Source organism: Microcaecilia unicolor, chromosome 2 (assembly GCF_901765095.1).
Source record: "Microcaecilia unicolor chromosome 2, aMicUni1.1, whole genome shotgun sequence".
NCBI classification, from domain to species: domain Eukaryota; kingdom Metazoa; phylum Chordata; class Amphibia; order Gymnophiona; family Siphonopidae; genus Microcaecilia; species Microcaecilia unicolor.
In genome coordinates this window covers 223,781,801-223,853,889 of record NC_044032.1, presented here as the reverse complement: position 1 = coordinate 223,853,889, position 72,089 = coordinate 223,781,801, and positions in this window count along the sequence as shown.

Here is a 72,089-nt window from a genome sequence, read left to right as displayed (position 1 = left end):
ATGCATAGTTGTTAACTGAAGTGTACAGTAGAAGGTAGCATATAATGGTATTTATAAGAAAATAAACTATCACGTTAAACAATAAGCAAACATTAACATAAAGCATTAACCACAGTTTCAAATACAAGAAAACCATGGCCTTGTAGGTCTAGCATAGGACTGCAGTACAATCCAAGCAAAATTATCTAAACAACAAAAGAAACACTAGAAAAAAAAAGACTAAACTGATCAAATACAGAAAAAAAATTCTCTTTGGGCTGTACACAAAGTCCAGATAGTGGCTACAGCAAGATTGTGGGAATTTTAGTTCTCTTAGGGTTCCTTTTACAAAGCTGCACTGAAAAGTGGCATGCGGTAATGTAGGCGCAGATTTTGGGCGCGCACAGAATCATTTTTCAGCGCGCCTGTAAAAAAGGCCTCTTTTTTTCCGAAAATGGACGTGCGGCAAAATCAAAATTGCCGCGCATCCATTTTGCGTCTCTGACCTTACCGCCTGCTATAGACCTAGGGGTAAAGAATTTGGGCGGTAAGGACCTACGCGCATCAGATGCCACTTGGCGCACATCCAAAAATAAAAATTATTTTTCAGACGTGCGTAGCGGACACGCACCAAAAATGAAATTACCGCAAGAGCCACGCGGTAGTCAGGTGGTAAGTCCATTTTGGCACGCATTGGGTCACACGTAGGCGCCTACGTGGCTTAGTAAAAGGGGCCCTTGGTAAAGAAAAACAGGTCCCAGACAGGAGGAACCAGAATGAATGAAAAACAGATGATGAACTGAAAGTCTATAGACAGAGTGCAGGCAGTATTAGGACAGTGTTCAAATGAATTAGAACATAAGAATAGCCATATTGGGTCAGACCAATAGTCCATCCAGCCCAGTATCCTGCCTCAAAAAGTGACCAATCCAGGTCACAAGTGCCTGGCAGAAACACAATTTGCTCAGGTAATTTAATAATTAGCAGGGTAAATTCTCTGGGCTGAAAACTTCCTTTAGTATATGTACAGGTACATTTGTATCAGTGAAAACCATTCCATTTTCAAAAGGCAGCTTTATTTATTTGAGTTTGTCCCCACCAGAGACACAGACACGCATACAGGTGCATACACTCTAGTTCACTTTTCTAGTGTTGTCTGGCTGCTCATTCAGGAAATACCCCCCCCCCCCCATATGAGTCATTTCTGTGGGTGCTGTGGGCTTGGGCACCTCCAATATTGAGCAAAGGCCTTCACTTTGTCCAAGTAGGGGTAATATGTGATGGGTTCAGTACCCCTAATCATTGTCAAAAGTTGACTCCTATGCCACCCCTACCAAGTCTGCCTATCATAAGTACATAAGCATTGCCATACCAGGACAGACTGAAGGTCCATCAAGACCAGTATCCTATTTCCAACAGTGGCCAATCCAGGTCACAAGTACCTGGCAAGATCCCAGAACAGCAAAGCAGATTTTATGCTGCTTATCCTAAAATATGCAATGGATTTTCCCAAGTCTGTCTTAATGATGGCTTATGGACATTTCTTTTAGGAAGCTATCCAAACCTTATTAAACCCTGCTAAGCTAACTGCTTTTACCACATTCTCTGGCAACAAATTCCAGAGTTTAATTGCTCTCTGAGTGAAGAAATATTTTCTCCAATTAATTTTAAATTTACTACTTTGTAGCTCTTTGTATGCCCCCTAGTATTAGTATTTTTTTAAACACTAAATAAGTGATTCATATCTACCTGTTCCACTCCACTCAGTACTTTATAAACCTCTATCATATCTCCCGTCAGCCGTCTCTTCTCCAAGCTGAAGAGCCCTAGCCACTTTAGCCTTTCCTCCTAGGGAAGTCATCCCATCTCCTTTATCATTTTCGTTGCCCTTCTCTGTACCTTTTCTAATTCCACTATATCTTTTTTTAGATGCGGTGAACAGAACTGCACACAGTATTCGAGGTCCAGTCATACTATGAAGCAATACAAAGGCATTATAACATTCTCAGTTTTGTTTTCTATTCCTTTCCTAATAAATCCTAACATTCTATTTGCTTTCTTAGCCATCACTGTACATTGAGGAGAGGGTTTCAACGTATCATCAATGATGACACCTAGATCCTTTTCCTGGGTGGTGACTCCTAATGTGGAACCTTGCATTACATAACTATGGTTTGGGTTATTCTTGCCCACATGCATCACTTTGCACTTCCTCACATTAAACGTCATCCGCCATTTGGATGCCCAGTCTCATAAGGTCCTCTTGCAATTTTTCACAATCCTCTTGCAATTTAACAACTTTGAATAACTTGGTGTCATCAGCAAATTTAATTACCAGTTATAAATATGTTAAAAAGCAGCAGTGTCAGCACAGACTGCTGGGGAACCCCACTATCTATCCTTCTCCATTGAGAATACTGACAATTTAACCCTACTCTCTGTTTTCTATCTTTTAGCCAGTTTTTAATCCACAATAGGACATTACCTCCTATCCCATGATACTCTAATTTCCTGAGGAGTCTTTCATGAGGTACTTTGTCAAATGTGTTTTGAAAATCCAGGTACACAATATCGACCAGCTCACCTTTATCCATATGCTTATTCACCTCTTCAAATAAATGTAGTAGATTAGTGAGGCAAGATTTCCCTTCACGAAATCCACGTTGGCTTTCCAGCTTATTTTCGAAGGAGATTGACGGCCATCTTCCGACACAAATCGGGAGATGGCCGGCGATCTCCTAAAGCCGGCCAAATCGGTATAATCGAAAGCCAATTTTGGCCGGCGCCAACTGCTTTCCGTCATGGAGCGGCCAAGCTTCAAGGGGGCGTGTCGGTAGGGTAGCGAAGGTGGGACGGGGGCGTGCTTTGAGATTGCCGGCTTCGCCCGATAATGGAAAAAAGAAAGCCGGCCTTGACGAGCATTTTGCCGGCTTCACTTGGTCCCTTTTTTTTCACGACCAAGCTTCAAAAAGGTGCTCCAACTGACCAAATGACCACTGGAGGGAATCGGGGATGACCTCCCCTTACTCCCCCAGTGGTCACCAACTCCCTCCCACCCAAAAAAGTTGTTTGTTTTTTTGCCAGCCTTTATGCCAGCCTCAAATGTCATACCCAGCTCCCTGACAGCAGTATGCAGGTCCCTGGAGCAGTATTTAGTGGGTGCAGTGCACTTCAGGCAGGTGGACCAAGGCCCATCCCGCCCCCCTACCTGTTACACTTGTGGTGGTAAATGTTAATCCCTCCAAAACCCCCCAAAACCCACTGTACCCACATGTAGGTGCCCCCTTCACCCATAAGGTCTATGGTAATGGTGTACAATTGTGGGGAGTGGATTTTGGGGGGGATTTGGGGGGCTCAGCACCCAAGGTAAGGGAGGTATGCACCTGGGAGCAATTTGTGAAGTCCACTGCAGTTCCCCCTAGGGTGCCTGGTTGGTGTCCTGGCATGTGAGGGGGACCAGTGCACTACAAATGCTGGCCCCTCCCATGACCAAATGCCTTGGATTTGGCCGGGTTTGAGATCGCCGGCCTCAGTTTCCATTATCGGCGAAAACCGATGCCAGCCATCTCAAACCCAGCCATCTCTGACATTTGGCCGGCCCCAACCATATTATCAAAACAAAAGACGGCTGGCCATCTTTTTTGATAATAAGGTTCGGGACTGCTCTTTGTGGCGCCAGCCAAATAGATGGCCGGCCATCTATTTGGCCGGCACCGTTCGATTATGCCCCTCTTTGCCTCATTCATCCATGCTTACGTACAGTATATGCTCTGTAATTTTGTTCTTTATAATAGTCTCTACCATTTTGCCCGACACTGACGTCAGGCTCACTGGTCTATAATTTCCCAGATCACCTCTGGAACCCTTTTAAAAAATTGTTGTTACATTGACCACCCTCCAAACTTCCGGTACCATACGACTTTAAAGCTACATTACATATTACTAACAATAGTTCTGCAAGTTCATTTACAATTATATCAGTACTCTGGGATATATAACAGCCGGTCCAGGTGATTTGCTACTCTTCATTTTGTCCAATTGCTCTATTACATCTTCCATGTTTACAGAGATTTATTTCAGTTTCTCTGAATCATCAACATTGACTACCATTTCCAGCACTGGTATCTCTCCCATGTTTTCCTCATTGAAGCCAGAAGCAAAGAACTAATTTAATCTCTCCTCTATGGCCTTGTCTTCCCTGATTACCCCTTTTATCCCTCGGTCATCTAGTGACCCAAATGATTCTTTAGCTGACTTCTTGCTTCTAATATAACCAAAAAATGTTGTTATTCTGTGTTTTTGCCTTCAACGCAATCTTCTTTTCAAAGTTTCTCTTTGCCTTCCTTATCAGTACTTTGCATTTGACTTGCCTTTCCTTATGCTGTTTCCTATTACTTTCAGTCAGATCCTTCTTCCATTTTTAAAGGATTTTCTTTTAGCTCTAATAGCTTCCTTCAACTCACTTTTTAACCATGCTCGATGTCATTTGGCCTTCCTTCCTCCTTTTTTTAATATATGTAATATGTCTGGTCTGGGCTTCCAGGACGGTATTTTTGAACAGCATCCATTCCTGATGTAACTTTTTGACCTTTGCAGCTGCTTTTTTAATATTTATTTTTTGCTGTTCTTCTCATTTTATCATAGTCTCCTTTCCGAAAGTTAAATGCTAATGTTTTGGATTTCCTGTGTGTACTTATTCCAGAGCTGATATCAAATCTGATCATATTATGATCACTGTTATCAAGCGGCCCCGGCACCATTACTTCCTGCACCAGATCATGTGCTCCACTAAGAACTAGGTCTAGAATTCCCCCCCCCCCCCCCCCTCCTTTTAGTTCCTGAACCAGCTGCTCCATAAAGCAATTGTTGATTTCATCAAGGAATTTTACCTCCCTAGCATGCACTGATGTTACATTTACCCAGTCAATATTGGGGTAATTGAAATCACCTGTTATTTCTACATCTGTCTGTTCATCCTGGCTAGGTGGACAGTACTACACTCCTATCACTATCCTTTTCCCCTTTACACATGGAATTTCAATCCATAGGGATTCTAAGATGTGTTTTGTATCCTGCAGAATTTTTAGTCTATTTGATTCAAGGTCCTCCTTAACATACCGTGTTTCCCCGAAAATAGGACATCCTCCGAAAGTAAGACCTAGTAGAGGTCTTGCTTAAATTTGAAAATATAAGGCCTCCCCCGAAAATAAGACCTAGCAGGGGAGGCCTTATTTTTCGGGGAAACATTGGGGTCACCCCCCACCCGAGATCGCCGGCTCCCCCCCTCGATCAGCGGCTCCCCCCGCCCTCAGTCGCTCCCAAAACTAACCTCTTAACCGCTTCCTTTCACCTTCACACTCGCCACAAGCAGCAGGGCTGGCCACTCCTTCCTCCCGTGTCCCGCCCTCGTCTGACGTTACGTTACGTCAGGCGAGGGCGGGACACGGAAGGAAGGAGTGGCCTGCCCTGCTGCTTGCGGCGAGTGCGAAGATGAATGGTGAAAGGAAGCATTTAAGAGGTTAGTTACTTCCGGGAGTGACTGAGGGCAGGGGGAGCCGCCGATCGAGGGGGGGAGCCGCCGATCTCGGGGGGGGGGGGGGTGACCCCGATGTTTCCCCGAAAAATAAGGCCTCCCCTGAAAATAAGACCTAGCAGGTCTTGGGGAGCAAAATTTAATATAAGACAGTGTCTTATTTTCGGGGAAACACGGTATAATGATACCCCTCCACCAATTTGATCCACCCTATCACTGCGATATAATTTGTACCCTGGTATGACAATGTCCCACTGATTATCTTCCTTCCACCAGGTCTCAGAAATGCCTATTATATCTATCTTTTCATTTAGTGCAATATATTTTAACTCTCCCTTCTTATTTCTTAAGCATCTGGCATTTGCATATAAACATTTCAAACAATGTTTGTTGTTCCTATTCTCAACTTGCTCAGCAGTTGACAGTCTTAATTTGCAACCTGGAAAATCTGTCTGCTCTTTATTTAAAGACACTTGATCTACTATGGTTTCAATTGCAACCTTGCTATCGGGATGCCCTACTTTTGGTGATATCTTTTAAAGATACCTTGTTCCGAACCATGCACTTTTGAGTGACTGTCAGCCTTCCCCCAATTTCTAGTATATATGCAAAGTTCTTCCATTTGCTACAAGTTCTTTTCCTCAGCATGCAGCAGACCCCTCACACTTTTCCCTATTCTTCATTCCTATTCCTGTCTGCAGTTGTCAGGCAGGTCCAGAAGTACCTACTACTCTAACTTAACAAACTAAAAAGATGAAAACTAATATCCCTACACAATTTGGCTTCCAATTTTAAGCAAAAGTGCCAAATTTATTTATTCCTTTAGTTCTAACCACCCCAAAAGAAATAGCTGATTGATTATCCCTAAGCTAGCCCTCCCACCATAATACAAAGGATTCAACATTCACTAACACTTGCAGACTATATGGTTTCTTTGTAAATATTCATCTCACCATATAAGAGTGGTACAAATATTTTATGTAAATAACTCATTAATCTGCAGACCAAGTGCTCTGCACCTGTGACTTTTACTTACATTCTAAAAATCAGCCACTGATTAAATGTTCAGTATTTAATTATACAGGTTCCCAGTGCCAAAAGAACTTCTCTAATCTTTTAATACAGCACCACTAAACCTCTTTAACATTCACAGAAAATAGTGAATGACTGTCAGGCTTATTTTCGAAAGAGAAGGGCGCCCATCTTTCGACACAAATCAAAAGATGGGCGTCCTTCTCCCAGGGTCGCACAAATCGACATAATCAAAAGCCGATTTTGGGCATCCTCAACTGCTTTACATCGCGGGGACGACCAAAGTTCACGGGAGCGTGTTGGAAGCATAGCGAAGGCGGGACTGGGGCGTGCCTAACACATGGGCGTCCTCGACCGATAATGGAAAAAAGAAGGGCATCCCTGACGAGCACTTGGGCGACTTTACTTGGTCCATTTTTTCTTATGACCAAGCCTCAAAAAGGTGCCCCAACTGACCAGATGACCACCGGAAGGAATCGGGGATGACCTCCCCTTACTCCCCCAGTGGTCACTAACCTCCTCCCACCCTAAAAAAACTTTAAAAATAATTTTTCCAGCCTCTATGCCGCCTCAAATGCCATACCCAGCTCCATGACAGCAGTATGCAGGTCCCTGGAGCAGTTTTAGTGGGTACTGCAGTGCACTTCAGGCAGGCGGACCCAGGCCCATCCTCCCTACCTGTTACACTTGTGGTGGTAAATGTGAGCCCTCCAAAACCAACCACAAACCCACTGTACCCACATCTAGGTGCCACCCTTCATCCCTAAGGGCTATGGTAGTGGTGTACAGTAGTGGGGAGTGGGGTTTGGGGGGGGGTTGGGGGGCTCAGCACACAAGGTAAGGGAGCTATGCACCTGGGACCTTTTTCTGAAGTCCACTGCAGTGCCCCCTATGGTGCCCGGGTCAGGGGGACCAGTGCACTACGAATGCTGGCTCCTCCAACGACCAAAGGGTTTGGATTTGGTCGTTTCTGAGATTTTTTTTAAAACTTAAATTTTAAACTGTGACCATCACATCAACACATGTCCTTTCTATATCAATTCACCCTCCCAACTGCCAGGTACAGTAACAGTAGCTTTTAGAATGTTTACCCTGGTTACCAGGGCAACCAGCAGGCATATGCATGTTTGGCCCCGCACAGCTCTACATTCCAAAGTTACGTAAATTTAACATTTTAAAAAATATTTTAACCAAGGGCTTACACTAATCCAGGATCCCACTTCCGCTGACTCCTTTGTTCAACAAGCACCCCCTCCCCTTCTCTGACTCTGTGAAAATCCTTGGCTTCATATTTGACTCAAATTGACTCAGTAATCAGTTCAGCATTCTTTGTTCTTCATTATATCTGCTCCCTCCACTCGTATTTAGACCCCCAACCTTATCTGCATTCTCCTCCTATCCGTCGTCATTTCCTGTCTAGATTACTGCAACTCACTTTATGCTCTATATTTCATGGAGCACCTTCAGCTCATTCAATCGACTGCAGTTAAACTTTTGCATTTGGCTCATCGTTTTGACCACATCACTCCACTACTTCATTTGGAACATTAACTGCCAGTCTCTGCAAGTATTAAGTTTTAAATTATTTGCCTTTTTTACAAATCATGTTTCCTGACCGCCCCTGCATACCTTCACTTGGTCATATTTCCCTATACCCCTGCTCACTCCCTTAATTCTTCCACTGCAAACCTGTTAGTTGTACCTTCCCTCCCTTCCTTTCACCTAACAATTTCTCAGGAATCTTCTTTCAGCTTCATAAGTCCCACTCTCTGGAATGCCTTCCTGCCCTTTCTCCACATAGAAACCTCTTATAGTAAATTCAGATCACAACTAAAAACCCATCTATTCTCTGAGACCTTTAAATATTCTGCATTCCATTGTCACCCCTCCCTCCTGTCGCCTCCCTTTTTTTTTTAGATTAGTATTGTAAACCACACAGTAGCCATGCTGGACCTCATGCGGTATATCAAGCCTCTGGAAATAAATAAAATATATCAAATTCTATCCCCTTTCCCTATATTTGGGTTATTCTATCACCAGTATCATTGCTTCTGGATGATTTCACATTGGATCCCTGTAGCACAAACTTTCCAGTTTCAAAGGTCCTTGGGGTACAGAAGGAAGCACCTCACTTTTACCATACCCATCCCCTTTCTGAAGGAAAAGGGAAGAAAGAAATATTTTAATCCAAGGAAAGCAGCACTCAGGGATCCATATGTGGCTAATCATATGCCATCATGAATTCCCCCCTCCCAAATCAACTGCTATCAGTCCAGATTTGGCCTTGTTGGTCTAACATGAGCTAGGGTTGTCTTGGATCTACTTGGGTTGTATATACAGAAATGTCAAGACCTAAAATCCAAACAAATTTGCAGATCCCTTTAGTAGTTACAATATTGTAGTTCCCCTGGTGGTGGAGAAATGCAATTACAATTATGAAATGATGTTAACTTTTGTCACAACTTTTGATGGTAAACAGGTTTCCCAATTCAATTCAACACCAAACCAGGGAATATTACGAAGAATAGAGTGTTTTTATACAAGTTGTTACTCTTTATACAAAACAGAAAGTACTATGATATTATGGGGCTTATTTTGAAACAGAAAAACATCCAAAAAGCGGCACAAAGCAGCAGATGGACATTTTTCCCCCCAAAAAACGCAAAATTGCTATTTTCAAAACCCCTTTTAAAGACATTTTTCTATGCAGTTTATATGCAGTGCATCCAAATAACAAGGGGGCATGTTGGAGGCAGGATTTGGGCATTCCCAAAACTTGATGTAGTGGTGAGCATAGCTGCTTCCCAAGCGGTTGATCCTGGTTCGATTACTGGCCAATGCAAGCCTTATTCTCTTTGAGCACACACAAAGGGCAATCCAGAAGTCTACCCCCTTTACAGTTGCAGAATTTGCATCTAGAACCCTAGGTTGTGGGTTACAATCCCAGAACAACCAATCAGCCAAACGCAGGGAGGAGTGGGGTAAAAAACTATACTAGTCAACATTTAAGGAGGAGTAGCCTAATGATTAGTGCAATGGGCCTTGATCCTGGCAACCTGGGTTCAATTCTCACTGCAGCTCCTTGTGACTTTGGGCAAGTCACGTAACTCTCCATTGCCTCAAGTACAAAAACTAGATTGTGAGTCCTATAGGGGTAGAGAAAGTACCTGCATATAATGTTATAGAAATGATTAGTATTACCACCATGATGAACCAAAGCAAAAATGTCCAGGGCTGAAAGTTTGATGTTTTGCTCTACATCTGTTTTAATCATGACTAAGTCACAAAAGGTTACCCTAAATGACCACTGGAGGAATTAAGGCATTACTCCCCCAGTGATCACTATGAAAGCTTCAGATGTTATGGTCAGGCCAAAGCAGCAAGCAGGTCCCTGGAGTAGCCTAGTGGTAGAGAGTCTGTAGAGAAAAGAGTCCAAGCCATATCCCACTCTAACTGTTACATTTGTGGTGGAAAGTGTGAGCCATCAAAACCTACCAAAAATCTACTGTACCCACATATAGGTGACAACTGCAGTCATAAGGCTATTGTAGTGGTATATAATTTGGTACAGTAGGTTTTTAGTGGGTTTTGGAGGGCTAACTGTACAATTTAAGGGGATAATGGTGAGATGTGTACCTGGGACCATTTATGTAAAGGCCATTGCAGTGCCCCCTAGGGTGCCCTACTGCTCTGTTGGGATGTTTGTGTGGCCAGTCTACTAAGAATGTTGGCCTCCATATCTCCCAATGGCTTGTTCTTGTGCGCTTTTCCCTTGGACTTTTTTTTTTTTCAAAAATGGTCCGAAACGATAGATTCACTGAGCACAAAAACATCTAGCAAATGGCCATTTTCAAAACAAAATGATAGATTTTTTTTCTGGTTCAAAAATCGCTAGGTTCACCACTCGATTTTTGGACATTTTCAGCAAAATTTCTAAAATTGGATTTAGATGTCATATCGAAAATGCCCCTTCACATATGATACAATTTTATTGTTACACTTTGTTTAAAAGTGTTCATAAATAATTAAAATCAGGAGTGAAAATACAATAAAAATATGAATGCTTAAACCGTACTAGTAAGTTTATACATTTTACATTTGTATAATTACGAATTTATACTCAGACCTAAGATTTTATTTTGTTAAGTGAAAAACAAAAATTATATATGTATGTGCACAGTAGAACTGCTTTTATATGAAAAATGATCTTCATTAGCTTGATGTTCTTTCACGTTGGGTACCTTAATTTTTCTTCCATCCCTCAGTGTCCATGTCTCTTCCATAGCTAAAAATTTCAGGATCCAAGAAGTCTTAATGTCCTATCTAAAAAAAAAAAAACTCAAAGAGAAAAAACCCTGCCTCTCTTCTCTCTATGTGTGTGCACCTAACCTCAGTCTGTATCTTCCTTGGCTTAGTAGCCTTGACTATTATTAATCAATTTAAAATCAAAGAATAATTGGGGTATTCCTGGCTAAAAAACCTATTTTCTTTTAACTTAAAAAAGTTCCCTATTCTATCTTTAAAATTTTCTTCTCATTTTCATAAAGTACATACAATGCCACGCACACCACAGTCTAAACCAATTGTCAAAGGCAATTTTTTTTTAAACTAAGACTAGAGCCAAAATTAAGCTCTATTTGCTTGGATCAAGCTGTTCAAGCACTACTGTATCAGTTTTTCCAGTTTTAATAAATTTGCAGAATTAAGTTTTCACCAGAATTAGCTTTTCCTGAGTTCTGAGATAAACTGAGGAAACAGAGCAGTTCATTCTTGGGCTCATTTCCAAATGAGAAAAGCATCCAAAAAGTGGCATGTCTGCATTTGGACATTTTTCTCACAAAACGCCCAACTCAGCATTTTCAAAACCTATTTTTAGAAGTTTTTCTCTGAAGTCCACCAGAAGAGCATCCCAAATCTCAAGGGGGAGTGCCAGAGGAGTGTTCAGGGCAGAACTTGGGCGTTAATAAGACAGACGTTTTTCAGCCATAATGGAACAAAACAAAACCATCCAGGACTAAAACTTTGATGTTTTGAGCTAGACCTGTTTTTCTTACGAATAAGGCACAAAAACGTGCCCTAAATAACCAGATGACCACTGGAGGGAATCAGGAATAACCTCCCCTTATTCCCCCACTGCTCACTAAACCCTTCCCACCCCAAGAAATGTGATGAAAATATTACTTACCAACCTCTATGCCACCCTCAGATGTTATACTGCGGTCCATAAGAATAGCGTGCAGGTCTCTGAGTAGTCTAGTGTTGGGTGTAGTGCACTGCAGATAGGTGGACCCAGGCTCCTACCTCCCCCTACCTGTTACACTGTGAAGGAAACTGTGAGCCCTCCAAAACTCACCCAGAAACCCACTATGCCCACATATAAGTGCCCCCTTCACCTGTAAGGTCTATGGTAGTGGTGTACAGTTGAGGGTAGTGGGTTTTGGGGGACTCAGCACACAAGGTAAGGGAGCAATGGTGAGATGTGTTCTTGGCAGCATTTTATGAAGTCCACTGCAGTGCCCCCTAGGGTGCCCTATTGCTACCCTGGGATGACATGGGGACCAGTCTACTAAAAATTCTGGCTCATCCTACATCCCAATGGCTTGATTTTGTGTTTTCGCACTTGGATGTTTTTTTTTTTTTTTAATGAACTAAAAAACAAAGCATCCAAATCACAAAACGTTGTTCGAAACAGTATTTTCAAAAACAAAGATAGACATTTTTCATTTTTGAAAATACCTTCTTTCCTATTCAAATTTTGGACATTTTTTGCAAAATCTCCAAAGTCGGACTTAGACGTTCTATTGAAAATGCCCCTCTCTGTCTCTCAGAGCTCCCTGTCAGGCTGCAGCACTCAGTGCAGTGTAACCAGCTCCTCAGAAGTGGTCAGTTTAAATGAAATTATATTAAATTTCTGCTTAACTGAACCTGTATCTCTAACAGGCTATCCAGGTTCATCAGACTGAGGACGTTTATTAATTTCTCACAGTTTTCAATTTAGTAAAAATAAACCTTTGGATTCCTCAGACACCTCAAAGTTCTTTAAAACCAGTTTTTAAATACTTCTCACCTAGAAAATGAACATTTATTCATCCATCCAGGGGCATCCAAACCAAGATGCTGCCTGAGGCAGGGATGGGATGCTGCCCTCCCCCAGGCCATAGTCTGGCATTTCCCCCTTCCTTCCTCCACCCCCTTTCCCAAGTTTGCCTTCTTTTTACATTTTCCAAAAGGCAGCAGAGGCAGCGATTCCCATACGCTGCCCTGCTGCCGACATTGGCCTCTTCTCTACTGTGGCCTGCCTATGAGGAAACAAGAAGTTACATCAGAGAAGTGGGCCACAAGAAAGAGAAGAGGCTGGTGCCAGCAGCAGAGCAGCATATGGGAATCGCTGCCTCCGCCGCATTTTGGAAAATGTAAAAAGAAGGCAAACTCGGGGAAAGGGGTAGAGGAAGGAAAATGGAGATGCCACTCCAGGATGAGTGCCGCTTGAGGTCTCTGCCTCAGGTTGCCTAATGGTAGGGCCAGCACTACATCCATACATTTTATTTTTAATTCCTTTCAACATATATTTTCAGCTTTTCCCTACAAAAATTCAGGCAGATTTGAACACTTCACTTTCTCTTTTAAAAAAGATATGTATTCACTTCAAAAGCACACACACACACACACACACACACACAGTCTTTATTCTTTACCATTAAACTTAATAAAGACAGAAAAGTTAAGAGATTTTCACCAATGCCTCAACTCAAATCTTCAGCACATCTCTCAGCTGCTTCCCTTTCAAGCCTACTCTTCTAACTGAACTTTAGAAATGTCACTCACTCTTTCTGTGCTAATCACATACACAGAATCAGAACTCTGAATGCCTTAGAGTTGACTTAACTTTACTTTATTTCTTATTAGTCGCCAACATTCCCATAAAGAGTTCAATGTGACTTACATCAAGAAATGAAGTACATCCATCAGGAATACGTGGAGGGGCATAATCGAATGGAAACGCCTATCTCCATGGGCGTTTATCTCCGAGAACGGGTCCATGAAGGGGCGGGCCGAACCGTATTTTCGAAAAAATGGACGTTTTTGAGCTGGGCGTTTGTTTTTTTTAGCGATAATGGAAACTAAAAACTCCCAGCTCAAAAACGTCCTAATCCGAGCCATTTGGTCGTGGGAGGGGCCACGATTCGTAGTACACTCGCCCCCCTGATATGCCAGGACACCAACTGGGCACCCTAGGTTAGTGCGGTGGAGTTCAGAAAAAGCTCCCACATGCATAGCTCCCTTACCACGGTTGCTGAGCTCCCAACCCCCCTCCCCCAAAACCCACTACCCACAAATGTACAACACTATCATAGCTCTTAGGGGTGAAGGGGGCACCTACATGTAGGTACAGTGGGTTTTGGAGGCCTCCCATTTACCAGCACAAGTGTTTACAGGTAGGGGGGGATGGGCCTGGGTCCATCTGGCTGAAGTGCACTGCGGTACCCACTAAAAGTGCTCCAGGGACCTGCATACAGCAGGCCTCTAGAACTTGTTACTGCTGTATAACATTGGCACACCAGTTGACACCTGAAGACTAATCTCTCCGAAAACGTCCTGTATTGGAATAAGCATGCTTCTCCGAGGACAAGCAGGCTGCTTGTTCTCACTGATGGGTTGACGTCCTCGGCAGCCCCCTCCATCGGAAAGTTTACTAGCAAAGGCCTTTGCTAGTCCTCGCGCGCCCATGCGCACTGCGCATGCGCGGTCGTCTTCCCGCCCGAAACCGGCTCGAGCCGGCCAGTCTTCTTTCGTCCGCGCTCGGTACGGTCGTGTTACGCCGTTCGTGCCCCAGAGAGTCGACCTCGCGCGTCCTTTTCGACGTGTTTTTTTCCTTGAAAAAGTTCGGAAGCGCTCCGGTAGTGTTCCGTAAGACCCTTTCGGGTTTTCTGCCCTTCCCGGATTTCTCAGTTTTTGCCCCGTAGTTTTCTTTCGTTGTCGGGGTAGGCTCTTTTGGCCTCGGTCGAGATTTTTCTCCCTCTAAATTTTGGTGCTTCAATTTTCGCCATTTCGGCTTTTGATTTCGCCGGCGTGATTTTTCCGCCCATGACATCGAAGCCTTCCAGCGGCTTTCAAGAAGTGCACCCAGTGCGCCCCGGGTAATCTCGCTCACTGATAGGCACTCTGCGTGTCTTCAGTGTCTAGGGGCCCAGCACCGCCCTCAGAACTGCAGTCTGTGTTCCCTGTTACAAAGGCGGACTCAGGTAGCGAGATTAGCCCAGTGGAACGTTTTGTTCTCGGGCTCTTCGTCGGCATCGGCACCGGAGGCATCGAGTGCATCGACGTCGTCAAGCGTCCGGACCATCTTCCTTGGCTGCCGCTCCATCGACTGCATCGAGGCATCGAACCTCTGCATCGGCGCCGAGGCATCGGGCGACTGTATCGACGTCGGTGGTACCGAGACTTCGTCTGCTGATGTCGTCGGACAGAGGTGCATCGTCAGGAGTGCAGGTGAGGGCTGTCCATTCCCCTGCTGGTGGCGGTGAGCCTTCGGGTGGGTCTCCTCCTACCCTGAGGGCTCCTGCGGTACAGCCCCCCCGGGATCGACCCTCTTCGGTCTCGGCCCCGAGGAAGCGACGGATGGATTCTACGTCCTCCTCGTCGGTGCCGGGGGAGCTCCGGTGACATGCTTCGGAAGAAGTCGAAGAAGCATCGACACCGGTCTCCTCCCCATGTCGGCACCGAGAGCTCTGGGTCGCCGAGGGATCGGCACCCAGCAGGCATCGGCACCGAGGGAGGACCGCTCACCCTCTGTTCAGGAGGTGTCGATGCGCTCCGCACTCTGGACAGCCCGGAACAGCCTCCTCGCCCGGAACAGGTTCTGACGTCGACGCCTGCATCGACCTCTCAGCCTTTCTCTGCAGCGCTCTAAACGAGAGCCTCCGGGCCGTTCTCCCAGAGATTCTGGGAGAGCTGTTGCGCCCTACCCCTCCGGTACGGCGGTGCTTGCGCCTCCGGTACCGTCCGAGCGTGGCGCCGGCTGGCCCATCGCCCAGGTTGAGGTCCCCGACGTCGGTAACGCGTGCGGTTGCCGACAGCGGCCACCTCCCAGGAAGGCTCCCCGACTACGTCGGCGGAGGGAGCTTCGCCGATGCGGGCGAGGGAGTCTACCTCTCAACGCCCCCACCGTGGACGGGGTTCCACCGAGTCGAGTAGGGCGAGGTTGCAGACGCAGGTTCGTGAACTTGTGTCTGACACCGAGGGTGAGGCCTCGTGGAGGAAGAGGAGTACCCCAGATATTTCTCTGACGAGGAGTCTGAGGGTCTTCCTTCTGATCCCACCTTCCCTCTCCTGAGAGACAGCTTTCTCCTCCCGAGAGTCTGTCTTTTGCTTCCTTTGTCCGGGAGATGTCTACGGCCATCCCCTTCCCGGTGGTTGTGGAGGACGAGCCCAGGGCTGAAATGTTTCAGCTCCTGGACTATCCTTCTCCACCTAAGGAAGCGTCCACTGTTCCCTTGCACCATGTCCTAAAAAAGACATTGCTTGCGAACTGGACCAAGCCACTAAGTAATCCCCACATTCCCAAGAAGATTGAGTCCCAGTACCGGATCCATGGGGACCCAGAGCTGATGCGCACTCAGTTGCCTCATGACTCTGGAGTTGTGGATCTGGCCCTAAAGAAGGCTAAGAGTTCTAGGGAGCATGCTTCGGCGCCCCCGGGCAAAGACCCTAGAACCTTAGACTCCTTTGGGAGGAAGGCCTACCATTCTTCTATGCTCGTGGCCAAGATCCAGTCTTACCAGCTCTACACGAGCATACACATGCGGAACAATGTGCGGCAGTTGGCGGGCTTGGTTGATGCTCTTCCCCCTGAGCAAGCCAAGCCTTTTCAGGAGGTGGTCAGGCAGCTGAAGGCGTGCAGAAAATTCCTGGCCAGAGGAGTTTATGACACTTTTGATGTTGCGTCCAGGGCCGCTGCTCAAGGTGTGGTGATGCGCAGGCTCTCATGGCTGCGTGCCGCCGACCTGGAGAATAGACTCCAGCAGCGGATTGCGGACTCGCCTTGCCGTGCGGACAACATTTTTGGAGAAAAAGTCGAGCAGGTGGTAGAGTCTCTCCACCAGCGGGACACCGCATTCGACAAGTTCTCCCGCCGGCAGCCTTCAGCCTCTACCTCTACAGGTAGACGATTTTTCGGGGGAAGGAAAGACTGGTCCCTATGCTTCTGGTAAGCGTAGGTACAATCCTCCTTCCCGACAGCCTGCGGCCCAGGCTAAGCCCCAGCGCGCTCGCTCTCGTCAGCAGCGTGCGCCTCAGCAAGGCCCCGCGGCTCCCCAGCCAAAGCAAGGGGCGAGCTTTTGACTGGCTCCAGCAGAGCATAGCCGACATCCAAGTGTCAGTGCCGGGCAACCTGCCGGTCGGGGGAGGTTGAAAGCTTTTCACCAAAGGTGGCCTCTCATAACCTCCGATCAGTGGTTCTCCAAATAGTCCGGCAGGGATACACCCTCAATTTGGCCTCAAAACCTCCAAATTGTCCACCGGGAGCTCAGTCTTACAGCTTCCAGCACAAGCAGGTACTTGCAGAGGAACTCTCCGCCCTTCTCAGCGCCAATGCGGTCGAGCCCGTGCCATCCGGGCAAGAAGGGCTGGGATTCTATTCCAGGTACTTCCTTGTGGAAAAGAAAACAGGGGGGATGCGTCCCATCCTAGACCTAAGGGCCCTGAACAAATATCTCGTAAAAGAAAAGTTCAGGATGCTTTCCCTGGGCACCCTTCTCCCCATGATTCAGCAAAACGATTGGCTATGCTCTCTGGACTTGAAGGATGCCTACACACACATCCCGATACTGCCAGCTCACAGACAGTATCTGCGATTTCAGTTGGGCACACGCCACTTCCAGTACTGTGTGCTACCCTTTGGGCTCGCCTCTGCGCCCAGGTGTTCACAAAGTGCCTAGCTGTGGTAGCAGCGGCACTTCGCAGGCTGGGGGTGCACGTGTTCCCATATCTCGACGATTGGCTGGTGAAGAACACATCCGAGGCAGGAGCCCTGCAGTCCATGCAGATGACTATTCGCCTCCTGGAGCTACTGGGGTTTGTGATAAATTACCCAAAGTCCCATCTTCTCCCAGTGCAGAAACTCGAATTCATAGGAGCCCTGCTGGATTCTCGGACAGCTCGCGCCTATCTTCCAGAGGCGAGAGCCAACAACTTGTTGTCCCTCGTCTCGCGGGTGCGTGCGTCCCAGCAGATCACAGCTCGGCAGATGTTGAGATTGCTGGGCCACATGGCCTCCACAGTTCATGTGACTCCCATGGCCCGCTCCACATGAGATCTGCTCAATGGACCCTAGCCTCCCGTGGTATCAGGCCGCTGGGGGTCTAGAGGACGTGATCCACTTGTCCACGAGTTTTCTCAAATCCCTGTATTGGTGGACGATTTGCTCCAATTTGACTCTGGGACGTCCCTTCCAAATTCCTCAGCACAAAAAGTGCTGACCACGGATGCGTCTCTCCTGGGATGGGGAGCTCATGTCGATTGGCTTCACACCCAAGGAAGTTGGTCCCTCCAAGAACGCGATCTACAGATCAATCTTCTGGAGTTGCGAGCGATCTGGAACGCTCTGACGGCTTTCATAGATCGGCTGTCCCACCAAATTATCCAAATTCAGACAGACAACCAGGTTGCCATGTACTATGTCACAAGCAGGGGGGCACCGGATCTCGCCCCTGTGTCAGGAGCCGTCAGCATGTGGCTCTGGGCCCGCCGTCTCGGCATGGTGCTCCAAGCCACATATCTGGCAGGCGTAAACAACAGTCTAGCCGACAGACTGAGCCGGATTATGCAACCTCACGAGTGGTCGCTCAACTCCAGAGTGGTGCGCCAGATCTTCCAAGCGTGGGGCACCCCCTTGGTGGATCTCTTCGCATCTCGAGTGACCACAAAGTCCTCAGTTCTGTTCCAGGCTTCAGGCCCCCGGCAGACTAGCATCAGATGCCTTCCTCCTGGATTGGGGGGAGGGCCTGCTGTATGCTTATCCTCCCATCCCTCTGGGGGGAGGACTTTGTTGAAACTCAAGCAAGACCGAGGCACCATTGATTCTGATTGCTCCTTTTTGGCCGCGTCAGATCTGGTTCCCCCTTCTTCTGGAGTTATCCTCCGAAGAACCGTGGAGATTGGAGGTGTTTTCCGACCCTCATCACACCAGGACGAGGGGGCACTTCTGCATCCCAACCTCCAGTCTCTGGCTCTCACGGCCTGGATGTTGAGGGCGTAGACTTTGCCTCTTGGGTCTGTCAGAGGGTGTCTCCGCATCTTGCTTGCTTCCAGGAAAGACTCACTAAGAGAAGTTACTTCGTCCCATTGGAGGAGGTTGCCGTCTGGTGTGACAGCAAGGCCCTAGATCCTCGCTCTTGTCCTACACAGACCCTGCTTGAATACCTTCTGCACTTGTCTGAGTCTGGTCTCAAGACCAACTCTGTAAGGGTTCACCTTAGTGCAATCAGTGCATACCATTACCGTGTGGAAGGTAAGCCGATCTCAGACAGCCTTAGTTGTTCGCTTCATGAGGAGGTTTGCCTTTTGTCAAGCCCCCTGTCAAGCCTCCTCCAGTGTCATGGGATCTCAATGTCATTCTCACCAGCTGATGAAACCTCCTTTTGAGCCACTGAATTCCCTGCCATCTGAAGTACTTGACCTGGAAGGTCATTTTCTTGGTGGCAGTTACTTCAGCTCGTAGAGTCAGTGAGCTTCAGGCCCTGGTAGCCCAGGCCCCGTACACCAAATTTCATCATAACAGAGTAGTCCTCCGCACTCACCCTAAGTTCCTGCCGAAGGTTGTGTCGGAGTTCCATCTGAACCGTCAATTGTCTTGCCAACATTTTTTTCCCCGTCCTCATTCCTGCCCTGCTGAACGTCAGCTGCACACATTGGACTGCAAGAGAGCATTGGCCTTCTACCTGGAGGCGGACACAGCCCACCAGGACAGTCCGCCCAATTGTTTGTTTCTTTTGACCCCAATAGGAGGGAGTGGCTGTAGGGAAACGCACCATATCCAATTGGCTAGCAGATTGCATTTCCTTCACTTACGCCCAGGCGGGGCTGGCTCTTGAGGGTCCATGTCACGGCTCATAATGTTAGAGCCATGGCTGCAGTCGGTAGCCCACTTGAAGTCAGCCTCCATTGAAGAATTTGCAAAGCTGCGACGTGGTCATCTGTCCACACATTCACATCTCATTACTGCCTGCAGCAGGATACCCGACGCGACAGTCGGTTCGGGCAGTCAGTTCTTCAGAACCTGTTTGGGCTTTAGGATCCAACTCCACCCCCCGAGGGCCCTGTTGTTCTGTTCCAGGCTGCACTCTCAGTTAGCTTGGTAAATTTTTTTAGGTCAATCTCAGTTATGTCCTCGCCGTTGCGAGCCCAATTGACCATGGTTGTTGTTTGAGTGAGCCTGGGGGCTAGGGATACCCCATCAGTGAGAACAAGCAGCCTGCTTGTCCTCGGAGAAAGCGAATGCTACATACATGTAGAAGGTATTCTCCGAGGACAGCATGGCCTGATTGTTCTCACAAACCCCGCCCCGCCTCCCCTTTGGAGTTTGTTGAGTCTTCCCTTGAAGTGTATTGTCTTGCTACATACTGGACTGGCCGGCTCGAGACCGGTTTCGGGCGGGAAGACGACCCGCGCAGTGCGCGGTGCGCATGGGCGCGCGAGGACTAGCAAAGGCCTTTGCTAGTAAACTTTCCGATGGAGGGGGCTGCCGAGGACGTCACCCATCAGTGAGACAATCAGCCTGCTGTTCCTCGGAGAATACCTTCTACAGTATGTAGCATTCGCTTTACTCACAGTTAACTGCAGATCAGAGGTTGTGCCCCACCACTGGCACGAGTCTCCCTGGTACTGAGATTAGCAGGTCAGAGCTGGCAGAATGGTGTACAATGCCCTCGTTTCAGCCACATTCAAGTAAGAACTAAGTTCTCTAACATGGCTAACACCTGGAAGGGATCTAAAACTGGCTAACAAAAATGGCCACTACCCATGTACTACCGGAAACACAACAGGGGCACACTCTGACCCAGTAGGCAGGGGGAAAAGCACCATGGAAGAAGAGCCTACCAACTACCAACATCATGAGACTGTAACACAAGCTAATGAAATCACCGAGCCCAATACCCTACACCCACCACAATGCAATGCTGATGTGACCCTGTAGTGCACCCGAGAGCCACATCTGACCCAGGGAAAGGCTGTGAAAGGATCGATCATATTCTGCTGTCATGGAGGTGGGTATGGCATTTGAGGGTGGCATACGGGCTGGAAAAAAAGTTTGTAAAGTGAGGTTTTTTTGGTGGGAGGGGGTTAGTGACCACTGGGGGAGTCCAGGGAGGTCATCCTCGATTCCCTCCAGTGGTCATCTGGCAGTTGTGGCACTTTTTGGGACTTGTTCGTGAAAAAAAAGGGTCCAAAAAAAGTGACCCAAAATCGCGGTAAAAACGCCTTTTTTTTTTATTATCAGCTAAAGACGCCCATCTCTCCTCAGCTAATAACCACACCCCAGTCCCGCCTCCACCACGCCTCCGACACGCCCACATCAACTTTACCCGTTTCCACGACGGACTGCAGTTGGAAACGCCCAAAATCGGCTTTCGATTATACCGATTTGGGCGCCTTTGCGAGGAAAAACGCCCATCTCCCGATTTGGGTCGAAATATAGTGTTTTTCTCTTTCAATTATAAGCTGGATAGTAACATTTAAACAGAAGGAAAAAGAACTTAAATAATCACCTAATAAACTAAGTACTGACAATCGTTAATTGCTATACATTCTGTAAAACATATCTTTTAACTAAGTAAGCTTTCAAAAAGTTTACGGAATGCCCCATAATGAGTCATGGTCTTTATTTGAATCGGTAAATTGTTCTAACATTTTGCAGATAAATAAGGTAAAGTCAATGCATGTAATGACCTAATCTAATACCTTTGGGATGATAGATCCAAGGAAATTGTCAGCTAGGGCCCTGTTTACTAAGCCGCGTTATAAGCACTATAGCATCTTTAACGCGCGTGAAAATATGTACCCACATTAACTGTGTAGGCATCTATAATATCCCTATAGGTGCCTACATGGTTAACATGTTTGCTAATTGTAGGCACGTTAAAAACACTAACGCGCCTTAGTTAACAGGGCCCCTAGTCTGCTATTTCTAATTTTAGGTAATAATATCCATTGATTTAAATATTCAGGCAAATCTGCAGTGTCTTAAGCAATGCTCTCCTCCACTCACTCTCTCTGGGGTCTGTTTACTAAGGTGCGCTGAAAAATGGCCTGCGGTAGTGTAGACATGTGTTTTGGGCGTGCACAGAATTATTTTTCAGCGCACCTACAAAAAAATGCCTTTTTTAAAATTTTTGCCCAAAACGGACCTGCATCAAAATGAAAATTACCACACGTCCATTTTGGGTCTGAGACCTTACCGCCAGTCATTGAGATAGCGGTAAAGTCTCAGGTGTAACTGGGCGGTAATGACCTACGCGTGCCAATGCCATTTGGCGCGTGTCCGATATGCGCGGCAAAAATAAACCATTATTTTTCAGCCGCGCATATCGGACGTGCACCAAAAATGAAATTACCACAGCAGCCACACGGTAGCTGTGTGGTAACTCCATTTTAGCGTGCATTGGGCGCACATAGACGGCTTTCCGTGGCTTAGTAAAAGGCCCCCCCTGTTTGCTGCCCACATGCTGCCCCACCTCTACCCGTACAAACACCTTATTTTCTGCCCAGCTGGCCATTCACACCTTTCCATGTAGTTTTTCCAAACATCTGCACTTTTTTATTTTTTATATACCCCATTTACAGTATAGATATAGTTTACAAACTCGATAAACTTACTTTGAAAAGTATTTACCATCATTCAGGCTTTCTAGGCTTACTGGTAAAACTTCTGAAACAGTCACCATTTTCCTAAGACATCGGCAGCCCACTGATGTCATGATAAACAAATGTAAAGAAATGAAAAGCCTGCTGTGTAACCAGCAAGCAACTAAAGAACACATAAATAACAAGGTGAGAAAAAAAATCTTTCCTAAATGAAACAAAATCACAGGCAGAGACAACAGTGCCAGGCAGAAAGGATCTTCAAACAATTTTCTAACAGCAGGTTTTATATTATTCACATTTAACAAGACGATGACAATGTATTTCTTGACTCATGCTAATTTGATGGATGGGATCGAAATTCCAGGGTAGCCTCTGCTTGAAAGCAGTATATGGAACAGACTAGAACATCATCTCTCTCTCTCTCTCTCTGCATCTCTCTGCAACACAACACGATGAAAATAAGGGCTAGACACAAGGAGGCTTTAAAAAGTTCAACAGTTTCATGGAATATTTACCCCACTATTTATTGAGATTTAATCTTCCCAATAAGGGAGGACCCCCAAAGCAAAGTAAGCATGAGGTGCGTGAGGCTAATATTTCCTTTAATTCTTCATAGATCTTTAAAAACATATCAAGCTAATATGTAGCTGGTGCAATCTCTGAATTAGATTAAGGGCCCTGTTTACAAAGGCACGCTAGTAGTTTTAGCACGCACTTAAAATTAGTATACGATAACTGTGTAGACACCCATAGGAATATATAGGCATCACATGGTTAGCATGCACTAATTTTTAGCACAGCTAAAAATGCTAGCACACCTTTGTAAAAAGGGCCCTAAGTGACAGCCCTAGTGCTTAACACTACAACTGTTCCGTGCTACTGTCGTATGGGATTGGATAATGACTGCACTGGCACAATTCATTTGGTTTAGGACTGCTATTGATAGCTCGAAGCAGGAATTGTTAAAACTATCAGAGTACAGTGAGAAGGAGGAATAAAAATCAGGACTTGGAGACCATTTATGTCTCATATATCAGAGAAGATCATAGCTCTGGACAGAGGAATAGCACCAAGATTTAGGATACTTTTCACTCTTACTTTCTCTGCACTAGCAGGAAAAGAGAGTGCACTCTGCTAATCTTTAGGAAGAGTATGCCCTCTTTCTTAAATAGTGTACTCTATGCAAAGAGTGTGCCCTCTTAATAGCAAAAGGAAAAAAACACAAAATCAGGGCCGCCAAGGGGGGGGGGGGGGGAGAAGGGGGGCAAATTCCCCAGGTCCAGCCTCCAAGGGGGGGGGGCCCAGTGCCGGCAAGCTTTTTCCTGCTTCTGGGTCTGTCTCTCTCATGGGCGTAGTTTGACTGTTTCATTTGGGGGGGGGGGGTGAGGATGGGGCGGGGCATATTAGCATATTCATTTTGTGTGTGTATATATATATATATATATATATATAGTAACATAGTAACATAGTAGATGACGGCAGAAAAAGACCTGCACGGTCCATCCAGTCTGCCCAACAAGGTAAACTCACATGTGCTACTTTTTGTGTATACCTTACCTTGATTTGTACCTGTCCTTTTCAGGGCACAGACCGTATAAGTCTGCCCAGCACTATACCCGCCTCCCAACCACCAGCCCCGCCTCCCACCACCGGTTCTGGCACAGACCGTATAAGTCTGCCCAGCACTATCCCCGCCTCCCAACCACCAGTCCCGCCTCCCACCACCGGCTCTGGCACAGACCGTATAAGTCTGCCCAGCACCATCTCCATCTCCCGCCACCGGCTTTGCCACCCAATCTCGTCTAAGCTCTTTAGGATCCATTCCTACTGAGCAGGATTCCTTTATGTTTATCCCACGCATGTTTGAATTCCGTTACCGTTTTCGTTTCCACCACACACACAAATGAGTATGCTAATATGGTGGAAGGAAGGAAGGAAGGGAGAAAGAAAGAGCTGGCTTTTTTTGGATAACCATAATGAATTGTATGAGATATCTCCTTACCCAGCCACTCCCTCTTCCTCTCCAGTAGTATTTCCCACCCCCTTTCCCATACCATGCCAGTGTAGACCTTAGAAATGCATAAGCTCTATATGTAGATCCTTCAAGAGGTAGTGTGTCATGATTTAGGCTCTAAAACTCTTTCTGTAAGGCTAACACACAATCTTTCCACTGCAAAACACTCTACATAAACTTGTGAAAAACACACTCATAACCTTACCAAGCCATAACAGCACTAAGTTCCAAGGACAGAATGAGCTACAACCTTGTGTGTAGAAAGGCAGCACTGTAATTACACCGGGCTTTAAAACACCAGTACACTACCTAATAAAAATAGCCAAAACAAAAAGGGCTGCAAATACTACACCTAGCAGAATACTGCACTTTGATCACCCATGAAAAACATATGACAACAGATATGACATTTTTCAAAACAGAATGCATCCAGTGGTAAGAAACTTAAACAGAAACTCCCACCCTGGAGGGAGGAGTAGCCTACTGGTTAGTGTAGTAGGCTTAAAGGTACTTAGGGGAGTTGGGTTCAATTCCCTATTACAGCGGTCCTCTGGGGAAGTCACTTAACCCTCCATCACCCCAGGTACAATCCTTCAGTTGTGAGCCCACTAGGGATAGAGAAAGTTACCAGCATATAATAAATGTAAACTGTTTTGAGTGTCCCCAACAGAAAGGAGGTATATCAAATTCCATTACACTTGACCAAATAATCCCTGTTTTTAACTACAGAGTCAGGCAAAGCTTTTCCAATCTAGCCTGATGCATAAGTGAACTGAATGCTGCCTGCAGTCTACCTCAATAGGTTAAGGACCCTCCAAATTACCATTCCTTGGTCTTCTTCCAAACCTATCTTTCAATCTTGAATCATAGTCGAGGGGAGGTTCTATCTGAATGGAACATGCCATTGTCCACCCAGTTCTTTAAAAACTCCCCATATACACATCTTCAACCACAAATTACAGACCAGTATCAAATTTTCCTTACCTCCAAAATCCTGGAAAGGCTATGTTCCTCAACTTCTACAACATGGATCTCTCTAATACCCTCCTTCTTGGCAGCTTGGATTTCATCCAGGTCACAGCACTGAAAAACTTATTGCCAGCCTTCATAGTGAACTTCATTGAGAAGCGGCATATGGAGTCAAAGCACTTGCCAAGAAAAAGGGGGTATCAGACTGATTTTGAAGACTAATAGAATTTTGTAGGTGATCCTATGTCTCATAGGAAGCCAGTGGGCACTTTTAAGAAGCAGGGTACATGATCATATTTCTTTGACCCTGTAATGATTTTAATGGAGGTGTTATGAATAATTTGAAGACGACGCAGATCATTTTGTCTCAGACCATTGTACAGAAAGTTACAACAATCTAATTCAAAGAGGACAAGGGAAAGGACCAGGATATTGAGAGCAGAAGGGTAAAGAAGCATATTAAATGGAGTTTGAATAAACAACGTCAAATTAGATATGAAAGTTGAGGTTGAAAACTTAGGGCCCTGTTTACTAAGGTGCGTTAGTTGTTTTTAGCGTGTCTACACTTATAGCATGTGGCGCTAACCATGTAGGCGCCTATAGGGATATTGTAGGCACAATACATGGTAACGTGTGTACATGGTTAATGCGCAAAAAACATTAATGTGCTATAACGCTGCTTAATAAACAGGGCCTTAGGGTATGATCAAGTAAAATGCCAAGAAGCTTAAGGGAAGGGAATAGTGGGACCTTTATCCCACACAGCATAAGTGGTGCAGCAAGAGGCAGATCGTGTAGTAGAGATTTGTCAGGATTGAGTTTCATTTTATTGTCATGTAACCAGTGGATAGCATATATTATAAGCATATTATTGAGGGATTGAATCTCTTGAGATTATTTTGAATCTATAATGCCAATATTTGAATTTCATCTGCATATATAAAGCCATAAGTTCTATGGACTGAAGCAGAGTTAAAAGAGGTGCCAAGAATATATTGAATAGGGCAGGTGCCAGATAGAGCCCTGGTGTTACTCCACAAGATATACACAGGATCCAGAGAGCATTACTTGGTAATATACTTTACCTCCTCTTCTTGCAGATTCTGTCCTACCTTGGTGCAAATCATTATAGATCTCTGAATCATTTTTTACTACAATCTGCCTTTTGAATATCAAGTGAAGGCTATTGTTCAGCAGTGCTTCTAGGCTTTGTAGCAGTTTCATTCCATTTGTAGTCTGTCGGAGCCCTGCTGCCCAGCTTGCCTTCCTCTATGCCACAGTCATGTGACATCTTGACTATGCAAATGTAGTATACGCTGGTCTTCCACTTCTGTCTCATCAACTGTTTACAAGCAGTTCAAAATACGTCTTATCATCATGAGCTAATAAGTTTGATCATGTCACCCTTCTTCAACACCATTAGCTTAAGTATTGTATTCACTCTGTTGTGCATAAGGCTCTGTACTGGGGTTGCCCCCCATATCTGGTCTCCATTCTGTTTCTTTTCTCTACCACTCATTTCCTTCATTCCCCATCTGGCCATTGACTGGTTCTCCCATCAGCTACCACAGCCCATTTAGATACTGCTAGGAACTGCACTTCCTTTTTCCTAAGTCCCTATCTTTCGAATCCCCTTCCAATAGAATTACAACTTTTCATTCCCTAAATTTAAGGCTGCATTTATTTTCTCCCTGGCTTTTACAATGCAATCTGGGAGTAACATGGTGGAGCACATTAGCTCTCTTGTGGATTTCTTTTATTCTATCCTATCTAATATGGCGTTCCTTTCCTCTCTGACATTTTTAAATTGTAAATCACCTTGTTTGGTCAACAGAAAGGTGGTATGTTAGACCTAATTAAACTCAAACATAAACAATTTGGAAGGAATTTGTCATATGCCCATTACTGAAGAAACCCAATCTGGATCCTCTCATATCAGTTAATTATTGGCCCATCTTTAATCCCTACTTTCTAGTCAAAGTCATAGAGAAAGTAGCAGGCCAACAGCTTTCGACCTTCTTAGAATCAACCAGTTACTTTTATCCTGGACAGCCAGGTTTAGTATTGAGTCTTTACTTGTGCCAATGATGAGCCAAATTCATACTGCCATAGAGAGAGAGAGGGCATTTTGTTTCCCTAGGGTTCTCAAATCCTAGGTCTATCATCCAGAAATCACAAGTATAAATATTTTGTTTATTTAAATCATTTATTTATAATTTTTCATTTTACAAGGTCACTTGCAAACGTAATACAGAGATGATTGCACATTAATACAATATAAGAAGAAACACAATTCCAACTAGATATATGGATTATACATACAATCTTTCTCTTTCTTACAACCACAAAGTGAAGAAAAATAGGAGAGTGAAATAAGACAAGGAGATCAATTAAACAGTAAACAGAAAAAAAGAAAAACATGGTATTAACCTGAGTATCCCCAGATATTACTCATCTAATACATTATTTTGTTTAAAGCATCCATATACTCCTTAGGAGTTGTCTTAGAGAGTAAACCCCACATTTCTGATATTGCTGCTATTATGCTTACTACTGTGCTCTCGCCCTCTGATAGGTCTCCCAGTACCTTTGTGGTCTTTCCTGAGCCTGTTCCTGCTCTCCTGCCCAACCTTCCTCCCACCGAAAGTCTCCCAGTACCATTGTGATCTTTCATGAGCCTGCTTCGGCTCTACTGCCCAACCCTCCTCCCACCAATGATCTCCCAGTACCTTTGTGGTCTTTTCTGAGCCTGCTCCTGCTCTTCTGTCTGATCCTCCTGCTGCTGAAGGTGATGTCATGTCCTTGCTGCTATTTCTGTTGGCCAGCCTCCAGGCACTTCTATTTTGTATTGTGCATTTGCTGATGTTACTGCTATTCTGCTTACTACTGTGCTTTCTCCCTCTGATAGGTCACCCACTACTTTTGGTCTTTCCTGAGCCTGCTCCTGCTCTTCTGCCCAACCTTCCTCCCGCCGAGGGTGAATCATCTCTCTGTTGCTATTTCTGTCGGCCAGCCTCTAGGCGCTTAGGCGGGAGTATGCACTAAAGGTGTAGGATAAAGGAGCACACAAGGAACAGTTGTGTTCCTTGTGCGCCCCTTGGAGCACCTTCTTGGGTGCATTTTTGGCACTCACCCCTTCTCTCATAGCCTTCATCGCTCTGCTTAGTACTCTGTACTTTTTTGGTCCATACTTGGCCTCCCCTTACTATCATATGTCTGCTACCCCAATCTCAGTTCTCATTCATCCCCACCTTGTTCTCCCTTGACACCACCCTCTGACCCATCACTAACTTGTCCCCGTCCCTCCAGCTCTCCATTCTCCCGTCATGTCACCCCTCCCCACTCCCCCACATCCCTCCATGATGGGTTGCTCAATGCTTGTTCCTTATATCACAAAGGGCAACTGATCTCTGACCTCATTGTCCAGCACTCTCTCAATATCCTTTGCATCACAGAAACCTGGCTCCATCCAAGGACCCTCAGCTCTCCTCATTGTTTACTCCCCCCCCCCCCCCGAACTTTCTATCTCTTCCTCCAACACTCTCGTTGTGGTGGGGACATGGCCTGCATCTTCTCCTCTGCCCTCTTGGTTATGCCCTGTGTGTCTCTGCAACTTCTTCAATCTTATACCCTGCCCTCCTCTATTGCCGCCCTCCCCTCTCGGTCATCTTTCTCAGTGAGCTCTCTTCCTTCATACCCAAATATGCTGCTCTCCTTTTGTCCCTCCTTCTTCGTGGTGATTTTAATCTGCCTCCACCTGTAGCTGCTGACTCTTTTTCCTCCCTGGTCTCCAGTGCTGGTCTGACCCAAAATGTTGACTTTTCCACCCACACTTCTAGGAACACTATCAACCTCATTCTTTCCTCCTCCCATGCCTCTCTTTTCCCCTCTGCTTTTTTGTCTCATCTTCTTCCTTTGATGAATCACTATCTGCTCACTTTTTCCCTTTCCATCCCTCCCCCTCTGGCAGTCATGCATCCCCCTCCTCAGTTTTTAACTTTGTGACTGACACCGCCACAGGCCACATTGTTTCTGCTCTTTCCTGTCTCCCACCTCTGTCCCCAGCCTTTCCATCTTCCTGAGCTTCTAATTTCAATTCTTCCTTCTGCCAGCTTCTTCAGCTTCATGCTCTGCCATCAACTCAGTCTCATACTCTTCTCCCCATTCTCCCTGGTTCTCTCCAGGCTTTCGCATACTCAAGGCACAGTTACATCATTTTGAATGCTTCTGGCACAAATCAGTCTCATGTGCATGAGTTCTGGGCAAACATCACTGTGGCCAAATGCAGCTATTATGACAAGCACATTGTTTCTTCTGTGAACCATTCTCAAGCTCTCTTACAGTTCTTCAACCATCACCAGCTTCCATGATTGTATCAACTCACAATCCCTTGTTGCTCCCTCTGCCTACTTTGGCTAATGACTGGTCTTCCAAAATTGCCCTTCTGCATTCCTCCCTCCCATCCCTACAGCCCCCTCTCATCCCGCTGTTACCCATTGCCCCTCTTCTTCCTGGTCGTCTTTTAAATCTCTTTCCTTGGTTGCTGTTCTGAAGGCCCTCCAATCTCTTAACCTGTCTTCCTCTTCTTCTGATCCTTGGCCAGCATGGTTTGTTAAACATCTTGCTCAACCTCTCCTTCCTCTTATCTTGTCTGTGCTTAGGCATGTCTGTCAATTGGCACCAAGCCCACACCCTGGAAACATACCCTTGTCACTCCTCTCCTTCCCCCTCCCTTCCCTCCAATTTTTGCCCAACCTCTAATCTACCTTTCTTTGCTAAAATCCTTGACAAGCTCGTTCTACATCAACTTGACTCTTTCATAAAACATTCCAACATTTTACACCCCTGTCAGGCTGGTTTTCAGACCGGCCACAGCACAGAGACCCTACTTCTATCCATGTTCATGTATGACAGTTTATGGTCATCCTTAACCAATGGCACTCAGTCATCATGGTTTCTTTGGATCTCTCCTCAGCATATGACCTCATCAACCATTCTCTTTTGCTCCGCCACCTTCATTCCATTGGCATCTCCGGTGATGTTCTCTCTTGGTTCACCAGCTATCTGTCTGACCACTCCTTTCAGCTCTCTTCTTCATCTTGTTTAACATTTTTCTGTCTCCCCTTCTAACCGTTATCAAGAACAAGGCTGGGTGCCATTCTGCTACGCAGGTGACATATATATTTTATACAGGGTCCCTGATACTTCTTCCCCTCTGTCTTTACTAAACTGCCTTGATGCCATTTCTGTCTGGCTCAGAAATAACAGTCTTTTTCTCAAGAAATCTAGATGTGAATCCATTATTTTTCCCAACCCATACTCCTCCATTCCTGTAGCACCCATCTAATATAATAAAACGCACCGTGAACGTTCTGAAGACAACGTTCTGAAGTCACTCAAACACTCCCTGGCTGTAGGGTTCGTGGATTCATGGTGTGAAGCCAGCCAGCCGTCTCTGCCCCGCCCTCGCGTCAAACGTCATGACGTCGAGGGCGGAAAAAAAACGGATCGCACCCACGCATGCGGTTCCGGCAGCGCAGCGTCAGGGAAGGAGGCGGCGCTCCCGACGTCTCTAGCCTTCCCTTCGCTGTGTTCCGCCTTCTTCTGACGTCAAGGATGACGTCAGAAGAAGGCAGAACACAGCGAAGGGAAGGCTAGACGTCGGGAGCGCCGCCTCCTTCCCTTACGCTGCACTGCCGGAACCGCCACGGAGGTAAATTTAAAAAGAAAAAAAAAAGGATGTTGGGGGGAAGAGAAGAGGGTGGGCAGTAAAGTTGAATAATGACAGCATGGATGCGAGGGGGGGGGAAGAAGAGGGGGGCCAGGCTGGGACATGGGAGAGAGAGGAGCATGGATGTGAGGGGGGGTCATGGAAGGGAGAGGGGAATTGCTGGAAAAGGATGAATGGAGGGGGCAGGGGACAGAAGAGCATGGATGGGCATGGATTGGGAGGGAAAGGCTCAGGGAGAGAGGGGGATTGCTGGAAAGGGATGAATGGAGGGGGCAGGGGACAGAGGAGCATGGATGGGCATGGATTGGGAGGGCAGGGCTCAGGGAGAGAGGGGAATTGCTGGAAAGGGATGAATGGAGGGGGCAGGGGACAGAGGAGCATGGATGGGCATGGATTGGGAGGGCAGGGCTCAGGGAGAGAGGGGAATTGCTGGATAGGGATGAATGGAGGGGACAGATGGGCATGGATGGATATGGATTGCAGGACAGGGCTCAGGGAGAGAAGGGAATTGCTGGATAGGGATGAATGGAGGGGGCAGGTGACAGAGGAGCATGGATGGGCATGGATTGGGAGGGCAGGGCTCAGGGAGAGAGGGGGAATTGCTGGATAGGGATGAATGGAGGGGACAGATGGGCATGGATGGATATGGATTGCAGGGCAGGGCTCAGGGAGAGAGGGGAATTGCTGGAAAAGGATGAATGGAGGGGGCAGGGGACAGATGGGCATGGATTGGGAGGGCAGGGCTCACACTCTCTCTCTCATATACAATGTCTTTCTGACTCACACTCTCACACACACTGTCTCACACTGTATCACATTCACTCTCTATGTGCCACACAGTCACTCACACACTCGCTTGGTCTCATACACTCACTCTCACAGAGAATCTGTGTCTCACACACACTCTCTCTCTCACACACACACACACACACACACACACACTCTCTCTCACACTGTGTCTCACATACACACTTGCACACACTCTCATTCTCACACACACACTCTCTCACAAACACACTCACACCCAGACTCACTCTCTCTCACACACACACACACTCACACTTTCACTCTGTCTCTCACACAGTCACTCTCACATACACTCTCCCAAACATACACACTCCGAGGAAAACCTTGCTAGCGCCCGTTTCATTTGTGTCAGAAACGGGCCTTTTTTACTAGTTATCAATAATCACCCTCTTAATTTCTATGACTCTGTTAGAACCCTTAGTGTCATTTTTTACTCTAAACTCATGTATAAAACAGGATTGATCCTGTTGTCTGCTGTAACTTCTTCGCTCTTCATCATATCCGCACTGTTCGTTCTTTTCTTTCTCCACAGTCCCTGCATGCTTTGCTCCTGTCTTCAGTCATTTCCCAGATTAACTATTACAATTCCCTTTATGCTGGTCTCCCTCTTACTCCCTCAAATACCTTCAATTAATTCAATCTACAGCTGTCAAACTTATTCATCGAGCATACCACTTTGATACATCACTTTTCTCCTCTGCCTTGAACATTGGTTTCCTGTTTCCTCCCGAATTCAGTTCAAACTTCTTATGTTAATCAAGGGTTGTCTTCCCTCTTCCCCACCTATTTGCACAAGCTTCTGATTCCTTATGCCCCAACCTGTCTTCTGTGCTCTTCTTCAGACAACTTATTGTGCATCCCCTCTCTTTCCACTCTACATCTCACCATTTCTCGTGACTCTGCCTTTAGCTACCTTGGCCCTAAGCTCTAAAATTCTCTTCCCTCTTCCCTCAGGTCCTCCCTTCCCTTCCCTCATTCAAAGCTCTCCTTAGACTCACCTTTTCACTCTGGATTTTAAGTCTCCCCTTCCTAGTCCCTTCTCCCACTCCCCCTGATATGTCCTTCTTTCTCTAGCTTTGTCTCCCCCCCCCACCTTGACTCCCCTCTTGCCATCCCCACTACCTCCTTTATCCTCTACATCCACACTGCACTGCTGCACTTTTGTTTTGTAAACTGCTTAGTTACCTGTATGGATCTATTTGCGGTATATCAAGTCTGAGAAATAATAAATAAAATCATTAAAGACCTCTTTCCATGCACTTAGACTGATCCGAAGGATCCACATATAGTCAGAACTACACTAGGAAAGCTGTTCTGTCTTGGCACTATGTGATGACAACATGTACTTCTGTGCCTGATTACCTCCAGTTTGTTGTTGGAGAACGAACACAATAATAATAGAACTTAATACAGTACATTATAATTAGAAGGGACCAAATTTATGTTTTGAGCAAAATTTGGGCACAAATAGGTAGAAATCAATTGCAAGTACTGTTACTTGCCCAATTTTGAAATACTGCATTTAGAGAAATTAATCATGCAAAAACTTCTCAAAAATGCACCAGGAGACATTTTTTCATTAGAGTTTACTACAACATTTACAGTAGTAAATCATTTAAGAAAACACAGGCAGAATTCCAATCCAATCAATAGCCTCCCACCCAAAGCAATAACAATAATGAAAATAATATCATTTCACTCATGGCTAGTTCACATTTAAAGAGAGGGGAAGAAAATAATTATGAAACAGAAAAGGATACTTATGCAGCAAAATAGAACAAAATGTTCATCCATTTCTCACATCCCAAGACCCATCAACTCCCACCCCAGCCTATCACCAGCTAAAAGCACAGAATTAACATTACTACTCTACTGTTTATGTGCCAGGAGTGGAGGAGTATCCTAATAGACTGCAAATCAGGGAAACCAGCGTTCAAGTCCTGACTCCTGCTGATGCTCCTTGTGAGCTCAGGGAAGTCACTTCGCTCTTTATAGTCTAAGGTATAAATTTATTTTGTAAGCCTTCTGGAGACAGGGAAATATCTACTGCAATTGTTCCCCTGTTTAATTGAAAGGGAACCTTAGAAAAAAAAAGTTCATAGCTCCCATTTTTATAACTTCTACCATCCATGGCAGCAAGGATTTCCTGCATATTTATTTACTGAACACATATAACCCTGACGTAACACCTCTCTTTCAGAAGGGAACTGCAATATAAATAAAGATACTCAGGTTCTGCTTTCTAAAAATGCACAGCAGAAACCTCTACTGAGATATGGTATATGACTTTTTGACTTAGAGTACTCACATAGCAATAAGAGGAGATACCCTTTGGAAGGAAATTGTCTTGATATAAAATACCAAACCCACTGGGAGTAGCTTTGTCTTTGGATCTAGATTCCCCAGCCATTGCACCTCTATTGCTAGGGCAAGAGGCTTCCCTCTTGTCTCCCTAACTAACACACATCTGCATGAGGGAAGAGTTTCTCTGGCAAACACAGCCACTGCACCTAGAGAGACAGGGAATGGAGTACACCAAACAAAGCTTGCAAAGCTGTTGAATCTGCCCAAGAAGAAAGTTGGAATTGAGAACTAGGAACCAGCCCCTCTCCCCCCCCCCCCTCCCAGAATCCTAGAAATGTATCTGAATAAAATAACCTGGAGCGAGTCTCACTGAGGAAGAACCACCAACTATGGGCACTGTGAATAAGGCTCGAACAAACTCTTTACCCGGTTTTCGGCAATAATGGAAACCGAGGACGCCCATCTCAGAAACAACCAAATCCAAGCCCTTTGGTCATGGGAGGAGCCAGCATTTGTAGTGCACTGGTCCCCCTGACATGCCAGGACACCAACTGGGCACCCTAGGGGGCACTGCAGTGGACTTCATAAAATGCTCCCAGGAACATAGCTCCCTTACCTTGTGTGCTGAGCCCCCCAAAACCCACTACCCCCAACTGAACACCACTACCATAGCCCTTACGGGTGATGGGGGGCACCTATATATGGGTACAGTGGGTTTGTGGTAGGTTTTGGAGGGCTCGCTGTTTCTTCCACAAATGTAACAGGTGGGGGAGGGGGGTATGGGCCTGGGTCTGCCTGTCTGAAGTGCACTGCAGTACCCACAAAAACTGCTCCTGGGACCTGCATGTGCTGTCATGGACCTGAGTATGACATCTGAGGCTGGCATAGAGGCTGGCACAAGAAAGCACGAAGGCAGACGGTCTGCAAACTCCAAGATGGAAAACAAAAAAAGCAGATCGTGTAGAAATGAAATGCAATTTATTTAAACAATACAACAATATTTATATGAGTACAAACAGCCGACTAAAAAGGTCAGAGGTCAAAGAGCGTCCTTGGTTCAAACAGAACATCTAAATAAATAATTAAATAAATAAATAGCGACGTGCCATTATTAGCACTTGCCCCCTTTATTTAAAAAAACAAAAAGACAAAAAAAAATTCACAGCGGTGTGCCACTAATATGATTTTCCCTTTTATTTGAAAAATGAAAGATATTCATAAGAGTCTGTAGAATCAAATAAATACTGGATAAAAAGTGAATAAATTTTGAAAAAAGTCAGAATAACACAGCAAATACACTAAGCAATAAAAATTGATGTATGGTGGATGTCTTCAATGCCTATCTTATATATAATATAATATTGATTCTTAAAAGGCAGCGATCATAAGAAGGTTATAGAAAAACAGACAAATCTGTGTCAGCATTATATATAATAGCACGTCGCTATTTATTTATTTAATTATTTATTTAGATGTTCTGTTTGAACCAAGGACGCTCTTTGACCTCTGACCTTTTTAGTTTCCATGACACCATCAGCTATAAAAGATACATTTTTATATATATATGTTTTTTATATATCCCGTTGTTGAATATTGTCCACTTTACATGGTCCATTTTTTCTTCGATTGTCACATTATATATTATCGATCCTAAATACAAATTTTGTGGGACAATTGTGTCCTTGAGACTGACCTCTGACCCCCTGTTTCCTGTCTTAAGCTTCCTCTGTTTGCTGTGAGCTTTTTTCAGCAAACCCAGAGATATGTGACCGAAGCACTGGCTCCATGTAAGTAGAATTTTTTTTCAAGGCTTTTTTAACAGCGTATTCGAAATGGATTCAATATACAAGTTGTCACTATTGATCTTTTATAAACTGTGCACAGAATTACGTTATAAATTATACATAGAGACATATACGTTATTGTCTCCACCTCTTTCTAGATCAGTGGATCACGTTTTGAAATCTCTGACTCAGCTGTTTTTTTCCAAACCAACCCTTGATGCATGGGTTTTTTCCAAACCAACCCTTGATGCATGTGAGTCCAATACATTTTTTTAAAACACATTTTTTTAAAACAAGTCAAGTTCTCTATTTTAGCATATAACATTGATATTTACTCACACAAATCTTTTTAAATTAACAGGATTTCTACATTTTGCCTTATATTTGGCAACAAAGGATTTTCTGTATAGGTGGGTGTCTTAGCCTATGTTAATTCATTCTCATGTATACATAGGATATAGCTGTTCCTTTTCTTTTGATTTCTGTTTTATCAATATTTATATTTTAGATGATGTTCTCTATATATGTATTGCCCAAGCGATAAGTGTTATATATAGGGCATGTTTTATGAGATACATATTATTTTAAATTTATGTATGTATATACATGATATATTTGTTGTATGTGTATATAATTTTTATGTATGTTACCTAGAGATGTAATATTACAGCAGATTACTCACCAATTTTATTTTTTAAATATCTTTTATAGCCCTGAAGCAGCCCAGTTGGGCGAAACACGGCCTGTGTCGGGCTGTTTGTACTCATATAAATATTGTTGTATTGTTTAAATAAATTGCATTTCATTTCTACACGATCTGCTTTTTTTGTTTTCCATAGAGGCTGGCACGACATATTTTTTTTTTATTTCTTTTTTTAAAAATTTTCATGAAGTCTTTATTGTCAAATTAAAGAATCAGTACACAGTGCAATAGGAAAGCATTTTACACAAATACATAATCCAAAGCGCTAAAAGAGACGCCAGAAAATAGTATTCCAAACTGCAAAGAACAGCATAATAGAACTTCATTGTTTTATAAACTTTTCAGATTTCCCCCAGAATCCCCAACTCCCTCCTCCCATCTTCCCCCCAGCCTATTCAGACCACCCAACCTCCAAGGTTCCAGTCACTGTCCTCAGTTGTACTAAACATGATTTAGGAAAGGCTCCCAGATCGCATGCCACCTGCAAGTTTGGTTACGCCGCTCCGTTAGTAGCCTCTCCATCTCACAAACATACCTTAATTTAGAAAGCCATCTCGCTATTGGAGGAGTCTTAGACACTTTCCACCAGGTGGCAATTACAATCCTAGCTGCACTTGTTGCATACCTCGTCAATATCTGCTGATCATGTGAAAGGCTTGCCTCCTTAACCGAGAACAAGAAAAAGGCAGGGCTCCAAGGGATAGGGCATCCCAGCCATTTCTGTAACCGACTCTGGATGGATTTCCAGAATGCCCGTATCTTTGCACACGCCCACCATATATGCCCCATAGTGCCCTTAACCCCACAGCCCCTCCAGCACAAACCAGACAAGGTAGGATATATGCGCTGGAGACGCTCCGGCGTCAAATACCACCGGAACAGCACCTTGATAGCATTTTCCTTGAAGGGTACATGAGTGGACACTCCCACCGCTGCCCATTCTATCCTCTCCCACTCAGCCTCTGTCATCTCTAAGCCCAGCTCCCTCTGCCAACTTCCTCTATGAAGTGTGTATCATGGCGCCTGCAGTCTAATACAACTGTATAAGCGAGAGATTAAACCACTTGTCGTTGCAGATCCTTCACATATTGCTTCCATAGGCAACTTTTCCCTGGCAACCACCTCCCTGACTGCCCGTGTGGTGAGGAAATGGGTTACTTGTCGATATGCAAATTCGTCCCTTCCCACTACCGGGAATCTGGCCACAGCTTCGTCAAAGGACAACAATGAATTGCCCTCGAACAACTGTCCCCAGGTTCTCAAACCCTCTCCATACCATCTAGTGAACACTCCTTTTTCAGTCCCAGGGTAGAACATTGGGTTAAATGCTATCGGGGACAGACGCGATAGCATACATTTTTTCCGTGGAAAGAGACTATCCCAATATGAGAGCGTTACCTGAATGGCCGGACACGCCCCCTCCCCTGGCACAACATATTTTTAAAGATGTTTTTTGACAGTGGGAGGGGGTTAGTGACCACTAGGAGAGTAATGGGAGGTCATCCCGATTCTCTCCGGTGGTCATGTGGTCATTTCTGGCACCTTTTTGTGCCTTATTCGTTAAAAAAAACGTCCGGGTGAAAACATCCATATGTTCGTCAGGGACGTCCTTGTTTTTTTCAATTATGGGTCAAAGACGTCCAAGTGTTAGGCACGTCTAAGTCCCGCCTTCGCTACACCTCCAACACGCCCCCTTGAACTTTGGACATCCTTTTTTTTTAATCCATTTGGAGGAGTGACCGCTCCCCCTGTGCCCCCCCCCCCCCCAGCTGCGCCACTGTGGAGAAGTAACCTAATGGTTAGAGCAGTAGGCTGAGAACCAGGGGCTTTTTTGAATTCTCAACTGGTGGAGCCAGCACACTGCAGCAAGGATTTCATTTTGTTTAAATTTGCAGTAACTTTCTCCCCTCCCTTTCCTTCTGTTCCCACCTCACCATTCCACCAAGTTCCCAACACCACTTTCTGTTCTCCTTCTTCCACCTCCCCCCCCCCCCCCCCCCCCCCGTCCCGGACCATCAAGCCTACTTTGTTTAGCAGCCCCTGCAGCAACGACACACTGCCTGTTTGAGCCAGCATCGGATCCTTCCCTCTGCTTGCATGTCTCAACCTCGCAAAAACAGGAAGTACTTGTGTCTAAGCCAGAGGTGCATTATGGATCCAACACCGGCACAAGCAGCATGTTATCGCTGCAGGGACCACTAAACAAAGCAGGCTTGACAGTCCGGGGGGGGGGGGGGGTGGTGGCGGTGGCAGTGGAGAGAGAGAGAGGGGAAACAGAGGGTGCTGGACTCGGGAAGGGGGATTGATGGCGGTGGAGAGAGAGAGGAGAAACAGAGGGTGCTGGACTCGGGGGGGGGGGGGGTTGAAAGCAAGGAGGTTAGATAAAACAGGGGACGGGGTGATGCTATCTAGCCTTTTGACCCAAAACAATAGCAAAAACTGATTATTAGAAATAAGGGACTGCCTAAGCATGGTCCATCTGTAAAACATTTAAGCTGTCCCAATTGGATAGGCAGTGCCTTAAATGGTTGAGGACAAAATATTTTTAAAAACTTTTTTTACTAGACAGCTTTTTAGTTTATTTGAAAGCTTCCCATATTTAGATATAACTATCATGAAATAACACTTGAATATTACTAAAGCAGCTTAAAAAATTATTGTAGCTGGTAGAAACAGCACTAATAAACTCTGTATTTTGTGCTCATTTTTCTACACTATTCTATATAATACAGATGACCAAATTTCAGTGAGGGTATTCTGTTTCCTGATGGGTTCAACTTTATGTCAACTATTGTAATCTGCTTTGGGATGCCTGCTGTTATAAAGATGGAAAGCAGGAAGAGAAGAGGAAGATGGCAGACCATAGGAGGAGGAGGAGGAGTAAGAGAAGGGGAGAGATGCTGGACCCACAGAAGACGCATCTACACAAATCCTGATGGCTTGGATCCTTCCTGGATTGTGTATACTTAGCAGTCTTTCACTTCTGGTGTGCAGTTTGCTGTCTATACAACCTGGAAGGCACATGGCATTGAGGATTTGTGTAGCCATGTCTCCTGGCACAATAATAAGGTCTGCTCTTCTACTAAGGACTTACTGTGTTATTTTCCCCACTACTGTCATGCTTCAGCTGGGGGTTAACATCTTGAATATATTTGCTTCCGAATGCCATCATCATCCTCCAGTTTAAATGCCTAGCAATATATTGCCTACATTTCTCACTTAGGATCCGTTTTCCTGCTGTTGAAAGATGTAGGCCATTGTTACAGTATAGTGTTTTGTTTTTCTATAAATTGCCCCAAGTACTTGTACACTAGTTACGAGCCATGTATTGAAGTTGTCTGTCTAATGTTGCTTTTCTCTCCCTTTCCATAGATAGGTAATACTTCTGAAAATACAATATGCTTTAGGCATTCCCCTAACTTCTGGAAATTACTTTGTGCTACAAGGATGCTGTTTTTGGCTGGGTCATTTGTCCCCAGGTGGATTATAATACCAGTTTTAGAATCCGTTTTTCTCTGATTGTATGCAGTGTTTGGATTATATTCTTGCTAACTGAGGATCCGGAGGACAGTTAACCTTTTTTGAGACCCTTGGACTAATAGTTCTGATGATGGTGTCTCCTAGCAATAGGAGCTTTCCATTTTGAGATATTCTATCAGTACCTCATTGTATCAAGTATCTCTCTCCACCTCAGATACCATTTTTGGAGCATTCTAATTTTCCAATGAAGTAAAGGCCTTTTGTAGGGGAACTATGGGGGAATGGATGCCTCTATGACACAAGCTATAATTCTCCCAAACTAACTGTATCTCATCTATTCCTTAGGTGTGTGACCTCTCCCCCCCCTGAAAAATTCCTCTGCTGTAGGTATAAGGTGGGAGAATTTCAGGGAGGTCACTAAGACAATGGGGCTAGGACCAGTGGTGTGCTGGTAAATTTTTAACAACAGGCTCTCTCGCCAGGTATAGCCAGCCCCTCAATTTCAGGGGGGGGGGGGCGCAGAGGTGGAGTGGGGGCCCCAGTTGACCTCTGAGCTCCCACCCCCAAATTGCAGAGCTGGCTATATCCGGGGAGAGAGCCTTGGGGGGGGGGGGGGGGGGGAATGCATTATGTTTAGTGTGGGATAAAATGCCATAAATAAGTAAATAAATAGAAACTCTGAATGTTGAGCACCTGATTCTCATAACTTGATGTCTGTTTTAGAAGCCCTTTACCAGGAGAAAAAAAATCTCTGCACCAATATAACAAGGTTAGGGTGTCCCAATAGCCAGCCCCTCAAATGACACACCGATTATGATTTATAACAAATTACTACTCTACCTTTGAAAAATTATTCCCTTATTATATTTCCTCTGTGTACATCCGTATGCACAAGCCGGCATGTTTGAAAATACAATTTCTTTTTTTTACAATATCCTCCCCATGGTCCCCTCCCCCACCTTACCTAACCTATTCCAGGCATACTCCCCGCTCCCCTGGTCCCCCGAGCCACAGGGTCTCAGTACATATCTAAAGGTAGCCACCCTGGTGGTCTAGTGGATTCTTCAGGGTAGAAAAGATCCCCAGTCTTTCATGCCCGCAGCCGGCTCTGACTCTCCCGCTGCCACATTGCTTTTTAAAATGGCTGCCGAAACTTACAAGTGCGGCCTCGCAAGACTCCAGCGGAAGTCTCGTGAGGTCGCCACTAGAAGTCTCGGCAGCCATTTTTAAAGAGCAATGTAGCAGCAGAGGGTCAGCGCCAACAGTGGGCAGGAAAGACTGGGGATCTTTCCTTGCCCTGAAGAATCCACTAGATCACCAGGGCATTGCCAACCCAAGGATTTAAATTTGTCCATCACACCCCACCTATCCTGCCTTAGCCCCACCCATCTTTAGCCTCCCCAAACATCTGAGTCACTGACCACCTAGGGTTGTTGGTTAGTAAAGAAAGTTTGAAGACCCAAGACTGCTGGTTCTGATTTGGGTGAGAGTGAACTGGGAGAGTGCCTGAGAACAGACTACCCCACAGCCTACTGGGATTTAGCCCGGCCCCAGCTTATGCCCAGCTCGACATACTGAACTATTGTTTGTAACCCTGGTCCCGGGATCCTAACCCAAGAGCTTAGCCAGTGCCTGTGAATGGAGTGACTAGGACCAGGGTTACAAGTGTTTAAGTCCTTAAGGGAGTGGAGGTGAGTTGCAAAGGATGCTGTCTAACGGAAAAGCCCTCCTTTCAATTAAAATTTAAATTGGACCCAAAAGTCTTATTGTAAAAAGTATTTTCTTCAGATTTTTTTTTTTTTTGAGAAGAAAGAAAAACAAAACAAAAAGACTTTGGAAATCAATGTACCAAATGTATTTTATAAATATATCCAAATGATTGTGTGTCCCAAAAGATTTCTGAAACAGTAAGAGCTATAAACACATCACTTTTGAACAGATACTGCTGATTTCCTAATTTAAATAGATGGGTTGTTCATATCTCAACATTGATTTCCCTGGGACTCAAGCGGACCTGCTGATAAACATGCACTTACATCCAAACTTATACAGTGGTGTGGCAAAAGTCTGGAAAAAAAAACATATCTGCTGAATACAGATAAACAGAACATATATTGAAAATGATTAAAAACAACATGGATATAAACAGGAGAATAAGAGGTTAAAATTGAAAGCAGCCTCAAGAAAAGGTGAGAATTTAGGCTGGATTTGAACAAGGCCAGAGTTGGAGCATGATTCTGGAAGCCTAATATACTGTAACTGGGACCCTGCCTTTCCTGCCATGCAGCTGCTTGTTCAGTGCAGGAGGCAGGGCCTTGACACCTTCAGGCTTCTGGAGCTTTCCTTGGGCTAAGTCCTCCAGGACCTGCAATCAGGGGTTCTGGGACTTGTGCCAGCCTAAAGTGTGCACAGCACATATTGATAGTATTCCAGACTTTTGCAAACACTTATACTCCATATATTGGATCCCTAAATTTATGACTCCCATTATCCTTTCAGACTGTCACTGAAATACTTTGATGTTTCACTATATATGCTGTTACTTATCAAAATTTGCTTACTTCTGATCTGACGAAGAAGGGCTACCCTTCGAAAGCTAATCAAAAAATGCATTAAGTTAGTCCAATAAAAAGGTATCATTTTATTTTATTTTCTCTGTTTTATTTTATTCTATTTCTATTGACTGACTTATTTTCAAAATTAGGAACCAAATTTTCCACTGAAAATTCATCATAATTTAGGATCTTAAAACATATGCTTATAAATTCAGGCCTGCAATTCATTTGGGGGTCCTTTTACTAAGGTGTGATAATGGATTTAGTGTGCACTAATGATTAGCATGCGCAAAATGATGATGCCCATTATATTCCTATGGGTGCCGTCATTTAGCGCACACCAATCGTTGGTGTGTGCTAAATCTGCTAGCACACCTTAGTAAAAGGACCCCTTGGGCTCTAGATTTATGAACCCAGTTAATGAGGCTAGTGCTGAAAATCAATGTTAAGCTCCTAATGTTTTTTGTTTCCTCGCCTTAAATCCATCCCTTTTGATACTTACTTTTTTTTGCTCCTACATTTTAAAGTTTAATTACATTTTAAGTAGAAATTTAGGCACTTTGCACTAATAAGGGATTTATGCTTCTGACTTGCATTGAATATCTGGTTTATTTTTTGGCCAGTTTAAACATAACCAGTTAAGTTAATATTTAGAGACAGCCAGCTAAGTTTAAACCAGCCAAAGGTAGTCCAGCATATTGGAAGCCTATCTTTGGCCAGTTTAAATTTAACTGGCCAAAGCTGAATATTGCCTTGGCCAGTTAAGTTTAAACTGGTCAAAAATAAATCGGATATTTAATGCTGGTCACTGGAAATGGCCTAGCATTAAGTATCCAGGCTCATCGCTGACTGTGGGAGGCAGCTGTGCTAACTCTCGTGTCTGAATATTGACCCCCTAATACTTACCATATTTATTAACAAATCAGAAGCACAAACATTTAAAACTGCTGGAATAGATTTCAAGTTCAAGTGTTTCAGTCAACTACATACTGCTACTTCAAGGATTAGAATGTGGAAAAGTTCTACATCCTTCCTCAAGAAAGAAAAAAACAAAAAATGAGATTTATTATCAGACAATATCAGGCTCATTTTCAAAAGAGATGGACGTCCAAAAAGTGACATAAATCGACACTTGGATGTCCATCTCTTAGAGATGTCCAAATCAGTATAATCAAAACCCAATTTTGGACATCTCTAACTGAAGTCCATCGCAAGGACATCCAAATTTCTAGAGGGTGTATCGGAGGCATGGTGAAGGTGGGACTTGGTCGTTCCTAAGTCTTTGACCCATAATGGAAAAAAGCAGAGACGTCCATGACTACAACTTGGACGTTTTCTTCCGAACGTGTTTTTATTACGAATAAGGCACAAATGGTGCCTGGAATGACCAGGTGACCACTGAGGGGAATCAGAGATGACCTCCCCTTACTCCCCCAGTGGTCACTAACCCCCTCCCACCCTCAAAAACATTATTAAAAATATTACTTGCCAGTCTCAGATGTCATACTCAGGTCTATGACAGCGCATGCAGGTCCCTGGAGCAATTTTAGTGGGTGCAGTGCACTTCAGACAGGTGGACCCAGGCCCATACCACCCCTACCTGTTATATTTGTGGAGGAAGCAGCGAGCCCTCCAAAACCCACCAGAAACTCTCTGTACCCACATCTAGGTGCCCCCCTTCACCCGTAAGGGCTATGGCAGTGGTGTATAGTTGGGGGTAGTGGGTTTTGGGGGGGGGGGGTTGGGGGGCTCAGCACACAAGGTAAGGGAGCTATGTACCTTCTAGCATTTTATGAAGTCCACTGCATTGCCCCCTAGGGTGCCCGATTGCTGTCCTGGCATGTCAGGGGGAGGAGTGCACTACAAATGCTGGATCCTCCCACGTCCAAATGGCTTGCATTTCGATGTTTTTGACTTGGACATCTTTGGTTTTGAAAATTGCCGAAAGTCAAAGACGTCCAAATCTAAGGATGTCCTTGGTATTTTCAAAACGAAAGATGGACGTCCATCTTTTTTCGAAAATGAACTTTTCCCCGCCTCCGGATTTGGACATTTTACAAAGACGTCCAAATCCCAACTTAGACGTTTCTTTTGAAAATGCCCCTCTATGTGAAATATAGATATATTTTGTAAGAGCAGCACTAGCTATGTTAGAAGCCATTTTACTAAGCTGCACTAGGAAACTGGCTTAGCAACTCCTTATGCAGGCCTTTCCCATGTGCTAAGCCCATTTTTAGTGGCCATCAAAAAGGAGGGCTTTCTCCTATTTGTTTCATTAATGGATGGCCGTTTTAAAAACTTACTGCCGGAGCACTTACTGCCTCCTATTTAGGAGGCTCTAAGGGCTCCCACGTTATCGACATGCTGGCAATAAAGTCAGCAGACCTAGCCAAATAGTGCATTCACATCATTCTCCACCCCTGACATGCCCCTTCTAAAAACTTTTTTTTAAATCATTACCATTACTTAGGGGGAGATTCTATATATGGTGCCTAAACAATTGATACTGAAATCAGTACCGACTAAGCATATTCTATAATTGGTGCCTAAATATAGAAGGTGAGTCTTTAAGCTAGATTTGAACAAGGAAAATGAGCCAGCAGATCAGTATAATATCCAAAATATTTTATTAAAGATACTGTATATAAGACAGTTGCCCGACACAGGCCGTGTTTCGCCTAAAGAAGGGCTGCGTCAGGGTCTAATCTGCATCTTTATGAATAAGAACAAAAATTGCATATCAGGACAAGGAAATAAGAAAATTCAAAAAAAACCAGCACAAACAGCGTATCCTGTTGTGTTTCCGAATCACCAGTCAGTAGTCTCGGGGCGAAACACGGCCTGTGTCAGGCAACTGTCTTATATATGGTATCCTATATAATAAAAAGCACCTCCAACATTCTGAAGCTGACTGCGTGGCACAAAAACCTTGAGGCGTTCGTGCTCTCTGTAACTCCAAAACCGGAAATGACGTCACGCTGTTCCGGGATCGTCACCATCAGCAGTGCCCAATCACAACTCCAACGGACTAAAAAACTGGCAAAACAAGCGTGCCCGAACTTAAATCAATCAACGAAAAAAAAACTGCATTAGCCACACACACGACAACACCCCTCTCCCCTCCCCCCCCCGGGGTTCTCTGCCTCGCCCATCCAAAGTCGCCAATGGACGCTGTCACCCGCACACAGCCCCCATCACCCACCCTCCTCCCAAAAGCACACTACCGCCTACCTCCCTCTCCTATCACAATTCGGACAACCGACCTCCCCCTCCTCCCCAACCGAATCCCTCCCGAGATGCCGTTAAACACCCCATACTCTCCCCCCTCCCGTCAAGCTCCCTCTTCTCATTTGTTTCCAGCTGTCCAACCATAGCTTAAAAAACATTTTACTAACCTGACTGAAGCACAGTAAAGCCGGTTCGCATTAACTTTCCCCTTCTCTATCACCGTCCCGCCCTTGCGTAAACAGGAAATGAGGGCGGGACCACAGCTGAGAGAGAAAGGGAAAACTGAAAACGAGCCGGCTGTACTCTGCTTCAGTCAGCGAACAGCAACAAAGAATAAAAAAAAAACTTCTACGAAGCTCTTCAACGCTGCCACAACAACTTCTGAACAAGGTACACTTTACTCTAACAAAAAATGTGACTTACTCTGACACTCCAACTCTCTCACATACACAGTCAGTCATTCTCACACACACAATATCTCTCATACACTCTGTGACACACACTCTGACACAGTCACACTCTCTCTCTCTCTCTCTCTCTCCACACATACCAGTGATAGGAAAAAAAAAAGTTCTGCAAGCACCTGTACCACAATAAAGACTGACTACCCTATAAAGAAACAAGGTACAGCTTAATATAACTAAAAAAAAAAAAAAAAAAGATCCCCTCACTCTCAATGTCTGTATCACTAACATCCCAGAAAATAAAACATTCACTCTATTTGTCAGACACAGAGTATAACACTCATACACACTGTCTCTCTTTCTCTGACACACAGAGACACACAAGCCCAACACTACCCCCTCCAACTTCACCATCCATGCCTCCAACCCCCCCCCCCCCCCCCCACTAAGGGAGTTCCCAAAAAACACCTCTATCACTAACACACACAAACACTCATTCAAACGAACCTCCCAACCTCCACCCTCCCGCCACAAAACAAACACACAAAAAAGAAAAAATAATGTCACACACACACACACTCGCACATTCACTCCCTCTCTCACAGAGTCACTCTCACACACACTCTCCCAAACATACACACTCCGAGGAAAACCTTGCTAGCGCCCGTTTCATTTGTGTCAGAAACTGGCCTTTTTTACTAGTCTTTAATAAAATATTTTGGATATTATACTGATCTGCTGGCTCATTTTCCTCGTTGGATTTTGCAGATCGTTTGCCTTGCTGTTTTTTGGATTTGAACAAGGTCAGAGTTGGAGCATGATTCTGGAAGCCTAATATAACCGGGACCCTGCCTTATCTGCTTTGCAGCTGCTTGTTCAGTGCAGGAGCAGGGCCTTTACACCTTCACACTTCTGGAATTTTCCTTGGGCTAAATCCTTCAGGACCTGCAGTCAGGTCCTGAAGGTAAGTATATTCTATAATCAGTGCCTAAATTTAGGCACCAGTTAGAGAATGCACTTACTTGATATCTCAGCGCCTAAACCACGTGCGTCCATTTAAACCAATGAAAACGTAGCGTAAATCCTGGTGTGTAGATTTACGTGCACTGGGCCATATTCTATAACTACATGCATAAATTTCAGAATGGCCATGAAACGCCCACTTCTCCATCCATAACCACACCCCTTTTTGCCCACACGCGATAGAAGTTTGGCGCACTTTGGTATATAAATTCTAATCAGTGCCAATTAGTACTCATTATTGCTTAAGTGCTGTTATCAGCGCTCATTAGCTTAAACTTGTTCAGTTACACACATTGTTATAGAATCCCCACCAATTAGGCACACTATATAGAATCCAGGGATTAGCGCATGCAGATGACAAAACTAACATGGAAGGCATTAGCGCGTTCTGCATTAAGCCATTTTTGCTGCATTATGTTCACATTAGCACCTAGCACAGCTTAATAAAAGGGTCCCTTAATTTATTAAAGCAATATATAACATATATGACATAGTGCATTTATCACACTCTCTGTTATATTGTCCCCTGGTGACCCCTGGTATTTCTGCTGGAAATTAACACTAGAAATAAGGGCCACTCAAATCTAATACATGAAAAAATCTACAGAACTTTGCATTATAGAAGCCTAGAATATGGTGTCAGATAAAGACCTCATCTAGTAAGATAATTTGTGTAGCCATACATAAGATTATATTTTTGACAAATTGGACAGAAACATTCAAATCACATTTCTTGTGAATATTGCTGGCATGTGTTGCCAATATGTATGTGCTGGTACAAATAGCATGAGTTGACTCTAATATGCATATTATAGCACAGGGATGAATCACAGTAGAGTACAAAATACCATCCATATATTAAAACTTTTAGATTAGATTAGGTACTTTCAGAAGCCAGCAACTCTCACATGCATCATTTAAGTCGTCATCAATCAGCATACTCCTCTACTATATAAATTGCATCCTTATGTTTCCCATCTAAATCTGATTAACCTTTTTCTTAATGATACAATTTTCCTGTGCCCTAGGGGGCTATATCTATAGATGCATACAGGCCAGGGTCTTCCATTCACAGGCAGCTAACGAGCTAGAATAGTTATTCTCCTGTTTTTCCTTTAGCTCTAAGCTTTCTCATGGACCACTTTCCTCTCCTTCATTTTACAATCCCCATAGAGGGCAATATTCAAAGCCCTGTTGAGCATGTAAAATAATCAGCTTATTTTAGACAGATACCATTAGGAAAATATTTAGTTAAATCTAACTAGCTAGAACTGCAATCATATATTCTCCTATATCGAGCTGGAAAATAAATATTTGATCGGCTAGATTTTGCCCCTTATCTTACAAGGATCCCCATTTGTAAATAACAGCTTTTTTTATGTGTAGATTTTCATACAAGTGCACACCTAATTCTAGAATGCACACGGTGTAATTTTAAATACTATCTCCCTAATTCTGTAAAAGTCACCAAAAATATTGGGTGCACGCCTAATTTGCATGCTCAATTTATTTGACTAACAAGCTAATTAGCATCAATAATTGTTTTTTAAAAAGTAATTACTGTAACAAATTAATTATTTTATTTATTTATTTACTTATTGGGACTTTCTAACCACCTTTATGAAGAGATTCACCCAGGCGGTGTATAGCAGGTACAGTTTAACATAAAACTTACAATTTTGTTAACAGCATAAGAATAGTAAAATGAACCTTCTGGTCTGCAGCATAAGAATAGTAAAATGAACCTTCTGTTCTGCTGAAATCTGAAATATTGTGCATATTCTATCCATCACCACTTCTCCTATATTTGAAGACAGGCTACAGTCCGATTCCTCAAACGTTATGTGTGAAGGATTCAGAGATTCCCTTAATTTAACTATTGCATTGTTTTAAAAAAAAAAACTGTGCAAGATCTTCAGCTGCAGGAGGGGACTCATTAGAAATAGTTTTGGCTTGTGAATTAGTTTATTGATTAAGGGGTCCTTTTACTAAGGTGCGCTGTAAAATGGCTTACGGTAGTGTAGGCATGGGTTTTGGGCACGCGCCAATCCATTTTTAGCGCACCTGTAAAAAAGGTCTTTTAAAAATTTTTGACGATAATGGGCACGCCTCAAAATGAAAATTGCTGTGCATCCATTTTGGGTCTGAGACCTTACAGCCAGCCATTGACCTAGCGATAGTCTTACCCGGTAACTGGGCGGTAATGACCTATATGCATCAAATGCCACTTGACGCGCTTAGCTGATGCACGCCAGAAATTAAAAAATATTTTTCAGGCATGCGTAGCAGACGCACGCCAAAAATGAAATTACCGCAAGGGCCACACAGTAGCACTCAAGTGCACTCAATCTGCAGCCCCCCACTACCTCTCTGCCCTCCTCTCCCCATATGTTCCCACTCGTAACCTCCGCTCTCAGGACAAATCACTCCTATCTGTACCCTTCTCTACCACCGCTAACTCCAGACTCCGCCCCTTCTGCCTCACATCACCTTATGCCTGGAACAGACTTCCCGAGCCCATACGCCATGCGCCCTCCCTGCCCATCTTCAAGTCCTTACTCAAAGCCCATCTCTTCTCCCTTGCCTTTGGCGCCTAACCACTTTCCCCATTCATGTTACCTACACTGACTACATAGTTTGTAACCTCTAGATTGTAAGCTATTTAGTTATAACCTTTAGATTGTAAGCTACCTACACTGACTACATAGTTTGTAACCTTTAGATTGTAAGCTCTCCTGAGCAGGGACTGTCCTTCCCCATGTGAAACTTGTACAGCACTGCGTAACCCTGGCAGCGCTATAGAAATGCTAAGTAGTAGTAGTAGCGGTGCAGTAACTCCATTTTGGCACATGTTGGGTGCGCATAGACGCTTATGCGGCTTAGTAAAAGGGCCCCTAAGTAATCTAAACAGCTTTTTTTTTGTTACATTTGTACCCCGCGCTTTCCCACTCATGGCAGGCTCAATGCGGCTTACATGGGGCAATGGAGGGTTAAGTGACTTGCCCAGAGTCACAAGGAGCTGCCTGTGCCTGAAGTGGGACTCGAACTCAGTTCCTCAGGACCAAAGTCCACCACCCTAACCACTAGGCCACTCCTTTTTAACATTGTCCTTCTTTCCTTACTTTCTTTAATCATTCATTTACAACCATTAAATCACAGACCTCCATTTCTTCCTATCATCTCCTGATTCTTATAACACTATTTTTCCAGTTTCCTGCATAATCTCTTTAGTTCCCGTAATTCAACTGTAAACTACTCAACCCTCCTTTTCTTTTTACTTGTTGTTGCTCTAAATGGCATAATTTCATCCAGAGATCATTCCATTTCCATAGTAAATTATCTACATTCTCCCGAGTCTTGTTCAAGTTTCTGATCAAGCTTATTCCAGAAAATCTATCAATTTTCCCACTTGTTTGACACTGATTAAATAATATCTTTGCACACACATTTACGTTAGATTTTAGAAACCAGAAATAGAAGAGGAGCCAGTTAAGGAGAGGAGTAAAATAACTCTTTGCTCAGAGTTTTTGATGTTGTGGTAGACACCACAGAGTTTTTCACTACTGCCTCCTGAATCACTGCTGGAGACCACAGTTCCAAAAGAACATGGTCATTTGAACATTTCAGCATTTGCATGTGCCTTAAAACAGGCATAAAAGCCGAAGCAGTAATTTCTTAAGGTGTACATGTGTTCTCGTTATAAAATGGGAAATACATGCATACTTTTCTGGCCTGCCCACAACAAGCGCCCTTGAAATCTTTGTGTCCTCTAATGGCTTTTTAACTACCATATATGCATGTATTCAATCTAATATGTAAATGCTGCTTAACCTTGTATTAATTGTCAGTTGTGTGCACAATGCATCTTAGTCACTATTCTAGAAGCTGTGTGCTCATTTTCTCTCATGTGCAGCTTGTAGGAGTGTATGGCCAAGGGAGGGGCATGGGCGGGTCATGGGTCTGACCAGCGCTTTTACTTTTGTTTTCCTTATGATTTACAAGCAATTGTGCACCAGCAAGTACACATCTCTCTTTTTGCTTATAAAGAGATTGATGGTGAACCCTGAGGCAGGCGGATTTCCCCGCCGAAACACGACCAGTGTCGGGTCCTGTTTCTGGTGCTCTGAATAAAGCGTGACTAAGCAATATCTCCTGTGGTGGTCCGTCCTTTTAGCCAGCCTTTCCTCCTTTTCTGCTTGTGCTGGTCAGGGGTCTGCCTATGAGTTCAGCGCACAGGTTACAGAAGACTACGGGTTAGGTGCCTAACTGCCAACAGTTAGGTGCGAACACTTACACCAGCCTTTGACGTATCATAAGTGCTCAGGCCTAAAGCACAAGACTGCAAAATTATGCAATGAAGCTGCAGTGTGGTAAATTTAAAACGAATCGGAGGAAATTTTTCTTCACTCAACGCGTAGTTAAACCCTGGAATTCGCTGCCGGAAAAGGTGGTTAAGGCAGTTAACTTAGCGGACTTCAAAAAAGGGTTGGACGGCTTCCTGGAGGAAAAAGCCATAGAATGTTATTGAATGGACGAGGGAATACAGTATTTCTAGGATGGGCGGGACAAATTGCTTGTTCTTTTGGTCGTTGTCGGTGACAGGGTGCTGGGCTCGATGGACCCTTGGTCTGTCCCAGCATGGCGATGCTTATGTACTTATGTACTTATAATGGCAGTTCTGCGAGGTAGAGAAGGCAACACCTTCTAAAACTTTGGGGGAATATTTCTAACCTTTTCATGTGGTTCTTTCAGTTTTTTTAAATCAGCTACTTCAGGAGGCTCCCCTATATCCAACCACAACACCCCTAACAAGAAACTAAAATGTTATGTCCTCCTTATCACAATATATATTTTATATGTCACTAATTCTGATTAGAAAAAAAAAAACAGAGCTCAACTTCACCACTCAGCAAATCAAGCTATTAAACGTTGGTTAGCTGATAACCATACAATAAAAAAAATATTTATGTGCTCACTTGTGAGAATAAGGTATAAAGGAATAAAATACCAGTAATTCCCTGCAAACACTGTCACATCTTACAGGTGTCCAGTGTTTATTTGCATATTGCACAGTGCCTTCAGCCTTGGTTACATTACAGCACATTGGACCCACAGCTGGCTCTGCTATTGCTGGAGTCGTTATGGATTATAGTGTCTCTGTCCCCTGACCAGGTATTAATAGAGCTTTCCTCAGCAACCCACCAGTGATTAATGAGATGAGAAGATAAAATACTCCACCTGCTGCAGCAGCCATGAAAACGGAATTAATGAGCGCTTAAAAAAAACACTGGAGTCTCGGGGCCTCAGTGTACTGTACCAGGCAGAGCAGCTGATTATTTATCTCGGCTCGTAATGATGCTGTTTGCAAATGAGTTAGTGCCTTCTGAATTAGTGCACTCACAGATAGTCAATCCAAGGAAAATTATGCATTGCAAGGATAATTACTGTATATTATAAAAATACTTATCTGCCTTCAAGACCATAGTCTTAAAATAACTTATACTCATTATTCCATTGTGTATTACTTAAGCATAGTAAATTGGCTATTAAAATACACAGTGGAATAATTGGTAGCTTTACTATTCAATATGCTTTATGTAGGAAATGGATAGGGCTAGATCGACAGCAGAGAGAGAAGCATAGACAGGCTGGAAGTGCATACAAGTAAGAGAGGGAAAGAGAAAGAGACAAGACAAAGAATCAAAATGCACTATCAAGAAATACATGACACTGACACTCTGCAATGGCTCCTGTCCCGTCCTACTCGCTTTTCGTTTACTGGGTAAGGGTGCTATATTTTTCTTTAAGTAGGAAATACAAGCAACAACTTCATTCAACGCAACAAATTCATGCCAATGGAAAAATGTTCTACACCCAGTTCAATCAACAATTTGCAGATATTATAATTAGGTTCCTTAACTTTTGCTTGCATCTTCCACGTTGACTGGTCATAGCGGACCCTACACTCTGCCTTCATACTCTAGTGCTCCTTACATTTTCAAAAACAGTCTCCATTTCCATCTGCTGTGCTAATAATACTATCTCTTCCTTTTATCTGCCGTAAGAAGATGATTTTCTCTTGCTTTCTTCTGAGAGATTCTCTCCAATGCCCATTCTGTAGGACCTATATTATAAAGTAAGGCCTGGATATCCTGTCATTTTTAGCTAGCTGGAGGGACTTATCCTTGCAAGGGTTCAGTAACCCCTTTCTTGGTCTCAGCCTCCTCCACAAATCCCTTATCATCTTCATTAGCATAAACAGGGTTTAACTGGTTGACAAAAGGGAAGTGGACCTGTGGAGAATTGGAACCGGCAGGCAAGCCAGGAGCAGAAGCAACAGGAGAAGACAGGCTAGATTAGGGAGTAGAGTAACTGTTCTCTGCTCTGCTCCAGGCTCACCCCCTACCCTCCTCTTCCAGCAGGCCGGCAGGGAGGAGTTGGAGCAGAACACCCCTGCCACTCTGGAGCCCAAAGAGAAATGGTGGAACTGCATTCCACGCTGTTCTCCCAGAAATTAAGCCCTCAGCATAAAGATTAAGTGAAATATGAGACCTACGTCTATAAGATCTTCTCCTTTCAGCAGACAAAATGAGTTCAATTTTCAAAAACCCCATTTGATTGTAAAGTGCATGAGTACTTAAGAGGTTAATTTTATATGATTTTCTTCTTTTCAAAATAGGGATTTATGCACATTGTCCCCTGGTTGAATTGAGTGATGAGGGTGATCTTTTTTGCTGGAAAAAAATTTTGGAAGCCTGCACTTAAAACCTCTCATTTTGCATCATTACTACAGACTAATTACTTTTGATAGATAAAAGTTATTGGACTCCAGTTAAACAGTCTGGAATTGATGCTGGGTTGGAGCTGGTAATTGCTGCTGGGCATGTAAGGTACACATGGGGACCTTATTGCATTGATTGTATGAGTGTGGTTCCCTGACGACTTATTGGGATGAGATCTGGTCTCAGATTTCTAGTTTGTTTGGTCTCCTGGAACCTCTTACATGCAAGATTGTGATGTGGAGGTCTGTAGGGCTGTTTCCTCCTGTATCTAAGGCGGAGAGGAGATTGTTGGATTTCTTATTACTGGTAGCAGGGAAACTTGTGGTGCTTATTTTGAGAAGAGAAAAAACATCTCTAAAGCTGCACAAAGTGGCAGATGGATGTTTTTTACAGAAAAAAATCCAAAATCCAAGTCATGATTTTTGAAACTCAGTTTTTACCACAGTTCATCTAGGGGTATGTTGAGGGTGCATTTTTGGAAGAATTTGGGAGGGCCCAGAATTTGGACAATTTTTAGGGATAATGAAACAAATATTGGGACATTTTTATCTGGACCTGTTTTGATCACTACTAATAAACAATACTCCGAGCTGAAGAAGATACTTTTACAACATGTACTATAAGTCACAATAAGGTGCTCTAACTGACTAGCTGACCACTGAAGGGATTAAGGCATAATCCCCAGTTACTAACCCCCCTCTCACCACCCAAAGATGTCCAGGCTCTGTGTAGTGGATTGTAGAGAAAGGGACCAAGATCCATATGCCACTCTAACTAGTATACTTGTAGTGTAAATTGTGAGCCTTTCAAAACCCACAGAATGCCAACTGTACCTATAGATAAGCGACATCTGCAGTCCTGAGGGCTTTTGTAGTGATGTACAGTAGATTTTTAGGTGTTCCTGGAGAGCTCACAAAAATAAGGGTGTTAATGTGGGATTTGCACCTGGGTCCCTTTATGTGAAGTCCACTGCACTGACCACTAGGCTGCCCCTCTGCTCTGCTGGGATGCCTATGTGGTCAGTTTACTAGTAATGGTGCCACACAGCTATCCCTATGGTTTATTTTTGTGCATTTTTCTCTAGGACTTTTTTTTTAATGATACCTAAAGAAATACACACCGAGCACAAAAATGTCTGGAAAATTTTCAAATAAAAAGAATAGATGTTTTTCCAGTTCAAAAATTGCTATGTTCAGGATGAGAATTTAAGACATTTTCAGCAAAACGTCTATGACTTGGATGTCATACCAAAAATGCCCCTTCATGTCTATATCACAGATATGAAGGAGAAATGTCTTGCAAGGAACAATTATTGCACCAAGTTGGACGATTATATTTCAGCACACTTAACTTGATACCTATTATGCTCTGATGTCTTGTTTCATTGATTGTTTGTCGTTCTAATGTTTTGCCAAAAGTTTCTACAAAATTATATGCACAGCATAATGCCCATATTCTGTATATGGTGCCCAGAATTGTGCACCCAAATTTGTGCATGTACTCAAGATGTGCACACCAGAGGCGTAGCTACGTGTGGTCACGGGGACATGGGCCACCGTAGATTTGGCCCTGCCCCCCCCCCCCCCGCTGCTAAACCCCTTGTCCCCCCCCTCCCACCGCTGTTGGGTACCTTTGCTGGCGGCAACCCCCGCCAGCCGAAGTCCTCCTCTCCGGCGCAGCCGCATTGCTGATCTGCAAGGGCAGGCTTCTGTTTCTGTGAGTCTGACATCCTGCACGTAACATGCAGGACATCAGACTCACAGAAACAGAAGCCTGCCCTTGCAGATCAGCAATGCGGCCACACCGGATAAGAGGACTTCGGCTGGCGGGGGTTGGTTACCCCTGCCAGCAAAGGTACCCGATGGTGACGGGAGGAAGAGGGGGTCGAAAGGGTTGGCCCTGGGGGGGGGGTCAAAGGTGGTGGCGGCAGCGGGGAGGTCAAAAATGGTGGGGGGGGTCGGCGGTGCTGGGAGGGGCTAAAATGTGCCCCCTCACCTCGGGCTCTGGACCCCCCTCCCTCCGAAGTCTGGCTATGCCCCTGGCACACACAAATTAACTAATGAGCCAATTAACATCAATAGTTTGATGTCAACAACCAGTTATTGATGTTAATTGGCTTTCATTAAAATTTGCATATGCATCTGGCTGTGCACTATTCTAAAAGGCGTATGTGACTCAAAAGATGGTATGGCCTTGGGCATGTCAGGGGCAATGGCGTAGCTACGTGGGGCCAGGGGGGCCTGGGTCCCCGTAGATTTGACCCTGGACCCCCCCTGCTGATGACCCTCTCGACCCCTCCCCTCCCACCATCGCTGTCGCCTGCCTTTGTTGGCGGGGGACCCCAATCCCCGCCAGCCGAGGTCCTCTTCTTCCCGCAAAAGGCTTCCTTCTGTTTCTGACGGACATCAGACTCACAGACTGAAGCCTTGCAGATCAGCTGATCTGCAAGGCTTCGTTCTGTGAGTCTGACATCGTGCAGGACGTCAGAAATAGAAGGAAGCCTTTTGCGGGAAGAAGAGGACCTCTGCTGGCGGGGGTTGGGATCCCCCGCCAGCAAAGGTAGGCGACGGCGGGTTGGCGGCAGGAGGAGGGGGTCGAAAGGGTTGGCGGCAGGGGGGGCAAAGTTGGCGGCAGCAGAGTCGGCAAATGGGGGGGGGGTCGGCAATGGCGGGGGTGTCGGCGGCACCTCCAGGGGGGGGGCTAAAATGTGCCCCTTCACCTCGGGCTCTGGACCCCCCTCCCGCCGAAGTCTGGCTACGCCCCTGGTCAGGGGCATTCTGAAAAGTTACACACAGAATTATAGCATATGACCTCAGGGCACCTAACTTGGGCACCAGCATTTACATTCAGGTTTCAGTATGTGTATGTCTGGCACGTAGTGCTTTTTTTGTGCCGGTACACGCCAGTATGGAGTACCAGCACCTTTTTTTCCCTTCTTCACTCATCTGCCCCATCTCCCGCGGCCACACAGCTGCTTTTCCTATGAGCAGCAGCAGAGCCACGGGTACAGCACTGCAACGAGTAGCAGGTGCGGGGCTCCAGTGCTAGGGCATGCGCTGTTGTCTCTGCCAATCCCTTGCCCCGGAACAGGAAGCTGATGTCAGAAGAGCAGGGGATCGGCAAAGCCAACAGCGTGCGCCTGAGTACTGTGGCCTCATGCCTTTTTCTGCTTCTGGAGTTGCTGTATGGAGTGAGATGCGGCCGGGGGAGAAATACCGGATGGAGAGGAGAGGGGATAAGTGGAGAAATACTGGATAAGGAGAGAGGGGGCAAAGAGAGAAGTACATTGGAGCAAGACCTCAGATCATCTTAAAAACAAAACAACAAACTTTAAAACTTAACTGAACTTCCACTGGTAACCAGTTCGGAAATATTAGTATAAATGAGGAGAAATTCTATCAAATTTCTTTAAACTACAGACAAGTCGAAGGGCTGTATTCTGAATTGTATATAGCTTTCTAGTTAGAAGTTTTGTACATCCCAAATATTACAATAGTCCACTAGATGCCGGGGATCATCTCCAGGTAAGTTCTAAGCCTGGATGGGGGGGCCGAGGATGTAGATAGGGATCAAACACATGATCAAGGGTACTGGAAAGGGTTTGGAGGAGTTGGAAAGGGAGGGGTTGGAGAGATCAGAGAAACAGTACAAGGGGGAGTTTGATTGACAGACCTTCTCATGCAGGACCCAGCTGAATATTGATGGGATCTGCATAAGTACCAGCGACTGTCTCCTATCCGGTCAAGCCTGGATATTCAATGTAAATGCCCACACATGACTTGGCATTGAATATCTGGGTCTTAGCCAGTGATAGTAAGCATTTAAAAAAAACTGTTCACTATTGCATTCTGAATATCGGGGGATCAATAACTTACCTTGAAATCCTGAAAGAAAAAGAACATTTTGGATAGCCTTTAATTAATTTTTTAAAAAGTTGAGAAATATAATTTCTTGGAATCGTACCTGATATTGTGAGAGAGAATGCAAATACAAAAAAAGGCTTTCTGTTAATAGCAAATAGTCATATGAGTTTTGAAAACTTGTTTGCATTTAGTAATATTTAAGGGGCCCTTTTACTAAATTGTGTTAAGCCATTAACATATTAATTAGCACTTGTTAACTTCTTCTAATTAAGCATACTGTTACTAAAGTGGCATGGCAGTTAGTGTGCACCAAGTCACATGTTAACTCCCTGTTGTGTTAAGGGGTGGGAGCTATGCACATCGAATGGGCATGGACTGCATACTACAGTTACTGTGTTGTACTTACTGTGAGTTGTCACTTTCACAGTTAATGCAGGTTCACTTAATGCCTCTTCAATAGGAGGTGCTCAGTGCATCTGAGATAATTGCACCCAGGTTTATGTGCAGTAGTGCACTTTTCAGTGTAGTGATTGTTGAGGACATTCTGAGCACTCCCAACAATTACCGCACAGACAGAACTTAGTGCAATTTAATTTTTGCTGTTAAAGCATGCTAAGTGCAAAAACAGAGTGATCTATATACATCACCTCTCAATAGTCCTATTAGTTCACCAGTCTTAGTCAACTCACCTCTACCAGCCCTGCTAGCAAAGATCAACCCTCCATCTTCTCTTTTAAATCAAATATGGCAAAAAGATAATTGAGAAATACCACCACATTTCAAAAATCTCCCTCTGGATCTTTTTCAGATGAGATACAGATATTTATTTAGACACAGGGGATGTGGAAGAGGCAGAGGTTCAAGCAGATTCTACCAACCAATGAACAGAGATTACCGCCTGAAAAGTTGGAGATGAAAATTCAACCTTTCCAACAGTACTCTCACCAATACAGAATCCAGTGTATTACAAAAAGGTCTCTCCTTTGTTCCTACAGCCAAATATAACGCATCTCTTCAAATTTACAAGAAAACTTCAGAGCATGTACACTTTTTCCAAGAACACACCCTGTGCTGATTTTTCTGTGGTCAAAAATCCCTCAACATGGCTTCCTCCAGAACCTATTGATTCATTAATTCTGCCATTCAGTTCCTGTGCTGAACAAGATTTAAAGATCATAGAACAAAAAAGGAGACCCAGCTTTCAAAACCTCACGAGAGAAGAACAAGATGCAATCAATTCCCTAGCTGGAAATCCAGAGATAATCATAAAACCATCAGATAAAGGAAGTAGGATCATTGTTCTTAACTGCACAAATTATGTCACAGAAATAGAGAAGCAACTTAGTGACAAATGGTATTATATCCCATTGGTATACGATCCTACCCCGGCCTTACAGAAAGACATTATGGTCATCATCCAGATTGCCTCAAAAGCAGGTTTTTTGACCACAAAGGAATGTCAGTTTTTACAGGTGCAGACTCCGATCATCTCCACCATCTACATACTACCAAAGATACATAAGTCCGTTACCAACCCATCTGGGAGACCTATTATTTCCAGAAATAACTCAGTGTTAAAACCATCGTCCATCTTCACAGATTTCTTCCTGCAGCCATATGTTCCATCGATCCCATCCTACATGATTTACCATATTACAGGACTTTGATGGAGATCTCACAAACATGCTCATGGTCACCCTTGAAACTGACACACTTTATACTAATATTTCCCAACTAGAAGACTTGACGATCATCGAAGAAACACTCAAGAGGACATAATCCCACAGACGCATTCTGAACCACTTCATTCTCACCTTTGCAATCATCTCTTTGACTAACAATTACTTCTGTTTTCAGCATATTTTTTATCAACGAGTAAAGGGAACTGCAATGGGGTTCTCTGTGGCCCCAGATGTAGCAAACTTATACGTTGCCCATTTAGAGAAGACATTTTTGGCAGATTACCCATTTCAGGAACATGTTATCTTTTATAAGAGATATATTGATGACATCTTTCTGATATGGAAAGGAAAAATATCAACGCTGGATGCCTTTTTTTCATGGCTCAATATGAGAGATGAAAACTTGAAGTTTAAGATCTACTATGATAGATTTGAAATCAACTTCTTCAACCTGTTTATCAAGAAAGACGAATATCAGTTTACCATATCCCTCTATAGGAAATCTACAGACTGCAACACTTTTTTGAATTACACCAACTACCATCATCAAAATCTGAAAAAGAAATTACCTTTGTGCCAGTTTTTACACCTGAGAAGAATTTGTTCCGATTTTGAAGACTTAAATAAACATGCAAATCTAGTGGCATGGCGATTTAAGAGTAGAGGGTACCCCATGCAACACATCAAAGCAGGATACTTAAAAGCAAAGAGTAACTCCTGATATTGTGTACACCCTTTGATTTTTCTATCAAAGAGTAACTCCTGATAATGTTTACACCCTCCAGTTTTCCCATCCAGAAAGTTAGATTCAACATTCCATCAGGCATCATTAGCAAGGGCACGACTTTTTCAAAGAAAAATGTCTTGTTGTTGCCTATTCATGGGAGAGAAACCTTAAGGAAATACTTGTCCCATCTAGCCTCCTGATCTACTGTCTACATCTGAAGAGCAGATTTTTTTTTTAGGACACCGAAAGTGTGGATCATGCAGCGTGTGTCTGCATGCACTTGACTTCTCCACCTTCATGCATCCATGCACCAGACGTAACTATAAGCTGTTCCATACATCTGACCTCAACATCTCCAATGTCATCTACATCATACTTATTTGCAAAACTGATTTTTCTTCAGACCTAGATCTACACAGTTTTGCTTGCATCCATTATATATCTATTTTCAAGACTCCTGAGGCAGGCACTCCAGCACTGAAAGACGATGCTGTGTCGAATCTTTTAGGTGTATTTGAATAAATACTGTAGAGAAGGATTTTCCAGTCTCCCTCATGTTTTTGGAAGGACCATTCACTCCTCACTCTACTCCTTGGTTCTTGACCTGTTTCGTTCATAGGGATTGGTGTTCCAATGTGGCAACCATCCACATTATGTCCCCTTAAACCCTTGATCATTTTTCCATGATTTCTTCAGTATCTCTGTCCCATCCTGGAACAGGGTTCATTCACTCATACAATGCCAGTCCTGCCAGAAGTGAGGCACACCTGCTCCCATTTGTCCCACCTGAGGTGGCTATTATAAAGCACTCCTACCTCATTCCCAAGTCAGGAACATTACTGCAGGCACTTCTGCCTTGTGCAGAGGCTTCCAAACACCACACTTGCAAACTTCTCCTGCCTTGGTACCCAGGACTTCGACCTTGGTGCTATGGGTCTCGGTGGAAGTGGGCTACTAAAGACCAGAATTTTCTCCAAACAACCTCTTATTATTTTCCCTTGACCTGCCCCTAGGGCTGGACTTTATTCTGATTTCCATACTGGGCTATCAATACCAGCCCTGTCTCCTTAGTGACCACCCTGAAAATCCTCCTTCCCACCCTTCAAGCATGGGCATTTTTGGGGAGGGGGGATCAAATGTACAATAAGTGTTCAGCACATAGATACTGCGTGAGCCCTTACCATCTACAAGATAAGAGGCAATAAGTAATGGCCACATGTTAATGGCAGCATTAGTACAAGTCTTTTAATACAAAAATTACCAAAAGGCCATCTTTATGACTGCGGTAAAAATAGCCCTGGCACATGTAAGTTCACACTAAGACCATGTGTTACCGCAAATTAGTAAACGTGCCCCTTTATTAATAACTTAATATTCACTTGCTACCTTAGGGACCCTTTTACAAAGGTGCGTTAGGCTATACGCGCATGCAGCATGGGCCAAAAGGAGGCTACTACCAGTCTACCACTCCCCCCAGGTGGTAATTCCAGATTTGCCGCATGCCTGTAACGCCTGGATGATTTATTTCCTCCCATACGTGGCGTTTCCAGCGGTAATTGGCAGTTGGCACATGCCAATCAGTCACTGCGCAAGTAGTGCATGAGCCCTTACCACTAGATCAATGAGTGGTGTTAAGGGCTCAGGCCAGTTTTAGGCGTGTGCTGGTTTTAGTTTTACCACGTGCCCTTTTCCTGTTCCATCAAAACAAGCTCTTTTTTGCAGACGTGGTAAAAAGTGACTCAGTGCGTGCCCAAAACATGAGCCTACACTACCACAGGCCACTTTTTACCACTTTTAGTAAAAGGGCCCCTTAATTTATTAAATCTTAGTCATTTTTTTAAAATGTAATTCCCTATGGGTTAAGAAGAAAGCCTGTGAAAGGAGGAAACGTGATCTGTGAAAGGAGGAAACCTGTGACAAGCTTTGTACTAATAGAGTGTGGAGCTGCTTCTCTGAGTTCATAGGTGATTTACATAAAGAAAGTAGGTGTAGTCATAATAATAACAAAACCACACTATTCTATGCTATATAATAATATGAACATAAGGCTTTGCTTTCCTTAAGCTTTCGGTATTTACTTGTTTATTTGAAACAGAGGAAGAGGTTTTCTTGTTTTTTATTTTCAATGCATTTAGGCCTGATTCCAACTAATTGCACAGCTGTGTATTGAGAGTATATATGCTGGAAAATCTAAATCAACTGATTTGTGCTTTGCTGGCCAATACACTTTTGACACAGAGAAGCATATTGACTGCATAATTAGTTTAAATTGGGCTCTTGCTGCCTGTGAAAAATGACAAATTAAGAGCACTGAAAACTGAATATCTCCATCAATTCTCCAAAACAGAACAACACACTTTGTGCAGCTGCAGTACCTTGCCCATACTGCTCCACCAGTAGGATAGGATGCTGCAAGCGGTAAACAATGTCACTTATTGAACTCTGTTCCATTGACAGATTTCAGTCCTGTCCTTCCATTCTACGTGCACTGACTTTCTCTAGAAGGGGGTCCCTTTATAAAGCAGAAATTATTTACAACAAAAAAATGAGTAGTTATGGCAAACAAAAGTAGTGTGATATTTCTTTCCCTTTTAAACTTCTTTTTCTTTATATTAGAAGAAAACAGTATTTATAGTTTTTTGTTTAAAAAAAACCTCCTCTTAACTTGAATAATCCCAATTTAGTGATATTAACCATCCTTCCTAATGCAGATTGTTTTAAGTAACTATTAAAAATATTGTGTTTGCTGAAAAAATATGTAATTTTGGAGGTGATTTTAGAAGGGCTAGGTGCCTTTGATACATATAAAAAGCTGATTTGCATCTATGATACTCGAGTTTGGAGACGTGATTGAAAGGAATTGTGTTTACCGTTCTGGTATTCAAATTCACCATATTCAGCCAAAAATCTGCATTTTGGAGCTTGATTCCTTGATTTGTACAAAACTGTATTCCCAAGAGGAGCCAATCTGATACTTACACGTGTAAGTGCCAGAACTTGTACATGAGCACCACTAAGTGATACCACTCCTTTTTAAAAACCGTTTAAAAATAAATAAATACATACATACATAAAATTACTTTGTTGAGTGTGCGACTAAGAGCAGTGGAACATGTTTTTGGTTGGAAGGCCAAACAAATCAGTCTCAGGTCCACTCATAATGTAGCCTTAACTCTCCTCCAGGAAACCTTTTCTTCAATTTCTGAGTTTTGTTTAAGTGCAAATTTCAAAATATGCTTTGCCATAATGGACTAGATTCTATATATCAAGCCTAAAAAATGGGTGCAGAAATGAAATTTGCCTAAGCGTATTCTATAAAGTATGCCTTAATTTAGGCATACTTTATAGAATAAGCCTAAATTTCTGCACTGTATATAGAATACGCTGAGCATTGCTCCATGCGACTAAATTTAGTTACGAGCAGTTATGTCAAATAAAACTTTGTGTAAATCCCGATGCCTAAATTATGCATGGATTGGGTCTATTCTATACCAGCGTGCATAGATTTCAGAAACACCCATGCACCATTTTACAGAATACACTTAGGCAGTTCTATGTGTAAATTCTAAGTAATGCTAATTAGTGTTGATAATTGATTTGTAACATCCAATTTTCAATGCTGATTAGCTTGTTAACCAATTAGCTTATGCATATTGCTATGAACTATGCTTCAATTTACGCACAGAAATATCGGTGTGATATACAGAATCCCGGGGAATATGCAAAAAAAATACACCATTCAAAGTTATTTACAAAACATAATAATCAAGTATCCCATCTCACAATCATAGGTGCTGTAGCCCACATTATGGAAGCCCAAATGATATTTAATCTTAAAAGAAAAAATGATTAGAAGAAAACTAACTAGAATTCAATCCTATGCTACGATAAGATCATTCTAAGCCTATATAAGGAGTTTTCAATAAAAGAGAACATATATATACCCCAGTCTAAACATTAATCTAGCAACCTTTACTATTATCCAGAAACATTTCTAATTGTGTGGGATCAAAGAAGACATAATTCTTCCCTTCCCAGCAAATCAACACTTGCATGGGAACAGTAAAAAAAAAAAAAACAAGTGGCTTCCAAAGCAAGGATTTAAACTTTTAATCCAAGAAATTGATTCATTCTCAATTGCCACATCAGGGAAGATCTGACTTCACTGACCACAAAAAGAAGAATCTTTATTTTTAAAGAAAGCTTTCAATACCATAAGTTTATGCTTCTCAGTAGGGTTGCCCTAGTTTTAATATCATCATTCAATCTCTGAGTTTTGCTATCAACTTTCAAAAGGCTGCTCTGCATCCATTTCCTTTTAAGGAGTAATCTCGGGCACTGTGAAATGCAGGGCCTTTCTTCCAAAATATAGGATATGGATACTGATCGATCATGTTTGTGCCATAAAATCAGTGCCCAGGGTCAAAGTTAGGGTGCATGGCTGTGGCTGTTCATGTTGTCCTCTTAGCCCTAATAAAAATATGATGTCAAACAACAAGAGGACTATATTGAGGGCAGCGAGATTAAACAATTAGTTAACAAATAAGAAGACAGGAGAAGGAAGAAAGAGGGATAGGGATGAGTGATAGCTTAGAGGCATGGAGAAGGAGAGGAGAAATTTTTAAAAATTCCGTAAAATTGAACATTTGATTCAGTTAATGTATGAAGATGGCATTCTTTTCAAATATTGAACTGAGAAGTATTTTTTTAAATAAAGATGTTTTCAATAAAGACGGCTAAACAATGTAAAACAATATTGATGTAGAAGGATTACCTGTGTTGAAAACTAATAAAAACACAAAGAGCTAGAAAAAATATGATGTCATCAGTAACGTTGCAGATTCCAATGGGATCAACCCTCTCAACCTTTCTCTTTCAGCAGAGCAAGCCCAAGGGTATCTGATGCCCCAGACAAACCTTCAGCCATGTGACCGGTTCAAGGCCCTACTCCCTAGTTCAGCATTTCCTCTTATCCTTCCCTCCCTCCTCAATTGCTACTATCTCTCTTCCCCCAGGTTGCCAAGATCTCCTCTTCTATCCCCCCCCCCCCCCCCCCCGGTAGTCAAAAGCTCCCTTTCTCCTCTATCTCTTCCATTTAGCCAGCATCTCCCTTTCTCCTCTATCCCACCGCCAGGTTGCCAGCAACTCTCCTTCCTGCCTACAAGTGGCCAGCATTTCATAAACCATTTCCTACATCCACCCTGCATTCCTCCGCACTTCCAGGTCAGTGCTGACACTGCTCTACCTGTTCCCAAGTCTTCTCAAAGCTTAACCATAACTTTAATACTGTTGGGGCCCTGTAAGCACACGTTTTCATTCAAGCACCGGTGTGTTTTGCCCTCCACCCCACCCGCCCCCCCAACCCTGTCGAAGGAGGAAAGGACATTTCAGCACTTAAGCACAGGCCTGTGCTTACAGAACCCATGCACAGCTAAATTTGTTTATGCTTCAAGGGAAGATAGCAATGGCCTGGCAGGGGATGGGAAGCAGGGAAGGCTTTCTCGTGCATTTGAGCCGCATCAATACCCCACAAATTCTGCTGCCCTAGGTATACACGTGTTAGTGTACCTAGTGGCAGGGCTGGTCCAGTCCTCCAGGCTTTGCCTAGTTCCTCAGCTCTGCTTCATGCCCTAGCGGTGGGTTCACAAACCCATCCTAACAGTAGCTGTTCCTTTTGCACTGTGCATTGGTTAGTCTCAACTACTGTTGCCTGTACCTGAGGGTTGGGCACTCATTTCTATGGTCAACATTCACAGGGAATGTGGTCAAAATCCGAGACAACTCTTCGCATCAATTTCTTTGAACTCATGGCAATATTCTATGTCCTGTGACTGTTCCTTCACTACCTTCACAATTCCTTTGTCTTATCCAGATGGACAGTCAAGTGGCTGTCTAAGGAAAACATCTGTTATAGGTGAGCTACATTGCTTTTTACTGCCAAGCTACATAATAAAAGTGCACCAATTTTGCTGAATATAACACACATTGTAAAAGTTGCTTTTTTATTGTAAAGCTTGTGAATTTAAGTTCTTTTTTTTTTCTTGAGGCAACAACCTGACTAGTGTTCTGAATAAGGGGACAACCCCTCCCCCACATTCCCTGATCAAAGTTTCAAGTTTAATAGGGCTTGATATACTGCTCTTAAAGCAGCTGTCAGAGCGGTTTACAGCAAATAAAAAAGCAGAAAAGAACAAACAAAGGACTATGAGACACCACCCTGGCACTTAATGCAGATGGGAGTAACAAATATAGGCATCCTTTTACCAAGCTGCGGTAAAAGGGGGCCTGTGCTGGCATCAGCATGTGTTTTTGAGGTGCACTGAGGACCCCTTTTACTGCAGTAGGTAAAAGGCTTCTTTTTTTTAAAGAAATGGCTGTGCAAGAAGAGAACCACTTGCCACGTGGATATTTTGGATGGGGGGCACTTACCACCACGCTAAGCCAGAAGTAACCGGGCAGCGCACAGCACTGCCTGATTACTGCCAGGTAAACACCGGTGCTACAAAAATTAAAATATTTTTGTAGCACCGAAGGTGGTGCATGCTGGGGGGGTGGGAACTGCCTCCAGGCCGCTGCAGTAGCCTGGCGGAAGTTCCGGATTATCGAGTGATAAGTCTGAATTGGGCTTACTGCCGCTTTGTAAAAAAAAAACCCATAGCTTTCATAGAAAATGTTTGCTTACTCCTGGACTAGGGAAAGAATGATTGTGCCTGCAAGTGCCATGGAGGGGCATAATCGAACTGGGCACCCATCTTTAAGGGCGCCCCGGCGAAGGGGCGGGCATCCTGTATTATCGAAACAAGATGGGCGTCCATCTTTCGTTTCAATAATACGGACGGGGACGCCCAAATCTCAATATTTAGGTTGACTGAAATGTTGAGATCGCCGAACTTAGAGATGGCCGACCTCGGTTTTCGCGGATAATGGAAACCGAGGACAGCCATCTCAAAAACGTCCAAATCCAAGCCATTTGGTCATGAGAGGAGTCCGCATTCGTAGTGCACAGGTCCCCTCTCACATGCTAGGACACCAACCGACCACCCTAGGGGGCACTGCGGTGGACTTCACAAATTGATCCCAGGTGCATAGCTCCCTTACCTTTGGTGCTGAGCCCCCCAACCCCCCCCCCCAAAACCCACTACCAACAACTGTACAACACTACCATAGCCCTTAAACGGTAATGGGGGGCACCTAGATGTGGGTACAGTGAGTTTCGGGTGGGTTTTGGAGGGCTCCCATTTACCACCATAAGTGTAACAGGTTGAGGGAGTGGGCCTGGGTCCGCCTGCCTGAAGTGCACTGCAGTACCCACTAAAAACTGCTCCAGGGACCTGCATACTGCTGTGATGGAGCTGGGTATGACATTTGAGGCTGGCATAGAGGCTAGCAAAAAATGTGTTGTAATTTTTTTTTGGGGGGGTGGGAGGGGGTTGGTGACCACTGGGGGAAGTAAGGGGAGGTCATCCCCGATTCCCTCTGGTGGTCATCTGGTCAGTTCGGGCACCTTTTCGAGGCTTGGTCATGAACAAAAAGGAACCAAGTAAAGTCGACCAAATGGTCGTCAGGGCCGCCCTTCTTTTTTCCATTATCGGCCGAGGACGCCCATCTGTTAACCACGCCCCCGTCCCGCCTGCGGTACACTGCCCGCACACCCCCTTGAACTTTGGTCGTCCGTGCGACGAAAAGCAGTTGAGGACAACCAAAATCGGCTTTCAATTATGCTGATTTGGGCGCCCTTAGGAGAAGGACGCCCATCTCCCGATTTGTGTCGGAAGATGGGCGCCCTTCTCCTTTGAAAATAAGCTGGATGGTGAGCTCTGGAACTAATCTGGAACTACTGCCAGGTTACCGCAGCAGCCCAGCAGTAGTTCCCACCCCCATCATGTGCCAATTCCAGTGCTACAAAAGTATTATTTTTGTAGCACCGGTGTTTACCCAGCATTAATCAGGCAGTGCCACATGCTGCCCAGTTATCCCAGCGTGCATCAAAATCATGTACTGAAGCCAGCGCAGGCCCCCTCTTACCACAGCTTGGTAAAAGGACTCCTTTATAAGATTTCTAATAAGGAGAAATACTTTTTACATGCTTTGATTTCTTGGGAGTTATTGTAGTCAATGTGTTTAAGAGAACTGGAGAGTCATTTCAGGAGCAGGAAAGGTTCCAGAGTGTCTGAATTTGTCAGGAGTGCTGTTCTCTAGGAGGGTAGTAAGAACTAATTTTGCCAGAGCTGAAACAGCATTGGAAAATTCAGTGGAGAACCATTTATGCCAACTAAAACTTGGTATAAAAGCACACAACTAATTTAGGCCAGGGGTGTAGCCAGACCTCGCCGGGAGGGGGGCCAGACCCCGAGGTGGGGGGCACTGTTTAGCCGCCGCCCCCAGAGGTCCTCATTGGTAGTTCAGTGGGCCTTTGTGAGAGTGGAACCCTTCGGCTCCCATCTGGGACTGTGCCAGGATGCAAATTAGCCACCATGACGCCTAGTGGTAATCTCACTGTACTACCACTAGGTGGCATCCTTGCTTATAAGGAGAGGGAGGTGCTTAAGACTGGGAGCAAGGTTTTGAACTTCAGGTGGTGGGATCTGAGATGGGGGATTGGACTGGGGGTATTGCAGGGGAGATTGGATTGAGGGTGAGTATCAAGGGGATCAGATTTTCAGGGGATCACATTAAAGGATGTTGGGAAAGGGGATTGGATATCAAGGGGGGAGCACTGCTGTATTGTAAAACTGGCACTAGCTACGTAATACAGCTTAGTAAAAGGATCTCTTAATGTACATTAGTAACTACTCCCCTTAAACAGCCAAAATTATCTATGTAAGTGGAATGAATTATATTTTTTAAGGATCTTGAAGTAAGTTATATCCTGGTCCAACAGCTCCCAGATGTACCTCTTGTCCAGTTCAGGTGTGAAGGTGAGGGGTGTTACACGTGTAAACCATTTATCCCTCTCGTCACTATGCAGATATAATTATTTTTAAAGCAGTTTTATTGATGATGACTTCAGATAGTTTAGTGCAGTTTTCCGAAATATCTTGTAAGTCAAACCTAATTCTCCCTATCGCATTTTCCTCCATGTAGGCTTCTAAGATTGTTGTGGTAGTGTAATCCTGAAAAGCCTGAGCCTGAAAAGTTCAATAGCATATGGCTAAGATTTAAGAAGGCTTGTGAATTAAAAATTATCATTCTGCCATCTGCAGTTACCAGCAGATTTTATCAAAGCATAAATGAAAAGCTTCAAGATGAAAATGCTGTGAATTACAATATGAATCACTAAGGTTCACTGAAGAGTGACAGCATTGCTTCATCTTATATGAACTTGAAGCACTCACATTTGAGTCTATTAAACCAGTCTATCATATTCATTGATTTACGCTGGAAGTCTCATCACATGAATCTTAAATACTGCCCTTTTTTTGTCCCATTTTAGACTTGGACAGCCAAACTTGCTGAAGTATAGATTTGAACCACATTTTTTTTTCATTAAAAAAATATTTTTCTTTGTAAAACTGCTACATTAACAGTGCTAACTGCTTTGTCGTTCCCTTTTCATGTTTTCAGCAGATGAAAGTTGATGATGGCTGCCATCAATGTGTTACATAAGAGTCAGCAGGGTAAGAAATGTCCTCTCCCTCACCATCACTGGGTTTCTCAGCATCACTAAGAATGAACACAGCTGTCTTGTGAGTAAGCATTCATAGTTTCAGATATAATTTAATTGTTATATCTATGCACATGCATGTGCTCACACATTCATGTATGATGAAGTAAATGGCAAATAATTATTTCAGTGGCTGGTCTGTACCACACAGTTCTGAAGGGACTTCCTCCAAAGCCTCACGTTGCTCTAACAGCCGGCACTCATTCTGAAATGAGTAGTGGAAGATTAAGAGGTCAGTTGCGACTAAGAGCAGCAGATGGTGTTGCTGTTTGGCTTCAGCATATACTGTCTACAAAGCAAAGTTTCCATTTAAAAAATATGGAGTGTACCTTCCCTGGAGAATTACACTGCCATTTAATTTTTATCCTGGCTTTTTGCCATAATATTTTATGTTGCTCTTACAAAGACATGTCTTTGAAATAGTTTTTTTTTCAATTCACAGTGGAGAATGACTTGATTTTGTAATAATTTGCTAAAGCTTTGTGTGCAGTGAGAATGGAAGATGGCTCTTACGTACTCACGTACCCTGTCCTCTTTTTCAATGCTTGTTTTTTTTCATTTGTTTGTTCACTGCTTGGTTTCTGTACTCCTGTCCCCAGACTAAATTTGTGGCAAAACTACAACTTTCTTTTTCACCATCACAAAGAAGCAAAAATGTCAAAGTTTTATCCTGTAACTTTACCTTATAAAAATTTTTGGAATCCAGAGCTGGTGATGTTCATTCATAAACAGAAAAAAGCAACACTGGGCTTCCAGGATTTGGATCATCAATGTCCTCCTTTATTAAATGATGACCCGACACGGGCCATGTTTTGTCGCAGAAGCGCCTGCCTCAGGGGTCAGAAAATCCTGTTCGTGACTTTCTCAGAGATGTATATATAACCAAATAGGCAGGAAACAATATCTCTGATGTGGGTAGTGTTTCTTAGCTCAAAAAACATGTTTTAAGCTGGCAGCCATCAGCATTTTGCCGACTTCCGCTGGCGATAAACCTGAAAAGTCAATGCTGGGCCATGTCCAGGCATCAGCATTGAATTTCCAAGTTTCCGGAGCCAGCTAACACATAACCTGTTACGTTCGATATTCATCACCAAACTGGCTATGGATTACCACATAAAGATAGGCCTGACTTTTATGCGGTCCTATAGATGCAGTTAACCTGGCCAGTTAAGTGTTGAATATCTGACTCTGCCCCAGAACGTCCCCAAAATAGCCAGGTTTCAGTTTGACGCTGATTATTTTCAGTAACACTAAACAGTTAAGTGTGGCTGAAAATTAGCAGTGAACCCCCAAACAGGTGATTTAACCAGCCAGGAGCTGTTTCTGGTCAATTAAATTGCTTTGAATATTGTCCGCTAAGTTTATTTAGTAATTGCCTATGCAGAACTTTGACAAAGGCTTTGAGGCAATCTCCCTTCGCTCCATTCAACTGTCTGACCACCCAGTCAAAGAAATTAATCAGATTCTTTTTTTTTTAGGGGTTTATTTTTATTAGTTTTAAATAAACATCCATCCAAATTCATTACAAAATATAATGTAACTTCCATTCCACAAGAAGAACTATATGATAACAAACATAGAACTAATAAAAATTAACTAATTCAAATTAAGTATACAGCAGGTATACAAAACTGGAAGTTGTATAAAAATAAATAACAACTTGGAGGGAAAGACGAAGGACAGAGGGTAAAATTAAGAAAGGGAAGAAAGGGGAAAAAGGGATCATAATAGTGTGCTCAGATGGCTAACTAGTGGGGTTTGCTTCCAAATATTGCTGCAATGTTAACCAAACTTGGTGACTAGACATTTGGTAATGACCGGTATTGGCTGTACAATATTTATGAATTTGTAAAGCATTATTCCACCAAAAATGAAGTTGTGAATTATTCTAGTTAGATCAAATATATTTGAGAGTTTTTGCAATCAATGTGTCAAAAAGTTTAGAGTCATAACTCTCCAAAGAG